Source organism: Chionomys nivalis, chromosome X (assembly GCF_950005125.1).
Source record: "Chionomys nivalis chromosome X, mChiNiv1.1, whole genome shotgun sequence".
Lineage (NCBI taxonomy): Eukaryota > Metazoa > Chordata > Mammalia > Rodentia > Cricetidae > Chionomys > Chionomys nivalis.
In genome coordinates, this window is record NC_080112.1 from 130,396,025 (window position 1) to 130,468,113 (window position 72,089).

Consider the following 72,089-nt stretch of genomic DNA (forward strand, 5'->3'; position numbering starts at 1 on the left):
AAAATTTCCACCATTACCGACTCTCTTTACTTTTCTCCTAAAACATTCTCACAAATACTAGGAATATGCTTGTGAAAAATGAACAATTCCTTTGCTCCCAAGAACTACTAGATTTGGTTAACGTGAAACAAGTATTAATAATTATCTTGTTCTACCTTAAATGTAACTTTCTAACATCTAACATCACAGATATAGGCACTTCTAGGTAGGCCTTGTGTAGGGACATTTAGGAGTGGCCCTGTTACCCAGAGCCCCATCACAGGTGAGTGTTTGCAGGAGAAACTCTCTGGAGCAGGAAGTAGTGCTGACAAGTCCAGTCCTCTCCTCTTCGGGAAAGCTGCTCAGCGGGCGGATACAAAGATGTCCTAGAAAATTCATTACCACCTGCCTCCATCTGTACAGTGAAAAGTGCTGCTTAGTGATGAAACCAGGATGGCTGACTTTGATGAGCTTGTCAGGAAAGGCTGTCTTATCTTGATTTCTCCAAAGCCTGAGACTGGAGCGCTGAATCTGAGAGTCAGTGCAAAAGCATGAATAAAGAGAAATAATGGGGAAGGAGGAAAAGTCAATGTCAGTGTGCTAAGTCAGGACTCCATTCCACCAGAGAAGAGAAAAAACTCTTCCTCTACTCAAAGTGTGTGTGTGTGTGTGTGTGTGTGTGTGTGTGTGTGTGTGTGTGTGTGTGCTTTGTTAATTTTGAAGTTGGTTCTTGGAGATACTTAGATTTATATATAGTCTGTACTCATACAAGGTATCAGAGGATGATATGGGGCTAGGGATGGGGCTCAATCAGTGAACTTCTAGCCATGAAAGCATAATGATCCAAGTTTGATCACCAGAACCTATGTTGAAAAGTAGGGTAATAGTGGCATGCACTTCTAATCCAAGTACCGAAGTGACAGAAACAGCAGTGAGGCTTGCTGGCTTGCTGGCTTGACTTAGCACACTGAGATAGCCTAGTACACTTGATGAGAGCTTCAGGGAAGTGAAAGACCCAGTATCACAATAACAAGGTCAACAACACCTGAAAAAGACACCCAAGGTTCCCTTTCAGCCTCCCCATGCATGTGTACATGCATACACATGAACATATACACACACAAACAAAAAAAAACACACTCACAGAGAAAAATATAAACGGAGACTACTGTCCTTTTGCTTCCTGGCCACCCACACTTGAATAATCACACTAAACTATATCAATTACTACACTGTTTGGCCAATGGCTCAGGCATATTCCTAGCTAGCTTTTACATTTTAAATTTAAATTTTAAATTTTTCTATTAATCTATGTACAATCATGAGACTGTGGTTTCCCCGTAATGTTCTGGAATCTTCTTCAGCAGATACTTGACATCTGCCTCACTCTACCTTCTTTCTCCCTACATTCAGTTTAATTTTCCTGCCTATCTATATTCTTTCCTGCCTTAGGCCAAAGCAACCTTTTTATTAAGCGATGACAATAAAACATATTCACAGCATACAGGACAGGAATCCCACATCAGAGAGAGAAGGAAGCACAATGTAGAAAGGTAGTGAGCTTGATGTCATCTCAGCCTCTTCACCTCCCATTTGTTTTCCCTGATTGGAGCTGCCAAATCAGGTGATAACTTCCTAGTTCACATGTTTGGGAATCATTGGTACATGACCAGCATTTATGTGATAGAACTTGGTATGACTACCTTTAGAGGATGAGAGAGGGCAACCTAAGACTGAGTCCTTCAAAGTTATGCACCAAAATCACAGATAAAATCCCAACAAAAGATCTTTCAGAATGGGGCCCTTATTCTCTATTATTTTCTCTTTTTTTTCTTTTTTTTACTTTTTTTTTCTTTTTTTATTAATTAATTAATTAATTTAATTATTAAAGATTTCTGCCTCTTCCCCGCCACCACCTCCCATTCCCCCCCTCCCCCAATCAAGTCTTCCTCCTTCCTCAGCCCAAAGAGCAAGCAGGTTTCCCTGCCCTGTGGGAGGTCCAAGGACCACCTACCTCCATCCAGGTCTATTAAGGTGAGCATCCAAACTACCTGGGCTCTATTATTTTCTTTGTGTTGGTCTCTATCTCGTTCCCCTTCCAACTCCCCTCTCACTAAATTTCATGTTTCCCTTCACCTACCACCAGGATTTCCTGAATCCCAGCACCAAACCACCACCTGACCTCTAATGTCCTAGAAATCTCCTATGCCTTTTCAAAAAGAATAACTGTCCTTCCTTCCCACAGCATTGCAGGAGAACCCCCTTCACCATCGGCACATTCTTCTTCGTAGAAGCATTATACAGAGATGAAGTAAGTGAGAAACTTGAATGCCACTCTGGTCTTCTCTGCCTCCCACTTCCTCAGTTACCAGCTTCCACAGGCCTGCCTAGTATACCTCCACACCCTTCTTCCTCTCTGCTTCTTTGTTTCAGTTCAAGTCTTCAGTTATTTTTCTGAAAGTAATGTCGTCATCCCCTCACTCATCTCTGTACCATAATTTTTTTATTCATTGCCTCCCATATATCAACTCATTACACTCCTGAAATGGTTTTTTGACAGTATGAGTCAGATCATGATATGTGTCTGCACAGTTCTTTAGAAACCCAAGCCCACATTTTCAAACATATCTCAGACATAGGATTGATGACTATCATATCCTCTCAGATTCAATAACCTAGAAAGTAGGCTGGGCTGGGCTTTATTCTGCATGCAGTGAGATTCTGAGTAAAGAAATGAAAATGAAAAGTGAAAGTTATATTATTTAATTGATGCTTTATCAAGAAATTGCAATAATTAGCTTTGTTACCTTAGTGAACTACAAAGAATTCGCTAGGTTGTTGGGGAATATTAGTTTAAGATGTGTTATACTTATTTATGCTATAAAATGTTTTTTAATGATGCAAAGATTCTTTTCTGTTGTGTTTGTTTAACTCTGTAAAGCTGTGTTACTTTGCCTGCCTAAAACACTTAATTAATCTAGTAAAGAGCTGAACGACCAACGGCTAGGCATGAGAGAGAAACAGGTAGGGCTGCTAGCAGAGAGAATAAATAGAAGGAGAAATCTAGACAAGAGAGAAGAGTGAGGATGGAGAAAAGGAGAAGGAAAGGAGGATGCCAGGGACCAGCAACACAGCCACACTGTCAGCCATGAAGTAAGAAAGAAAGATATATAAAATAAAGAATGGTAAAAAGCCCAAAGACAAAATGTAGTTTAAGAGAAATGGGATAATTTAAGTTAGAAAAAGCTAGCTGGCTAGAAACAAGCCAAGCTAAGACAGGGCATTTATAAGCAAAAAGTAAGTATTTATTTAGGAGCTGGGTGGTGGGCACCCAAAGAGAAAAAAAAAACTACACTAGGTTCTTATAATAATGCATCTAAGAAAATAAGAAAACAACATTTATAAAGCAGACATAGCCTCCATAGTGAGGTGTTGTGTGTGTGTGTGTCAAAGCTAATGTTACCCAGACACACACACACAATTCCAAACAAAATTTGATCCTTGGCTGATTTCCCAACATCATCTCCTTCCTTTTTCCAACATGTTCTTCCAACCATGCCAAGCCAATTTCTTTTTCTCAGTGAAATAGATTACTTCCTTCTTCCCTTCCCTGGGGCAATGTTTCTCCCACTTTGTTGGTCTCTACAATAAAGAGAATTCATTTCTCTGCCTGTATCATTACACTATATATTGTCTAAGTGATAACTTCCTGTTGCAATCATTTGTGAGTCTGTTTCTATTACCTTTAGAAGGATTTGAAAGTATGGGAATGTTATTTGTATGTTTATAACATAGTAGGGTACACATTCCAATAGTGTCGCACAATGAATTTAAAAGACCATACTTTTTGCACGTAGTGGTATCACATATAAACCATCCAATTGAGGCTAAACATGGTGACTTATAAGAAAAGGTTTTGATGAAGAAATCAAAAGGCTCTTGCTTGCAATTATAGCCAGCCCAATGCTGATGACCATTTGACAGCCAAAAATTTCAGAGGCAACTAGACTGAGATGCTGCATAAATGGATCATATCAGTCCTAATATAAACAGTTGGTGCTCTTAAACGAGGAGAAATTATTTGAATTACAGTGATTGCCTCATTCCTGTGAATTCCCTCAGCAGCAACACAATCTGTTCACCCAAAAGCGGCTTTTGAAAAGCATCTCACATTTCAAGGCAGCGCTTCCTATGATGAATAAATTCACTCCAAAACGTTTGTTAAGGTAGTTTCTATAAGGCGGAAATCATTTCCTTAAAAGTAGTGGATTGCGGAAAGTACTTCTTAGTTATACAAATATTATTTAACATTTGAAATCCTCACGATTTCCTCAAAGGATGTACAACAAGTGGGTAAAAAGGGAAGAAAAGACAAGGTTTGAATTTACCGAATTTCTGAGCTTTGAGTTGTTTTTACATTGATGCTTCCGTGAGTTATTTCCTTTACTCCTCATGACAACTGCTTGTGATTTCTTACATAATTATTCTATTTTTTGCCTCTATCATCTGTTCTATACTTTTCATCCTTCTCTCATTCTAGAAAAATCATTTTACCCCTTTAAGCCAAAGAAGGATGTCATCTCTTCCAGAGCCTCAGCTCCAGCTCCCTTCAGGTACCTGTCTGTGCTCTCAGAATCCCGAACACATCTCTTTAATTGATGTTCTAGCATGGTGGTGAAGGTACGGCAACATGCAGAAAAAGCATGCTGGTAGGAGCAGGAAGCTGGCTGATCACATTTTCACCCATACACAAGGAAGAGAGAGAGAGAGAGAGAGAGAGAGAGAGAGAGAGAGAGAGTTATAAACTCTCAAAGCCCAACCCCAGTGTCGTGCTTCCTCCAGCAAGACTGAGCCTATTAAAGGTTCCATAACCTCTCCAAACAGTGTCACCAACTAAGGACCAAGTGTTCAAATACATGAACCTATAGGGTACAGTTCTCATTCAAACCACCACCATCCACTCATTCACCATACGGAATTTGTGCCTCTGGAGAACCCTGACTAATATACATGCCTTTTCAAAGAGGTAATTATATAAATTACCTACAATATTTTACCAAAATCAGGATTTTGAACTGAAGACACTAACTAAAAATTTTATCCCTAAATCTCTGGGGGTGTAATGCAAAATAGCTTTCTAAAGAATATCAAACAATTATCCAACTCAGACAGATAATGTAAGCATTGATTCTTTTTATGACTAGTACCTTTTGACTTACACGACTAGGGCACTGCTGTGCTCTAACAAATAAGAGAAAACAAGCTTTCTTCCTACCCTCTGACAGATCCAGAGAACATTAAAAATACTGTATTTTAAAATGCTACCTTGCTGGTCTGTCAAAGAAATTATTATATGGTAGATTTATGAACTGCAGTGTAACTCAAAATCCTTGATTTGTACAGTAAATTTTGTTTTTCCCTCTGAAGAACCATGCAGTTTGGAATTCCCAGGATCAGCACCCATAAGAAGTCAGATAACTCAGTCACTACACACATATAAACAGGGTTGCCATGGTTGGCTTATCTTTTTCTCTTCCCTTCACTTACAAGGACTTACAAAACACTCCAATACATCTATTTTTAAAACTGTTTTCTATCCATCTGATTGATTCAGGTTGACAGCTCTTGGGAGGGAATAGAATATTCACCATCAAGGATCCCCCTCTTCTTGAAATGATTTTCACCTCTCCATGCAATGTAATATAACTACTTTGTCTTTGTCCCATAAGCTGGATCTTATCATCTTCTTCCTACCTCTTAACCACAGCCATTTGCAAGTTAAATTTTATTTTAGACTTCTAATCTTAAAATTAGGAATTATAGTTACATCACCTTGGATTTGGTCACAAAAACACAAACCAGGAACAGGAAGAGACTTGCCATAGGAAGTTAAGAGGCATATACAAGCCCGGAAACATATGGAAAAGTCAGGAAATGTGATCAAAACAGAAGCATTGCAGAAATTGCCATCAGTAGCTCCAGTGTGAGAGTGGACAGTTTTCAAGAGCAAATTTGCAGCCTCTGTCATCTGCTTCTGATTATAAGGGAATGTGAGAAGCATAATTTCTACTCTTCCCACCCCTGTAATACAGGAGATCCTTAAAGGGAAAGGAACAGTACTCAGTACCCAAACTTATTATGTGAATAGGCACAGTAAAAATACATCAGTGTACAATTAAAGGGTTCCCTTGGCACTGGTAATACCAAGACATAAGCAAAAGGACTTGACAGCATTTGGAGGGCAGAAAGGACTAAATGGAAAGATGGGGACAGAAGAGGAGGAAAAGTTAACTTCAGATCACATTATGGAAATACTGTTATGCTTGGGGTTGGTTAGAGAGGTGGCTTAGTTAAGAATACATACTGCTTTCAAAGAGAACCTGAGTTCTCTTGCCAGCACCCATATTGGGCAGCTTATAAACAGCCTGTAACTCTGGCTCCAGGGGAATTCAATGACGCTTATCCCTGAGGGAATCTGCACTCATGTGCACATAACCCCACACAGATAAACGTGTATACATAATTTAATACTAATACAAATAATATTTTTTTTCTGCTATGCTAAGCAAGGACCTTATTTCACCAGAAAATCAGGAAAAAATAGCTAAAACTGTAAAAGGTGAAAAGTGTGCTTTCCTCATTGTGAGTCTTGTTGCTGGAGGAGCTTCCCTCGTAGTCTAGTCTCTGCTCATACATGGAACAACTGAGTCTCCAAGGTGACAGAAGAGTCCTTGAAGCAGAATGCAGGAAGATGTGTGTGTTTGAGGTAGAGTCTTGTGTGAGTAGAGTCCGGTTTTGCAAGGAATTTTCCATCTCTGCTATGGCTGAAAAATCAAAGCTAGAGCTAGCAGGGATTATATAGGTAAAGGAGGCACCAGTAAGAACTTCCATTCCCCTGAACTTCTTTACTGGGTCATTCTAGAAAGAGTCCATCTCCACCTTCTTGCCAATCATTTGTTTTCAATGCACTATGATTGAATTTCAAGCTCCAGGAAGGCAAGGCTCTGCTTATTTAGTTGTATTGGTGTTCCCAAATCAGATTGTCACTCCTTAGTTCTTAGATTTGGGAGTCATTGCTATGCAGGCACATTTCTGTCATGAGACTGCATCAGGACACCTGGGATGTAAGGATCAAAAAGTATGACTTGTGCTAGAACAAATCATTTTGTCTATGTGAACAGAGACAGGTGATAGTCTAAGCAGGGATGGGAAGCATTTACGACATGCCCATCTGTGCCCTGTTCTTCCAACATCTGAACATCTGTTCTTCCAACAGGACAATAGAAGTCATTCCCTTGGGCTATGAAGACTTCCTGTTTTCCTGGATCCCTAATTACATTGCTAGGGAATATCTTGGGCTTTCATTAACAAATATCAGAGCAGGAATAATAGTTAGCAGCCAGTAAACTACAGGTGGATAGACAAATGAGCCCTGGATTCTGTGATAGGGAAATGTGCCACCAGAAGTGATTAAGAACAGCCATTCCTAACAAGTTTGCCCTACTTCTCAATCTGCTGCAGGTCTAGCCTTATGCTATTATCCTCTCCTACAACTTAGGTAAAATGTGATTTCTTGTTCTACTGCCATTCATTTTCATTATCCTGTAACATGAGGGGCCTGCTTGTTGGGGTTTCTGTCCTGCCCAGTACCCACCAGCCGGCAAGCACCAAAGAAAATCACACAGAGATCTCCATAAGATTATAAACTGATTGGCCCATTAGCTCAGGCTTCTTATTAGCTCTTGTAGCTTATATTATTCTTATCTATGTTAGCCACATGGCTCAGTACCTTTCAGCCAGGCAGGTTATATCTTGCTTCTCGGTGGTCTGGGCTGGAATGGGAGGAATGGGCTTCCTCCTTTCCAGCATTCTCCTGTTCTCATGGGCCCACCTCTACTTCCTGTCTGGTTGACCCGCCTATACTTCCTGCCTGGCCAATCAGTGTTTTATTAAAATACATTATTGACAGAATACAAATAATTCTCCCACACCATTGTCCCTTCTTGACTTCTGCTATGGCTGTGTATTAACATATTTTACTATAAACTTTTTCTTGTTTTCTTTTCATATCTAAATCAGAGCACTTAATAACCAGGAGTTTGCTTCAGGGTTAAAATACTTTAATCATCCCACTATATGAGCTATGATTTTATTCACATTCTTGACTTTAATTAGTTAGGGTGGTAAGATATACGAGTATATTATAAATGATTATTTTTGCTATACAAAAAGATCAATAATAATGTGATATATTAATATTTCACTAAAAGATTGAATGAAAGACCTCTTTTTCACTATTTTTCTTGATTTGGTCAGGAAAAAAAAATATCAGACTTGCAATAGCTTTCTCCAGTCTTACCTCCCTTTTTTATACCCACAGGAAAAAACAAAATCAGGAGAGAATTTAATGCTTTCCATGAAGCAATCTAAAGGCCAAGGCAGAGCTGGGTTCAGAAAATGGATCAGAAGAGAGGTAACAGCATACCATCACGTCGTTTCTCTACCCGGCCACTGCTGCTCCACCTCCAAGAACTTCATTCATCTCTGCAAGTCTGGCATTATCAAGCAGTGACAAGCACCACCCCCCTATGCCAGCATTGCTCACCCTTGCCACTCCTTACAACTTTGGCTGGCAAATCCTTCACTATGAAAGGATGACCCTGCACTGTGTTACACCTGCAACATCCTTTACCTCTGCCTAATGCACTCCAAGAACTCTATCCAGCTGTGATAATCACAAACTATCTCCAGCCATGGTCAAATGTACCCTGGCAATGGGCTGAGTATCTCTCATTCCCTGTATAACATCCTGAAGAAGACAATAATCCTGTAGGCCCTGATTGGTTAAATGTTGCTTGTCAACATTTATTAGACCATTGGCAGACAGGTTGAGGAGCTGAAACAGAACTGACGAGCACATATTTATCAGCCTAGGGAGTCTAGGATCTAGCAGGAATTTTTTCTTCTCAATTCATTTCTTTTTTTTTTCTTTTTTTGAGATTATAATATAATCATGCTTCTCCTTTTCCTTTTCACAATCCAAACCCTCCTATATACCCCTCCCTGCTCTCTTTCAAATACATGGCCTTTTTTTCATTCTAATTGCAGAAATATATGTATAGCCTGCTCAGCCCATGTAAGTTTTTAATTAACATTATTTTAAAAGATCCTTCAGCCCAAAGCATGTCTGAATAGTCAAGCCCTATACAAAAATCCCTAGTTACCTGAAAGAGAACTCACCATTGCTCCTGGCTGTTTGCAGTGCTCACATATTTCCTTAAGCTTTTATTTTGCCCTCAGCAGAAATAAGCCCAGTCCAGTCCACCGCTGATCTGATAATGGGATGCATTTTCATATTTATCTGCTTTCACGTTGGTGGCCTATTCAGACATGCTCCCTTATTGCTCCCCAATAATTTCCCACCTCTTCTGAGAACATTAGGTATTAATTCAAGCTTGTCAAATCTTATATGATATGTTCCTTTTCTGAACTAATATCTCATCAACCTTACCTGGCACTAGAAAATTCAATTTTTCAAGATACCAGCTGTTATCCTAGAGACCTTACATATCTTTTTGGAACAAGTAATCAGAAGTGTTCTTGTAGAGCTCAGATTGATTTATTTATCTATTTATTTACTTGCTTTGTAGCTGGTAAAGTTCCATGAATTTTATATATATATATATATATATATATATATATATAAATTATACATATGAAGTATATATGTGAGTCTTCAAAGATAAGTAAAATAAAAATTATAGTATAGGAGCTTTTTCTGTTCTGACCATAAGTAATAGTAAAAAATACAACACACATGTCAGTATTTTACACAAACTTTGAGAAGGCCTTCAAAGCCTATTGTCATTTAATCCTAATTAAAGCACATTAAACTCTGGAGCAGTTTTTGATAAGACTTGGGCACATCATGCTAAATATATAATAGACTTCTATTATTTCTTTCAATGGATGCAAATATTAAAGAAGTCAATCTGTGGCAAATGGAAGCTTCCATAGCTCATTTTGCAGGGTCAAGACTATCTCTCAAGACATCCAAATGCTCCAGAGTTTACTGCTTTCAAAACCGAGTTCTGGTTTTGAAAACATACAGTGCATCCTCTGACCTGGAGAACTGAAGACTATGATCATGTGTGCTGTAGCAGCAGGAGGCTGATAACTACAGTGATTTCAAAGAAGAACCAAGTATAAGACATAGATTAGGATATTACCATGACAGTACTCTGCTAGAAAAGCTCTGTGACATCAATGATTGGCAACTCTAAATACTGCTAAGACTATTGCCATTGCCAGAACTCTAAGTGGGAAGAAACAGTCTTGGAAAGAAACAGTCTATTTCAGTTAGAGGTCAGTAAAAATGAAATGTTTTAAAATTTAAATGTACAGTCATCCCAAATTCTCTCTGTATACTGCCAAGTTAAGAAGACCTGTTCTGTGAACTGACACATTTGGGTGCACCATGAAGCAAAAGTCAAGAGAAGCTGTAAAGGATTTGACCATGCAATGTCTATTTCCACCTAGCACCCAGCATCTTTGATGGCCTCTACTAAATTCTCCCCATTTTTTATGAAATCTTACCCTCAGAAACTACTTTACTTCTCTCAGAACATGGTCCTGCTAAATGACCCTGCTCATCCTTATCTCTGTATCTATAAGAGAAAAAAAATAAAAACAGGTGATTTGGGGTTTCTGGATAGTGGGTTCTTTAACCACTGTTATTAAGGTTTCTCAGAGAAACAGAATTAATGGAATGAAACTATATTGTAAAGAGGGGTTAAGGTGTTGGCTTATATGATATGGGCTGAGTAGTCCAACAATGGCTGTCTTCAAACTGGGGAGGCTGAGAGCCTGGAATCTGCTCCTGCAATGAGGTCCGATGCCTCAGTAGTCCTCTTTCTTTGTTGTGTCATTTCTGCTTTTATAAAAAGAGCTAGAGAGATAGTTCAGTGGTTAAAAGTGCTTTCAGCTTGGTGTACCTTTAAAGAACTGGAGTTCAGTTACCAGAACCCTTGTCAGGCAGCTGACAACAGCCTATAACTCTAGCTCCAGTGATGTGATATCCATTTAGGGCCTCTGCAAACACCAGTCCGTGTGTGTGTGTGTTTGTGTGTGTGTGTGTGTGTGTACATATACATATATATTAAAATAAATCTCTTTTTAAAAATAGAACTAGCAGATCTTTTAATGTCTTCATTTAGGGCAATGAAGGCCTAAAAGATTTCTGGAGAGTTGCTCTTCTTTAGTCCACACTGGAAGGCTAAAGAATATGGGTCCTAATGTCAGCAGAGGGTAGCAGCAGTAGCCATAGAGAACAGATGCATGTACCAGCACTGAACAAAGGCATGCATGCAAAGATAATACTGATTTTTCCCTCAGATCTCTTATATATGGGACACTGAGGGAAGGTACTAGCCACTCTGAAGGAGGTACATCCCCTTTCACCTAGTCCATCCAAGATACGTTCTCACAGGCCCACATAGGGGCAAGTCTCTTATTGGTTCTAGATCCAATCTAGGTGGTAACTAAGATTAACCAGCACAGCTACTTTGACATTTTGTCCTGCTGTTTAGAAATGAAAATTTTGAATTTAGAGGTGCTATTTGAAATTTCACTTTATGTCATTAGAGTTAATTTCTGCACAGTTATAATAGGCCTAAGCTGGCCATTCTATTGAAATAAGTAATGCACCTATATAGCACTGACCCCTTTCCAGGGCTTGAAACCTTGTGATTATAGTGTAATTTGAGTGTGAAGAGTTTGAGGGAGGTTTTTACCAGCTTATCAGAACAGTATATTGGTGACACTGAGATTAATAGTTTGTTCACAGTCACATCAGAAGTCTTAGCTGCCAATCCTGGTTATATAAAAATATGCACAAGACAAGGTTATCCACTCTCTCCATATCTATTCAACATAATACTTGAAGTTATAGCTAGAGCAATAAGACAAAAATAAAGGAGATCAAGGGGACAGAAATTGAAAAAGAAGTCAAACTTTTGCTATTTGCTGATGATATGATAGTTTGCATAAGTGACCCCAAAAATTTCACCAGGGAACTCCTACAACCGATCAACTCTTTCAGTAATGTAGCAGATACAAGATTAACTCAAAAAAATCAGTAGCTCTCCAATATACAGATGATAAATGGGCTGAAAAAGAATCAGAGAAATATCACTCCTTACAATAGCCGCAAATAACATTAAATATCTTGGGGTAACTATAACCAAACAACTAAAAGACCTATATGACAAGAATTTTAAATCTTTGAAGAAAGAAATTCAAGAAGACATCAGAAAACGGAAAAATCTTCCATGCTCTTGGATAGGTAGGATTAACATAATAAAAATGGCAATCTTACCAAAACTAATCTACAGATCCAATGCAATCCCCATCAAAATCCCAGCAAAATTCTTCTCAGACCTCAAAAGAACAATACTCAAATTCATATGGAAAAGCAAAAAACCCAGAATAGCCAAAAAAAAATCTTGTACAATAAAAGAACTTTGGGAGGCATCACCATCCCTGGCTTCAAGCCCTAATATAGAGCTACAGTAATGAAAACAGCTTGGTATTGGCATAAAAAACAGACAGGTGGATCAATGGAATTGAATCAAAGATCCTGATATTAATCCACACACCTATGAACATCTGATTTTTGACAAAGAAGCTAAAAATATAAAATGGAAAAAGGAAAGTATCTTCAACAAATTGTGCTGGTGTAACTGGATGTCGATGCATAGAAGAATGCAAATAGACCCATATCTATGTCCATGCACAAAACTCAAGTTAAATGGATCAAACACCTCAACATAAAGCCTGCCACACTGAACCTCATAGATGGGAAAGTGTACACTTGAATGCATTGGCACAGGAGACCACTTCCTAAATATAACCCCAGCAGCACAGACACTGAGAGCAACAATTAATAAACGGGACCTCCTGAAACTGAAAAGCTTCTGTAAAGCAAAGGACACAGTCAACAAGACAAAACAGAAGCCTATAGAATGGGAAAAGATCTTCACTAATCCCACATCGGACAGAGGTCTGATGTCCAAAATATATGAAGAACTCAAGAAACTAGACATCAAAATAACAAATAATCCAAAAATAAAAAATGAGGTACCGACCTAAACAAAGAACTCTTAACAGAGCAATCTCAAATGGCCAAAAGACACTTAAGGAAATGCTCAGCATCCTTAGCCATCAGAGAAATACAAATCAAAACAACTCTGAGATTCCATCTTACACTAGTCAGAATGACTAAGATCAAGAACACTAAAGATAACTTATGCTGGATGCTTTTTTGTTGTTGATGGGAGTGCAAACTTGTAGAGCCACTTTGGAAATCAGTATGATAATTTCTCAGAAAGTTAGGAATCAATCTTTCTCAAGACCCAGCAATACCAAAGATGTTCAATCATACTACAAGGACATTTGCTCAACCATGTTCATGGCAGCATAATTCATAATAGCCAGAACCAGGAAACAACTTAGATGCCCCTCAACTGAAGAATGGATAAGGAAAATGTGGTACATTTACACAATGGAGTACTACACAGTGGGGGGGGGACGTAATGACATCTTGAAATTTGCATGCAAATGGACAGAACGAGAAAAAACCATATTGAGTGAGGCAACCCAGACCTATAAAATCAAATATAATAGGTACTCACTCATAAGTGACTTTCAGACATAAAGCAAAAATAACCGGCCTACAGTCAACAATCAGTGTTCTATTGTTGTAAAGAAACACATGACCACAGAAGCTCATAAAATAAAGCATTTAGTTGGGGCTGGCTTACAATTCAGAGGGTCTGAATTCTGCCTTTATCGTCATGGCAGGAAGAATGGTGGCATGCAGACAAATATGGTGCTGGAGAAGCAGCTGAGAGTTCTACATCCAGATTCATAGAGAGCAGGAAGAGACAGCAACAGGATTTGGCTTAGGCTTTTGAAATTCCAAAGCCTGCCCCCAGTGACACATTTCCTCCAACAAGGCCCCACCTACTCCAACAAAAGCATACCTTCTAATTCTCACATAGCACCACTTTCTGATGTCTAAGCATTCAAATATATGAGACTATGGGGGGCATTCTTATTCAAACCACTTCAATTAATATAATCTAGATAATGCCTTACAGGCATACCCAGAAGCCTGTCTCCAAGATGATTCTAGATTCTATCAGGTTGTCAGCAGAAACCTCACATTTGTGGAGTATATATTACTTTAATGCTCTTTCTGCATTGTGTCTGATTTTTCTTTAGAAAAAAAAAAACAATTGGCATTCTTCTTTAAGGTCCCATAAGTGTTCTTCAGCAACTTATGTCCTACTTAACAGCCACTGTTATGAGTACACAATTCCTACCCAAATATATCCCTCCTTCTCGCTTCTTGTTGAGTTGTCCACATGACAATATATATTTCACTTATTTATTTTATATGTTATATTATACATTCATTTGTTATGGCTTTACTTGTTTATCTTACTTTGCTTACTCTAAAAGTTCTATGAAAGCAAATTTTCTGGCTTAATTTTTTTTACTGCATTATTTTCATTATATGGACCATAGTAGACTTTCTACAAATAGCCAATGAGTGAACTGAAAAAAAAGAGGGAGAACAGAAAAATCATTTTGAGAGGTCAAGGCAGGTTTGGCTCAGGTCTGAGGCTGAAAATCAGTGCATAGAAGCTTAGAAAGATGGAAAAGGATAAAAAGTGTGTTCACCTTCTGATTATATTCAAGTCAGTTATCATAATAGACAGAGATGTAAAATGACAGCCAGCTGCAATAGGAATTGATGCACATAATCCACATTGACTTCAAAACCAAAACCTGATGTCCATGAAAGGCCACAAGTAGCTAAGCACTTCTCTTTCTGACAGTTATTTCAGCCTCTGCAGGCAATCAGAATCATTCAGGTGTGGTATCTCTTTCAGTTGCTCTAATATTTTCAGAAGCTTTTGGTTTTTTGTTTTTGTTTATTTTTTTTTGAGGGACTCTGATATAGAAGTGGGAAAACAAAATAGCTGGCATTTGGCAAACACCACAGAGTTTGTCAGTCAACAACATTAATGTTGAAGTTTGGGTGGGAATCTAAAATTTTAACATTGAACTGCTGTGATGCTCTGCTGATTCAGGGGTTATGTTTCTCATCACTGGAAGCACTAGTCTGTAAATGCCCCTGCTTGAACTTCTGATCAAGAAAATGAACAGTGACTTTGGACTCTGCCCAGTTGAACAATAACCAACTGCTTGTTTGTTCTACAGCCCTGATTTTCTAACCCTTGATCTGTATCAGAGTCATCTGAGGAGTATTCTAAGAACACGAATTCTGGAATCTAGTGATGTAGGTCAAAAATGCAATATTACCTACCGTGTGCGAACACCTGAGTTCCATCACACACACACACACACACACACACACACACACTCCCTCTTTACTCTCCATCCTGATTAGGATTCTAAATTACCAGATCTGTGGTAGAGATGCTGAGATTCAGGTTTGGGAGGGAGGTGTATTTGGGTGTTTTATTGTTTTGCTTTTTAGTATCTATGTTTCAGTCTATGGTCTGAGACATTTGTTCAAATTGTGTTAGAAGTTACCAATGAGTTCAAAATTCATCAGTGATTTCAATAAGCAAGCTATTTTCACTGGGAAATGCCAGGTTATTTTTCTTTTTTAAAATTGTGTGTGTACATGTGTGTGTATACAGATGGATGTGCATGTTTATGCACATAAATACATGTTGTGTAAGCCGAACATCAACCCCAAGTGCCCTCCCGCAGGACCCATCTACTTTGTCTTTTAAGACAAGATCCCTCATTAGGACCTAGGGCTTCCAGATTAGTCGTTAGTCTAAAGGCTGACCATCAAACTACAGGGATCCACCTGCCTCTTCCTTCATCACTAAGCCACAACACCCAGCTTTTCTTTTTCACATGGGTGCTGGAAATCAAATTCAGGTCCCTCTGCTAGTATGTCATGTGCCTTACTGTCTGAAGCATCTTCTCATGAAGAAAAAAAAAACAGTTTTAACTGCCAAAGCAGTGAAATTCTTTCAGAGGAGGCTATACAGCTTGCTGTAGGCTTTAGGTTGTATGCTGTTTGACATCTTGTTTCTGTCTTCTGTTCATTGTACAATGTTTCAAAACTCCCTAGATAAAGTTAAACAAGATACACAGAAAATTGGACAGCACTGTGGGTTTTGTTCTTGACTTGGTTAAGAAGTTGGTTGCTGCTGTGGGGCTTTGTTGTGCTTTGTCTTGGCTTCAATCTTTCTGTAGTTTTTGTTGCTATTTTGTTTTGTTTGGAATCTTTAAACTGTTTTTTTTCAAAGGGCCAGAATCTCCAGCCTTCCGGTTATCTAGGGCAAAGATGCCCACAGCACACCAAAGGTTATCTAGGGCAAAGATGCCCACAGCACACCAAAGGTTATCTAGGGCAAAGATGTCCACAGCACACCAAAGGTTATCTAGGGCAAAGATGCCCACAGCATCAAAGGCAATCAGTCATCCTGGAGCCCAGTCGTGGCCCTCTGGCCAGGTGGTGAGCCATATTGTTGAGACATGGGATACTGGTGGCTTCCTTGTTATCATCCCTGGCACTTCTTGTTGCTTTGAGAGAATCTCCCTCAATGCCCAGGATGACCTGGAACTCACTATGTATCTTAAGTTGGCCTGAAACTCACTATGAAACCCAGGATACCTTTGAATGCGTGAACACTCCTGCCTCATCTTCCCTAGTGCTAGGCTTGCAAACATGAGTCACCACACAGGCTCTAGTATTTTGTTTTTGTTAATAAATTTGGGGGAGTAAAGTATCATAATTAGCATCTCTTGTCAACTTGACACACCTGGTAAGAGGGACCCTCAATAGAATAATTGCCTCCATCAAATTGGCTCCTGAACATGTCTGTGGGGCATTCTTTTAATTGCTAATTGATGTAAGAAATCTCAGCTCACTGTTGATGTGGATCCTTGAGCATGTGGTCCTTGGTTGTATAAGAAAGGATCTGAGCAGGCCAGAGGGAGCAGACCTGCAACCATTCCTCCATGATTCCTGCTTCTTCTTCTGCTTGAGTTCTTGCCCAGACTTCCTTCTGTGATGGGTTGTGATCAGGAAGTATAAGCCAAATAAACCTCCCCTGCCCCCAAATTGCTTTTAGTCATGGTATTAATCACAGAAACAGAAAAACAAACCAGTACAAGAGAAAGGAGATTGTTGGAGGAAGGGGCTGCTTGTTCTTCCCGGCCACCTGGCTTACAATGCACTTTCTGTTTACTTAGGTAATATTATATCCTTCTAGAGTCTTTAATGGAGTTAAAAAATAGATGTTATAGTTTTCTGTAGTTATGATAAACGATAAAGTAGATATAAATATTGTAACTGAAATTTTTATTTGATAACTGTTTTGTTATATGTAATTTTACTATGTTAAAACTTTCCTTTTTGTTCAAACAAAAAAGGTGAAATAGTGTGGGAGGTCCTTCTGTCTATATGTTGCTTTCATTGGTTAATGAACAAAGAAACTGCCCTGGCCTGATGATAGGGCAGAACTTAGGTAGGTAGGGAAGACGGAACTGAATTCTGGGAGGAAGAAAGCAGAGTCAGAGAGACACCATGGATCCGCCAGAGACAGGCGCTGGGAGTTTTATGCAGTAAGCCACTGCCATGTGGCAATATATAGCTTAATAAAAATGGGTTAAATTAATGTAAGAGTTAGCCAATAAGAAGCTAGAGCTAATGGGCCAAGCAATGTTTTAATTAATACAGTTTCTGTGTGGTTATTTTAGGGTTAAGCTAGCTGGGCGACCAGGACCAACAAACAGCCTGGCCCCTTCCTGTTACAGATGATAGGTGGTATGTATTTTTCCCAAAGAGAAATAGCCAATAATAAGTTGAGGACCCTAGGAAAAAGGCTAAATGCTTTCATAATATGCCACCAGCCTCAGCCCTAAACAAACTTCTTTCCACAGTTCTGTACTGCCACAAGAAAAACATGAGATGGGAGATGGTCACACACAATTCACTTAGAGTAATCAAATAAATCCTCTTCAAATAACATGGACTCCTCTTTGGCTTGTATGAACCAAATAAATGAGATGCAGTTGAAGAAGACATCATCAAAACATCTCTTGCAAAAAACAAAAACAAAAAAATCTCTCACCACCCTCCCCACCAGCTGACAACCTGCTGAAGGGGTCAACAGTGGCTGGCCACACTGTAGATGATCTACCAATCACTAAAGACAGTTAGGTCTGGAACCAGACACTATTACCTTCCAAAAGCTGACTGCGCAAATGTGTTGCCAAATGCCACATTTCACAGCTTTATGTTAGCGGCTTAAGATTGGCTGTTATAGATGTCCTTACGCCACAAGAATTGGTAAACTGTACAAATCGGTTGTTGGAATTTTTCCTGTGGTCTTGTACGTTAACTGTTTTACCAGCATCAGAAGCTGTTTCAAAGCCAAAAGAGACAAACCCAAACTGCTGTTGTGTTGTCAAGTTTGGCATTTAAAACAACCTTCTCTATTGAGAGCAGCCATGTAGGAAACACTGCCCAGTTGTTCCTCCCTGGGAGAAAATGAAATTACCTCACTAATTTCTGAGTCATTCTTTTAATGACAAAAAAACTAATTCAAAGAAGAAGTCCATTCTTCTTTGGATCCCGATTTCAAGAGGGAGCTTTGTTCACTGTGACAAGCCTAAGCAAAAGAAGGTTTATGGGGATGGGGATGGAGATCTGTCTGATTGTTATTTGGTTGGCTGGTTTTGGTTTTTGTGTTTTAATGAGGTTTTTTATTTTTTATTTATTATGTATTTTTGCTGATTTCTTTAAACACAGCCCAGATGAACTTCGCATATCAGAGTAAAGTTTTTCTCTTCTAAAGTAGCTGTCTCCAGTCCTGACACGAAATGAAAATCACATGGGATACAGAGATTCACAGCCCAAGGAAAATGATCTGCCAGCCTCATTGAACAACTAATTTGGCATCCCACCACTGGTGGGGGGGAACCCACTGTACAACAGCTGCCTCCAATGAACAGATTATCGAACGAAAGACAGCAAACTGTTTAGTCATTAATCAGAGGGGAAAAAATCTTACTGGGTAGGTAAAAGAATACACTTAAAACCTCAGAATGAGAGGCATTAGGATTCCTGTTGTCCATTCTTTCTAGATCCCTGGTGGAATGTCTTCCTTGCAGTTGGCATGGTACACATTTCTTCCCCTCGCTTGTTCTACTCCAAATAGCATTGTGAAGTTTCACTAATCCCAGCTAACACAGGAATCCATGGCATCTGAATCTATTAATGAGCCAGAAGTCGTAACAGGGAATGTTTCCATCATTAACGGCTGGCAGCTACAGGCTATGCAGAAATTGATTAAGTTTTTTCATCACCTGCAATTAGACAGTTCCACAGCACAAGTGAGACATGACATTTAAAATACAAACACTGTAGCTAATATCAGTGTGGGAAAGTACAGAGAGGAAAATGGCCAGGTGATGCACTAGTTACTAAATCTTCCAAAGAAACAATATGTACCTTCAATGCTGTGTATTAGCTTTATCTAAAGAATCCCTTATACTGCATTGGGTGGCAAATGACCGCAATGGTTCTTTTTTTTTTTTTTTTTTTTTTTTTTGGTTTTTCAAGACAGGGTCTCTGTGGCTTTGGAGCCTGTCCTGGAATTAGCTCTGTAGACCAGGCTGGTCTCAAACTCACAGAGATCCGCCTGCCTCTGCCTCCCGAGTGCTGGGATTAAAGGCATGCGCCACCACCGCCCGGCCCTCCACAATGGTTCTTAAATCAAATAGTCAGTCTGTTCTATTAAACCTAGACAATTATATCTAGTGTGACTATTGACTCTGTTTTGGTTGAATTCATGCCATCGGCGGCCTTTCTAAGAGTATAAATGTGAATTTTGTTGCTACCTCCATATTCTCTGAGAACAATAGGCATAAAGAACTACTGACCTGGGAACTACATCTTATACGAAACCCTGAGGGAGACAACTGATGCTGTCCACTTCTGACTTGGTACTCACAACTATATCAGAACCACTTAGTTCTAATGAACAGGATCTGCTTATGCTAGTTCAAGCAAAGGGATAAAAATATTATAGAAGAGGACTTGGTATAGATTCCAGGTTCCAGAAACAACAGGAATAAAGAAATTTCACAAAGCTTAGTGACACATAAGCATGAACACTTGCTTTAGTCTTTCACCACGTGACTCAACTGTCCATTCATCAAGTTACTCTACTGTTTGATTCAAACCTTCCAGAGAAGGAATGGGAGTGACCACGGTCAGGCCAACAGATTCCCTACCATGTGAGTGCTGCGCATATCCATCTCATCAAATCGTGAACAAAGCCATGCAAGACCGTTTCCATGCTTATGAATGACAGGCAAGAATAAGGTAAGCTAGGACAGTAAATTGGAAGTGAACTACAGGCCCACTAGCCTCTTCTTTAGAGACACATAGCCCTGCCATTAAGTTTATAGTGAATGCTAACCAAAATTTACATATTCATAAGTTACTCTTCTCATTGCTATGACAAAATACCTGTCAAAAACAACTTAAAGAAGGACTGCTTTCTATTGTATCCCAGTTTGCAGGTACAGTCCGTCCATCATGGTGGGTAGGCATGACTACAGAAGCATGAGGCAGCTTAAGGTTGCATTCTGGTACTCAGCTCACTTCTTCTTTCCTAGTCAGTCTAAGACCCCAGCACATGGGAGAGTGCTGCCTATATTCATGGTGGCTCTTCCCGCCAAAGTTAAACATTTCTGGACGTACCCTCACAGAGGGGTGTTTCTATGGGGATTTTAAGTCCCATCAACTTGATAGCCATCACAGCCTATCTTGAAATGTACCTTACTTTATGGTTTAAAAAGAAAAATAGATCCCGGCCCTGAAACTAAAGCAGTCATCCGTTTTGTGTTTTCAGCCACCCAGTAATTTGACTCATTGTGGGGAAGATTCAGCTACATCACAATTGTCCATCTGCTGACCTGCATTGCACCCAGACTAAGAGAAACAAAGGATTTGACATTTATGCTGCAAAAATTTTATCAAAATATTAATTATGCCTGATTCTTGCTGAGAGGTTAATATTTTTGCTCCTCATTGCTAATTCTAGATCAGAGATCAGAAAAACATTTTTTTTCACTGTAAAGGACCTGGCAGTAAATGCTTTGGGTAGTCTCTGTCAAAATTCAATGTTACTAAAACAGACACGCACTATTCATGCATATTAAACATACCTGGTCCAGTAAAGTTTTAAATATAAGGACAGAAATCTAGGAACGGGGCTTAAACCTTCCTTTAAGTCTAGTTTAGGATATGATTCCAGCACTTGGGAAGCAAAGACAGAAGAATTGTCATGAGCTTGAGGGACCAGTGTGGATTTCATGTAAGTTCAAGGCCAACTTGGGCTATAGGCTGAGAAGGGTCTGAAAACCAATAGAAGGCAAGAAGGAGTTGTTCTGGTAACCAACTTTTTTTTTTTTTTTTTTTTTGCCAAACTCTGCTTTACACCATTTCTTTCTCCTCCCTGAGATGCCCAACTTCTTTGAAATTTCCACTGTAGGAGGGAAACACTCACCTCTCAACTTCCCTGTAGTTGCCGAGAAGCGTGTGCTTTTTCGACCAGGTTTCCCATCTTTTTATCTTTCTCCTAGTCTTTTATGTTTGTCATTGCTATGGGTAACTTTTCCACTCATGAGAAGACAATTCAGACTGTGTCTTGGTTTCTTTGTCTTTGAAAACCTCAGTTCCCAGAATCATTTGCTGCATTCCACCTAATCTCCTCGCTTTCCCCTGGAGGATCTCTCCAGTGACAGAACTGCCTCTAAAATATGAGTTTCAAGATTGTCAATAATGATCAGTCTTTCTTCTAATTCTATGTGGAAGAGTGACCCAGATGCCGACAGTCCTTTGAGTCACTTAAGCCACCGAGAGACATCATTATCTACCTGCCCTGTCTCCTCAAGTCCTCCTATCCCTCTTTGTCCAGTTTAGCCTGACAAACTTCCATGGTACCCTTCTCATTTAGTCCAGTGCTCTACCTATGACACACTTGCACATGAGCACTGAGTGTGACTGAAGGATAAACACCACCACAGCCTCAGCTCTCGTGGGGACATCCCACACACTGACAATCCTAATACATTTCTATAATAAAGTTCATTTTTCCACTCTTGGGGAAACTTTTCTATTTTTTTTTCTATTCTTGACCTCCCCATACTGTTATCCTATCTAATTGAGAAAATAGGAACTATCTAAACTTGTACTTCTCTAGTCTCCAAAACATTGCCATTGGTGAGCTGTGACTGAGGCTCCCTAAAGGCAGTCCCAGTCTCTGCTGAGCGCCCACTTTCTTGGGTAGGATGTCCATAATTCACTAAGAGAACTGTGTTCATCTTCCCAAAGCTAAAAGGGAGAGAACAATAACATGGGGAGACATTAATTCCCCCCAAATGAAAGAGAACTCTGGTTTTAAGGTGGGTCCCAGAAGCAGATACTCATGTCTTCTTCCCACACAGAGGCATGAAGAGGTATAGCATGGGATGAAAAAGAAGCTGCTACAGGTTCTCTGGAGGAAGGCTAGGTCTCAGGCAGTAGGGCTCCCAATGTTAGCCTGAGTCACATGGCTGCCTGTGCCTCTTGGCTACAAGGAACCACAGGAGCCTTGAAAAGAAGCATCCTGAATGATCAAGAGTATCCTTCTTGCAATATTCTGGGCAGCATAAGACCTTTAACAGTTCTGCTTACCCCTTCGCCGGAGTCTGTATTGTGAGAGAGCTTGACTTTCCAGTCAGATTGATGGTGGCTCATGACCAGCTAAATTCATTTCAGAGAACTAAAGGCAAGGAAACATTTTATGTGCTCTACTGAAAAGCAAAATGCAACTCACTACATTTGATCCTGGACAATGCAACTCAGAGGAATACATTTCTGCTGGTGGCTTTCTGAAGTGCATTCTTATTTAAGTAACACGCACAGAATGTGAACTGAATGAAAATGAGGGTGGAATCATCCCCAGTCTTCAGTCATGGCTTAGCTTTGCAGTAGAAATTTTTGAACTTCCAACTACAATACAATAGAGTTATATTTTTGAACCTATGAAGTTTACACACCTAAAATATCACATTAAAATTTCTATACAGGCCCAAGGAACCTTCTGGTTTCACTGTACTCAAAAAAAAAAGGAAAGAAAGAAATAGACATGCTTTTCAAAAGGGCATAGAAAGTTAGAAAATCTCCTATCACCAGGAGTGAGCAAAGAGGCCTTGGGTGGGGAAGAAAGTGAGCGAAAATCAATTTTACTTGCTTTGGTCTCACAATGGATTTTGCAAAGTGAAGGGTGGAAAATCAATCTTGTCAAATCAGTGAGTATTTATATACTTGAAGGAGTCTAAAGGTCTTGGATTGTGTATTAGGCCATAGAACATCCTTGTCCTCTCTCCCATCATGAAGGCTACAACATGAAGGTTAAGCTCCTTTCTGTACTGAGGAAACAGTGACTTGTAGTTTTGCCATGTTCATCATCAAGATGTGTCCAAGGCAGAAACCACACCTGGTTACCTTTTCTCGGTCTCAGCTTCAATACTGTGGAGGCATTGCGTCAACCAGAGGCTTCTTCTTCCTACATGTGATGGTGTGCACTGTGAATCTGGGTGCTAAGCTATCTGATAAGACCCATCCTTTGATCAGAGAGTACCCCTTAGGGAGTGACAACTGTTGCCTCTGACAGTGATGTCGGGGAACCTGGCAGGAGGAAATCAGAGTATGGAAGGTGTGTGCCTTGAGCAGAGGAATACTGTGTCCCTCTCTAAACTTCAGGGTACAGAAGAGAGATCACAAAAAAGTGCTGGTGGAAGATCAGGAGGGGCAAGGGACTGATGCTCTCTGAACTGGGAAAGTTAGCCAGGAGGGAGACCAGAAGGTGGACTTACAGCAAACTTAATTGCCTTTTATAGGTAAGTTGTCCAACTTGGCTTCCTTAAACTCTAGTGACTCTCTTTTAAAACATTCACCTGATGCTTTATTGAGACATGCAGAAGAGTCACGAATGCCAACAGAAGAGACAGTAGTACCCCCCCCCCCCATGACAATTAACTCCCTAAGCAGCCACATCAGTGGCTTTATTCTTGTGGAGACATCCTCAAAGTGAGTTGGTTTTTTGGTACTTAAGATTCTCTAGCTATAAAATGAATATAACTGTGGTATTATAAAGCATTATAATATTAATATGGTGTGATATTTATGAAAGTCTTTGCTCAAGGTTCAACATGGGGTCATATATTAAGTGCTATGTACATGTTAGACAAACTGGCAAAAATAATCATTGTTGTGTTCCTGTGTATTAGACAACAGGCAAATCAACACAAACTTGATGGCTATTAGCCATCCGCAGGTATATGCAGCTAGGGGCATTCTAAAATTCATCCAAAGCTCTTTATCTTAAAGCCAGGATATTACCCAGATAGACTTGACTTAGAAGCAGACAGTATTTTCCAGCTGCTCATGGACAGGAAGTCAGAGAGATGTGTTCCTCCTGAACTGAGAGGAAGTAAATTTCTATACTGGTACCTTCAAATAGGTGGCAAGGTACTCAGTGGTTTCTAGATGTTGAGAGAGCCCTTGATTGACAGCCATCAGGAAAACGGGGGCCATAGTCCTACAACAGTAAGGAACTTGTTTCTGCCAATAAGCTCATTAACAAAAAAGTCCTATGTACCCTGCATAAAAATAATTGTGTCAACATATGTGTGTGATGATTAATTTTGATTGCCAAATTAATCAGATTAAGAAATGCCTCAGACATTAGTGTTACCTACTTTTGGGAGTGCCTATGAAGGCAATTCCAAAGAGGAATTAACAAGGGGATTAGGGTAAGACCTGCCATGAGTTTGGGGCGGGGTGGGGGGGAGTGACGTCCATCCCATAGCCAAACTGAATAAAAAAGGAAATAGGAGAAAGGTCAGTGCTGACATTCCTTTTTCACTGTTCCTTGGTCCACTGAGACATGAGCAAGCAGCCTCAAGCTCCTGATTCCTCAGCTACAAGCTGCAAGCTGCTCCCTGCCACGATGACGTCTCACCACGATGGACCACATCTACTTAAACCATGATCCAAAACTGAACGTTCCTCCCTCAAGTTGCTTCTTCTTAAGGACTTGATCACAGAGATGCGAGAACTACTATACTGAGGTTTCAACACCATGGAGACTCTAAACAGAGAATTTAGCTCTTGGCGCCGAAAATTCTGCCGTAGAGAAACAATGGCATAAGCAGTTTGCATTGCATTAATCTAATTCATTTGTACCAATTTGTTGTGTAGCACCCTAAAACTATTACAGCCAGGAAAAAAAAAAAAACAGCAAACACAGGAGTACCAAATGAGTAACCAGTTCATCCAAAGAATAGGGGACATCCCTATCACATGACATCCCTACCCCATGACAGGGAAAGATTTTGTCACTTACAAGATCAGCCCATAATGTTCTTGGCTCATACAAAAGAGTTAATTTGCAAATCGCAAGCTTGATCTTCTAAGATTATATAATGTGGTTCTATATCTACCTGAACTCACTGGAAGGGCAAGACTGACTCACTCACCCCAAGAGTTACCACGTTTGGGGTCTCTCATGCTGATTCATGTGATTTCGAGAAAGCACTGTGTGATGTCCAGACCTAAGCACATAGCATTGTTTCTCAGCATCACAGTGGGACCTTTGACCTACAGACCTGCTTCTCAATCCATGTTCCAGGAGCCACCAGGAAACTAGGAAAGGTGTTTGCAACCTGAAGAACCGAGCTCTGTGGTTGCTTAATAAAAGCTAGAAAGAAGGAGAGAGAGAGAGAGAGAGAGAGAGAGAGAGAGAGAGAGAGAGAGAGAGAGAGAGAGAGAGAAAGAGAGAGAGAGAGAGAGAACTGGCAAAGCCCGTGATTGATGAGAAACTTGACATCTAAATTGAACCCTTGCTTTGCCACTTGCTCACCGTTGACTATTTAGCCCTTCTGTGCACCTCTCTGTGGAGTGCCACAACAGTTGTAAAGATGAATATATAAGGCACTAATGCTTTATACCTCCCTTTTAGTGAGCCCTGGGAAATAGGAGTCATTTAGCTACATGATGCTGATCTGATCTTATTTTGAAACCCAAAGGCTAGCCTTTAATCGTATTGGAAAACCCCACTTCTGTGCCCAGAATAGACAGCTGAGCACACTTTGCTTCCCTGCTCCTGAACCAGTAGTGTCTGTTTGTTGACTGGCCACTCCAGATTGGTACACGGAGTACCAGACCACATCAGCCAAAGCCAGAATTTTAAAAAGCCATCATTTTCCAGACCTTTTCTCTTGCTTTCTTCATTCATCACAACGTGAATTATGCTAGCCATGTACACCTACTGAACCAAAACAAGAAAAATATTGTAAAGCAACAATACATTAGTCTACGGAATGTGTCAGGCTGTGACCTGAAAGCAGACAAAATGCTTACTATCTTTGAAAGATATCATGAAGCTAAACTTACATCCATCATTCCTGTAAGTGGGTATTATAGGGTTTTCGTGCGGTGATAATACACATGACTTGTATTATACAAAGTAACTCGAGGAGGAAAAGGTTTATTTCACTCCCGGTTCCGTGTAACAGTTCATCATCAAAGGCAGTGAGGGTGGGAACTCAAGCAGGGCAAAAACCTGGAGGCAGAAGCTGATGCAGAGACCACAGAGAGGTGCTTACTGGCTTGCTCAGCCTGTTTTCTTACAGAATTCAGGATCACCACGCCAAAGGCAGCACCACCAACAGTGAGCTGAGCCTTCCCAGGTTAATCATTGATCAAGAAAATGTCCTACAGGCTCGCCTGCAGCCCAATCTTATGGAGGCATTTTCTCAATTGAGGTTTCCTCCTCTCGGAAGGCTTTAGCATATATCAAGCTGACATAAAACTAGCCAGGATGGAGAGGGTGTTTAGCCGTCACTTGTGCAGCTTTGGTAGCATAACTGGCTGCACTGCATTATGTTAACAAAGCCTTCAAAGGTGCATGCCACTAGTAAACACAGTCACATCCATACGCCCATAAGTGAGTCTGTTAAAGGAGCCTGCTTTCTGAGTATTACTAAGTTGGTGTTCAGCCTTCCCCTACATTGCAACAAGGGAAGTGGTGGCAGCGTCTTTGTGAAGATGACCATTTGTTATAGAGATTGTGAAATTGCTTAATTGACTATAATACTTAAGAAGAAAAATGTCCTTCTAGCAATTCTGTTACAGTTTTGGATTACCATAGAAAAGGTTTGTCTGGGACATTTTATGTGAAACACTAGGCTATTGTTTGACAGTATGTACGTGTGTTTGAGTGTGTGTGTGTGTGTGTGTGTGTGTGTACAGTGTTTGTATGTTTACATGTGCATGCCCATCTGTGCCCTTATGCGTGGATGCTATGGGTCTACACTGTATTCCTCAAATGCTCTCCTTTTTTCTCCCCTTTGAGACAGGGCCTCTCCTGAATCTCAGCTTACCATTTTGGCTAGATTATCTTTGCCCCTTCCAGCACTGGGCTTAAAAGTACATGCTGCCATGGGTCCTGGGGAATCATCATAGAGACTTGGGTTGCCATGCTTGCATTTACTGAGCCAATTCCCTAGACCTAAACTGATGTTTTCCAAAAGAAAACACTGGCAAACGGCTTACAGCTCCTACTCCTTGGCAAAAGACTCTTTTACTGGAATGTAAAAGCTAGAAAACAGTATCTGTTGTTAAAATATGCCTATCTCGTTAACTTTTGCCTCCTTGGTGTCTAGAATAGTGCCTGAAACAGATGCAGGCACTAACTAATCCCTAAATGAACAAATTCAGTGAATGAATGCAATAGAATGAATTAGCAAGGTGCAAGAATATTTACATTCATTAGCTATCTATAAATTCTGAGCAATGAAGGGAAAGATGGTCAAGTTACGAAGCAGATAAACCGGGAGGGGAGCGTATTCAATCACACCAGAACTATGGACTATAGCACCAAAGAAACTGTCGTCAGTAGAATCTATCACCACGAAGTTTTCATTCCCAAATGGAAATTTCCAGAGCCTCTGTGGTAAACCATTTTGTGACTGGTCATTTATGTGTAGCAAGGCTTTTGCTTGAATAAGCATGGGGCAACAGCGCCATCTTCTGGAAAAATTTGTCAGGACTTTTAAAACCAATTTTATAGCAAATTAAAGTAAGAATCACAGAAAAATTATATTGGATATATTTGGGGGGATCTTATAAACCACATTTAATCTCATATGTAATGACTTCCTTAAATGGCTGCAATATTTTCTTTCTTTATAATGATATAACGGAACCTCAAATTCATTTCTCAGAGAGATAACTGCAACCATCCATGCGAAACTGCATGACAGGTTTCCTGTAAATCTGAAACTGGAAAGCAGTTAAAATCTGTTAACTGACCATTTGAGGCACACTGTCCAATAGAAGTTTCTCTATCTGTGAATTACAACACAGTGGCCACTTCCCCTGAGTAGATTATAAATCCCTGATATGTGTGGCTGATGGCACTGAACTAAAATTTTAATTTTATGTGGCTTTAATTAATTCTGCATGTTGACCTGGATAATGTTTGGTTGTGGGTGAGGGGCTGTCCTGTGAGTGTGTTAGGAGAACCCTGGCCTCTAACCAGCTATCTTTCAAATCATGCACAATGGAGATTATCCTGTCGTACAAATCCCCTTAGTAAAGACAACTAAGAATGGTTGCAGCCATTGTCAATGTCCCAAGTTGGGGGGGGGGGGGAACGCCAGGAATTGAAAAACTACCCATGGCTGAAAGCCCTAAACAGCAGCATATATATATATATATATATATATATATATATATATATATATATATAAACAGTGAGGTTCTAGAATAGGTTAAATATTCATATGGGATTTGGGATAGGAAAAACTTATTCCTATATCTAATACAGCCACAGCCGTGCCATAAAATGAGAAAAGGCTAATGCCATTAGATACAAACAAAGAAACACTGTCCTTCTTTGTCTCCCTTTCCATGCCATGGAGTAGGAGCCAAGACCATAATAACAGAAAATTCTCTCTTAGCTGAAATCGTCCTGGTTAACAGCAGACATTTTATGTTTGCACCTGGCTCCTCTGTCCTTGATCTGGGTAATTGGATGTATTGATCAATCTGAGCTTCAGCGTATTACCTGGCAAAGGTAATACAATAAATAGTACCCACCTGGGCAGTTTGCTGTGAAGGCTCAATTAGAAGCTAAGCTGCATAACGTGTTCCTTGTTTCGTGCTTACCATGTAGGACACGTTCAAAACCAATAGCTATTTTGTAGACAGTCATGTTTAAACAGAGGACAGTCTCTGGGCTAACCAATAGCATAAAGTACCCAGTGTGTTCCCATTAAAAAGAAGGGTTTCACTGGGGGGAAAAATTGTAGTTTTTTTCAGACAGGGTTTCTCCGTAGCTTTTGGTTCCTGTCCTGGAACTAGCTCTGTAGACCAGGCTGGTCTCGAACTCACAGAGATCCGCCTGCCTCTGCCTCCCGAGTGCTGGGATTAAAGGTGTGTTGTGCTGCCACCGCCCTGCAGGGATGGGGGGAGGGGAGAGAGCACTAGTCAAACATTCAAACATTATAAACAAGTTTATTTGAAACTCCAGCGGCAGAAGTTTCAACAACTTTTTTCACTTGTTTGTGGCTCCACTCTCCACGCTATTAAAGGTGTAAAAGGAAGCGCTTCAGGTCTTCCGGGAGGAAGAGTTCAGTAATCTTATGATGCTGCCGAATGCCGAAGCATTTCCGGATTCTCAGGCGGCATAACTGCATCAAAGACAGGGGTCCTGGAGAAAGAGCATGGCACAAGTCACGCATTAGCTTCGTTGACCTAGGACTGCCCTTAAAATCATGAAATATATAATATTCTTATACAGAAATAAATACTACACGCGTAAGGTCATGTTCCCTTGGGTTTGCTTGTTTTTAACTCTTTTAATTTTCCTGAGATTATAATATAATTACATGAATTTTCCATTCCTTTTCCTCCCTCCAAACATTTCTGCATACCTCTTCTTGCTCTCTTTCAAATTCATGGTCTCTTCCACCATTAATTATTATGTGCATATATAAGGGGGCATTTTGAGGCTATGTTCTCTCTTTTCTCATTTAACTGAAGTAAAATCTTTTTGGTATTTTAAGTTCTATTTTTTATTTTTAACTATATGTATGTGTATAAATGATAGTATGCTCACATGAGGGTACCCTTGGAGGCCAGAAGAGGACATAGGATCACCCACAGTTGGAGTTACAGGCGGCTGTAAGCTGCCAGATGTGGGTGCTGGGAGCAGAACCCCGTTCTTTGCAATAGCAGGAAGCACCCGGAACTGCTCAGCCATCTCCGCCCCTCACTGGATTTTAATTTATGACAGTGTGAAAAACGTTTAAAAATTACCTTCGCTAACAGATGCTTAAGGAAACTAACTTGAAGATTAAATGACTATATGAAACTTCTAATCATAAAAATAAAATTTATGTTTTATGGTGCTGTTCTTTTACCTTAAAAAGTAAATCACTGTTCTAGATGAAAGTATGATTATGTTATAATTTTAGCAACTTAAAGATGTTCAAATATACTAAGCTCCCAGTGAATCCTAAATTCATGTTATTAAGTCGTAATTCCTTTTCTACTCTGTATTCTAAGCTATCCCAAAGCTTCAGCTCATGGGTGGAAACTGAAGTAACAAAAACGTGCATAGGGAACACCCAGGAGTTTACATCTTATGACGATATCAACAGGCTGGGAAGGGGAAAAGAAAAGGGAAGTGTTTTCTTCCTGGAGTCAGGAGCACAGCACAGCTCTTGACTCTGTCAATGGTACCAAGGTTTAGAACCCTATTATGGTATAGAAGGGAAAGTATAATCACCCACCCTACCTCTGCTCCTTACACCAAATAAAAATGGAATTTTTCTGGTAATTGTTTTTTTGATTTTTCCAGACAGGGCTTCTCTGGCTGTCCTGGAACTAGCGCTGTACACCAGGCTGGCCTCGAACTCACAAAGATCAGTCTATTTCTGCCTCCCAAGTGCTGGGATGAAAGGCATTCATCACCACCACAGGGCTTTTTGGGTAATATTTAAAAGAAAACTATATACCCTTAATAACACGATGAAACAGTAGCCTTCGATCCAAGATCCAGTTTAGATTTGGCTGGAGCTGGGGAAGTTTAAACTACGTGACGCTGTGTCCCACCCCAAAGATACTGCTTCAATATCATTGCTTTGTGCCTGTGGGCGTGGATTTTGTTAAAGCCACGGGCCCCAGGCCATTCTATTGTGAAGTCAAGCTTGAGACGACAGCTGAAATGATGCTGTGGCCCCTACAGCCTCACCACAAGCGACAGGTCAACTTAGTTCTGGGTCTCTCGGGTGATGGAAGACAAGACGTGCAAACAAACATTGTCAAAGAGATGTGTGTACACTCTAGCTGGGGCCCTAAGAGCTCTTTCCAGAAGGGACCAGTTGGATAGGGCACCTTCCAGATTATGCCCAAGGCACAGACCAACAACATATACATATACAACATATACTTAGGGAGAAATGGGAGTTAACGTAATTTCACTAAGGAGAGCTGGAGGATGTGACTAATATGTGCTAGACACACTGTCAGGGAAACTGTGGGAAGCGCTCATGAAGTTCAATGAAGAAGACGGCTTCAGAGCAAGCTTGGTGGGCCTTAGTCATTATACATTTTTAATCTGTGCTATGAAAAAGAGTTTTAGGTACCAAGCACAGGGGGGAAAAGGATAATATTCTTAAAATCCTTTCCCTTCACTCCCAAAGAAAGGCAGATCTCCACCTTTTTTTATCTTCCATGCTGAGCCCAACTCAACACAGTTAAATGTCAGCTAATAGTCCCCAGTCCCCACACTCTTGAAGGACAGCAATTTAAGTTGCCTCCCTGAGCCCAGAGCATCAGATAAGCTGAATCAGCAAGGACACCCCAGACCCAGAAACTGATGTATTACACCTGCAGATCTAACTTTTTGTGCTTGCCTGGGACCGTTTGTGGTGGGCTATCTGCCAGCTAAGAAGTAGCCTCACCAGAATCCCAAAAGTGACTTGTGAAGGCAAAACAGAGGTGATTTTCTTCAGGGTAAATAAAGTTGGGTGTCCTTCTGGTGGCACCTAGAGCTTTTCATTGTGGTAAGCATGTGCTATCCCACCAAGCTGTACTCCTAAGCCAGCAAAATCCTACGTCATACAGTCACCATGCCAAGTGTGAGATGAAATTAAGGATGGCACAGGTCTCTATGTGATGGAGGTGGGTCTTGTATTAATCTGTTGCTTTCATTGGTTAATTAATAAAGAAACTGCCTAGGCCCATTTGATAGGCCAACCCTTAGGTGGGTGGAGTAAACAGAACAGAATGCTGGGAGAAAGATACTGAGTCTGGGAGTCGCCATGATTCTCCCACTCCAGACAGACGCAGGTTAAGATCTTTCTTGGTAAGCTTTGGGGACTAGAGTAGAAAGAGAACATCAAGCTGAGTGTGGTGGGGCACACCTTCTATCCCAACAGGAAGGCAGAGGCAGTGAGATCTCTGTGAGTTAAAGGCTAGCCTGATGTACATAGCAAGTTCCAGGACAGCCAGGACTACATAGAGATACCCTGACTCAGTTTTTTTAAAAACAAAAAGGAAACCATAAGTGAATACAATCTGAAAATCTTATAAGGTTCTATGAAAAGGAAGGAGTAATAATTGTCCCACTATGTGATTTCAGAGGACCCGAGGCACAATTACAGCTACTCTGGGTGTCATATTCCCAATAAAAAAATATTACAAATTATTTTACAACTATGTTAGTATAAAGATAAATATAATTCTAGTTAGGCTTGATTTGTCTTTCTTCTTGTTTTCATCAAAATTAAAACATTTCTGTGAGCCCTGAGGGACTATCGGAGAAAGTGACCCTGTATGTATACACAGAATCTTCTTAAAACAAGAAATCATCAAACCGCAGGCAGAAATGCCCAGTGACTATCCAACTGATTAACAGAAAGAGCTCTCTAGTTGACTCCTTCTGCCTACATCAGTCTTCCTTAGCCTGCCCTGAAAAGCTAAAGAATGCAGGCAACTGCAAGCTGGGCAATTGCCCTGGGGCAGTGGGAGTAGGGGGAAGTTTTCGGCCCACCTTACCATTCCACCCAGCTGCGGTCCTACTTCCCAGCTTGTGGTTAGAAAACAACCAGCTTATTTGACATCCAGAGTCCTTGGTGTAGGGAGGCCAGTTTCAAAATCCCACAGTCCAAAACCAAAGCACAATCAAGCCTCTGGCAGGAATTAGGTCCTGAACTTCCTCCCAGGACAACTAATAATGCAATCAGGTATCCTCCCAACCTGGAAGGGCTCTTTGCTCCCAGAAATGGTCCTTCTCCTGTGCCCACCACTGTTGAGTTATTTGGTGAGCAGTGTGAGGCCTTATTTATGGAGGAGTGCGGTTAACTTGCAAGAGTAAATGCATCTTGATTGGCGTGACTCATTAAACAAACACCCTAAACTCTCGGTTCTCTGCATCTTAACCCCAGCAACCAATTATTCTGTGGTTTGGCTGCTCTATGGAGCAGTTAGACATCTCGGGGATCAGACAATGCCTAGAAGGCTTCCGCTGAATGTCTCTAAAGCAGTGGTTCTCAACCTGTCACAAGCCCTTCAGAGGGTCACCTAACATCATCAGAAAACACACATGTTTACACTCGGATTCAGAACAATAGGAAAATTACAGTAACAAAGTGGCAACAAAAATAATTTCATGGTTGGGGCTCACCACAACATGAGGAACTGTGTTAAAGGGTCACAGCATTAAGAAGGTTGAGAACCATTGATCTAAAACATGCTTCAGTTCACTTAAATATCAAATACTTTGAAATAATAGCCGACCTCTTTAAAAACCGGCCTAACAACCTGACTCAAACATCAAACAACAGAAGGCTGTTTACTTCATAAACAATGCTATGCCCTGTGGGATTATTTCCGGTTTCCCATGCATGGTGTCGGCAGAGAGCAACCTTTTATTGGACTGCAAGTCTGAACTTAGTAACTACCTGTCTCATGCTAAAGATCAAAGGAATATCAGGGGTTATGGCTTAGATTCGGGCAAAGAAAGGAGAGGTACCTTCTCTCTCCAAGAAGATCTCAGTCAGAGGACTCCCCAGAGGCACCAAATCCATGGGCCTCTTTCCTTCAGCATTCTTAGCTTGAGCATTTGCTCCGAAGTCCATCAGCAGGTGCACCAGCTCCCCGTTTGACATCCTGGCCGCGACATGAAGAGGCGAATTCAAGCCTTTGCCTTGATCCACAGATGCTCCTAGACAGTCACAGGAACAAAAGAGGTCAAAGGGGAGCAGCGGCTAACCACCCACTTTCTCACACCATGGAGTCTCAAAGGTGTTTAAAAGTGGGGAATCTGTGATGAATGTAATTCCGTGAGACTGGGAACTGATCCTTTTTATATCATTTAATATAGTAAGAGGGAAACTGGGCAACGAATATACAGCTCTCTTGGTAAAGGGGTTGTCATGCAAGTATGAGCATCTGTGCTCAATCACCAGCCCCCAGAGAAAAGCATGAGTGTGGTAGCACATGCTCATAATCCTACTGTGCTGATGGGTGGCGACAGTCAGACCCCTGGGGCCAGCTGAGCCCAGTCGGGAGCTCCAGGTCCCAGCAAGAGCCCTGCTCTTTACATCAAACTGGATGGCTCCTGAGGTCAAGAATGCCTTTGACCTCTAGCCTCCACATGTATATACACACACACACACACACACACACTTTTACACAAATATAATAAAAGGAACCTATCATTTGACAATGTGACTGGAAGTACAGTGTGGACTGACTAGCATATGGAGCTAACCAACTCACCACAGAGTATTCTTCCTGGGCATGATGCAATTGAGAAAAATCTGGATAGCATGAAAGCTGCGTATTCATTATATTAGACAGACCAAACATGAAGTGAGATGGGGAAACCCTGCATACATCATGAAGTAAGGTTCACACACTGAACAGTCAGCATTGCATTTAGAGCCATGGGGACTTGAGACTCTGTGAGCTTGATCATTAAACACAACCAATTAAGGAAGGTATTTTTTTTCCTGAGGTGGAATAATGGGTCCTGTTACCACACAGAAAGGGTGGCAAATTCTCTTTAGGAGTCAGGTGGATTTCTGGGAATATGCCCACCCAACTCTACCTACCCTCTAAATAATTCCCTACCCCAGCTCAGACACTGCTTCTTACTGAGGTATATGCAGGCCACACTTTCACCTGAGCTCATGTCCCTCTACAAAAACTGGTGCCCACTCAACAAATGTTGAGTTGTTTTTAAACAATATTTTTTTTTAAATTTGTGAGAGATGCCAAACATGACCTTGTCCTGGATAAGAGCTTTAAATGACTCAAAGCTTAAACTCTACCTAAAAGTAGTAACAGGAAGGAGGGAGGGTGGCAGAGAAACTTGTGAAAAGAAGTAGCAAACTCAAGAGCGCTGGGAAGAACGGGACTCCTGTAGTCCTAAAGAAGGAACAGAATTCAGATCATTACAGAGTTGCAATAGTGTTCTCAGTTTTGAGAAGGGGACTCCCTTCTGGACAACTGAACGGAGATATGGAATGCTAGTACATCTCTTCAAGAACAGGAAAATGTTGATGGCAGAGTAAATTCCTAATCAGAAAGAAATGTGGAAGACAGTCCCAAATAGGAAGCGTCAGCTAAAAGCTGGCAGTTTTGCAAGCTCTGAAAAGCTGAACGTATGATAGTCCAGCCAGAAAGAGGCAGAGGAAAGGGAGGACCAGCTAATGATAAATGAGGACCAACCACCCTGGAAGAAGGTATGGGCAGTATCACCATCATCATCATCTTCTTCTTCATTGCCATACTAGTTAGAAGTGAAAGAACTGAAGTGTGAACCATGTGGAAGACCTTTCTGTCGGGACAGTGTGGTCTCGCTCAAGCCCCTTGCCACAGTCTTCCCTCTAGTATGACAGAAGGATCTTTAAGATTCACTTAATTTACTTTTCATTTGCACGCCTTATTTATTTTTTTTTTGTCTTACCTGACTCCAGAAGCTTCTTGGCACACTCTACCTGCTGATTTTTACAAGCCACATAGAGAGGAGTGCCCAGGTGGCTGATGTTATATTCAATATTGGCCCCAAAAGCTGCAAGGGACTCGATGCATTTTACATGGCCTACAGCCCAAAAAGAAGAAGAAAGGGATTATGGTACAAATTCCCTAAACAACAATCCCAGTCTTTTTGTGTGTTTAAATGTATCCCCAACATATCCAGCAATCAAAAGCCATATTCTTTTACTCAGAATGGAGAATGATTTCAAACACTGGCATCAGAGTAAATATCTGTTCCAACATCCATTACGCCAGCTCCACCACTGGACATCCACGCCACACCACGAAGAGGAGAATAAGGTTTTGGCCTTGGTTCACAAAAACCAAAGGAGGGTCAGCCGAAGAGCAGGCTCCAACCATCCACATCTGCAGCTATGGTTAGAATGGCACCTGCAGCCGTTCCCCTTTGCCAGTTGTTTGTGTGCTTAGAAGAGCCATGGAGAGACAGGGCTAAAGATGGCCCCAAAGGAGGACATGGGACACATACAGCCCAGGGAAGGAAGCTTACAGCTTGCAAAGACCGAAGGACTAGGGCCACAGTGAGCAGAGGCAAATCTTAGACACTGCCAAATCCCATGGGAGCAAAGCCCAGTCTGACAAACAAAGTTTGGTCAAACATATTCACTCTTGCCTTGACCCAGAATGTCATACTTTAAACATTGTCTCTCTGTGGTCTCATGTTGAGCCATTTTAGTTGTATGTATCTGGTAAATATGTTGAGTTGGTATGGCTCTTCATAAAGAAATGGCAATGCTTTTTCCTAGATAATCTCAACATGGGTTGGTCTGGTTGAATGCAAAGCCATTTGGAAAGCCACTGGGTAAACAGAAAGTCCTCCAGCAAAGTATAGGTGTGCCAGTGTTGATAAATACTAGAGAAAAGTAAAACTTCAAATCTTACGTTATAGAAAGATTTGGCCCCTTGTGACAACTGTCAACGTAACAGAATCTAGAATCAGTTTGAAGGTAAGCCTCCAGGCACACTTGTGAGGAATTATTGATTGAAATTGGAATCTGGGAATTTCTATGAGGGATTATCTTGATTGTTGTTAATTAGTATGTGAGCCTCATCTTCAGCGTGGGCAGGACCATTCCCTGGGCAGGAGACTCATCTTCACTGTGAGCAGGACCATTCCCTGGGCAGGAGAAATCAAGCTAAGCAGCAGCGTGTGTGCATCCATCATGCTCTGCTTCCTGGCTGTAAATACCATGTGACCAGCTGCTTCAGGCTCCCGTTGCCTTGAAATCCCCACCACAATGGGCTGTACTTAGAAGTGGGAGCTAAAATCAACCATTTGTCCTTTAAGTTGCTTTCATCAGAGGTCCAAGTATTTTATCACACCCACAATGGAAAGCATTATGGAGGTCCCCCAGAAAAAACTGCAGTGAAATTACCATACAACTCAGCTATACCAACACTCCTAGGTATATACTAAAGGAACCTGAGCCAATGTACCACAGGGATATCTGCAAACCCAGGCTTATCATAATATGGTTCACAGTAGTCGAGATAGGGAATCATCCCAGATCTCCATTAACAGCTGAATGGGGAAAGAAAATATGATACATGCACAGCACGGTTTTATTCTGCCATAAAGAAGTCTGAGATTATATTGTTCACAAGAAAATGAATGTAATTGGAGAGCATCTTGTTAAGCAAAATAAGTCGAGCCCAGAAAGGCAAATACAAAATACACATTCATTCATATGTGAAACTTAGATTATATATGCATGTGCATACACACACACACACACACACACACACACACACACACACCATAAAAGTAAAAGGGAGACTACTTAGAAGAGGAAGAAGGGCAGGAGAGGGAAATGGGGTTGAATATGACAGAGGTACATGACAGCCTCAAATGAAAATGTTAGTGTGATACCTATTGATTCATACAATTAAATAGGAACTTTTTAAAAAGCCTTGATTTCTATGGGGTCAAGTATTCCACAAAGATCCATAGTCTACTGTGTACCATCCCTTGTTATAGCTCTGAAAGGGTGATTCTCAAACTCAACTGTGCACTGGAACCCCCTGAAGGGATTTGGATTAAATGGGGCTGGAGCAGGGCCCAAGAGTCTGCCTTCACAGTCCCTTCATACTGATGGTCCTCCTACCAGGTGCCCTTTGAAAGCTACTGCTCCAAAACGTCCCTCTTCTTTCCCATTTCAGTAGGACTGAGTAAAAACCCCCAAATTCCCCATGAATTTACCTCTCTTTGCAGCCTCGTGGATGGGAGAGGCCAGATCACTCTCAGGATGGGGAGTGGCTCCATGCTTTAGAAGCAAATTCACGCAGTCCTGGCTGCCACTGACGCAGGCATTAAACAAGGGAGTTCGCCAATCTATAGCCATGCAGTTCACCTGTGGAGAAAACCCAGCTCCAGGATGAAGACAGTGACTGACATGGACCACACACGCGTTAACCCTCCCGCATTCAAAGCATTTTTTTAAACTTCTCTGAGCCTTAAAGTCCACCTTTTTATGTAAAATGAGGACCACCAAATTGTCATAAAAAAAAAATGAAGTATAAGAATAAGGCAGTAAAAATGCTACTGAAGATTCGATCTCCTCCCTGCCTTCCTTGGGGTCATGAACTTTGAAATTAGTTGTGATGATCCATAGCATGGCTTACAAATTAATGTGTCCATTTTAAACATCTATCCTACACAGTAGCCAGAATAATCTGAAATTGACTTTTAAAAAAATCTGGTTTTTTTTTTTTTCATTTAAAAGGTTGATTCTCGTGCAAACACGCTTAACATATGCCAAGATTTTGTTCAATTCATCCATTAATCAGAGAATTAGTAAGATGGTAGGGTCAGGTCAATGAAGAATTTATATAGTCATTCAAGATGCTACTTAAATATGTTTGCAAATAGATACAACACTGGTTAGTAAGATCATAAAATTGTATATTTTGGAGCTATTTTTCTAATGTTAGAAATTTCACAGAAATTTACAAACTAGCATCCATGTCATGATGTTGCAGCTACAAACAAACCCAAATACATAAGATCCTTCTAATCATATAATCTGATGTAGCTATTAAATGAAGATATTGTGGGGGAAAATCTGAATTCACTGACACACCCTCTTTCCAAAGAAGGCCAAGGTTTAGAGGACATGCAGGAGATGGCCATGGTGTTTTATCACAGCAACAGAAAATGAACTAATATAACTTTCTAGCTAAAAATTAAACAGTTCACCTCCCAGTAGAGTACATGCACTTGATGGGCAGAATACTCTTGAAAAGGTTCACTCCTCACATTTCAAATCAGACTGGAAGTTATTCAGAGCGATGGAAATAGCCAGCCTTCATTTTTGATACTGCTTGTTTCTATTATTTAAGCTTCACCTACCTGAGCTCCATGACTTATTAAAACACTGGCACAAGACAGATGACCTCTCAGGCATGCTTCATGGAGTGGAGACACGTGATCGGCTGTGATGATGTTCACGGGCCAGCCCTAGTAGAAGAGAAATGGCTTCAAAAGGGGAGAGAAGGCAACAGTACCCTCAGGTTGGTTTTCAGCTATATAATTCTAGTGCTATGTGAATTCTCTGAAAAGTTAAATCATATGGGCAGGCAAAAAAAAAAAAAGAAGTCTACTAAAGTCGTCACCGTCGTGTAAAAACAAAAAGACAAGAAAAGTGGCCCCTTCCACAGTGCAAATGAAAGCCAAATATAAGACAGCCACAAAGGAAATGACTTTGCCAGGATCTACTGAAGCCAGCAACTCGGCAATTTCACTCTTATATACACTCCAGAAACAGATATCTAGGAGTCTGGGGATGTGGCTCACCTGGTAGACTGTTTGCCAATCTGCTTGATATAACAGTGGACTTGCCAAGTACTTACTGAGAAGGACAAGTATGACAAGGGAGTGAAGAAAAGCATATGTGAGCCTCTGTTTGCCTGGCTTGCGTGAGTGTATGTGTGTGTGCGCACGCACGCACCCACACCCACACATTGCCTGGGAAGCCCTCCAGTGAGTCTTGTCTCCTATTAGTAATGGCCTGTGTACTCGGCTCTTCTTTAATGCAGTATTCTCTGATGCTGCCTCTTGCTCCTCCTTCATTCTTCCTTTTCCTCCTCCTTCTCCAGTCTTCCTCATCCTCCCCCTTTTCTTCTCCTCTCCTCCTCCTAGGTTCTTGTGCTCTTCTTCCCTTACTCTTTCTTCTGTAGTCTTCCCTTTCCCCCTCCGGTCCTCTCTTCTTTCACCTCTGCTTCTCCCCCTCAACTGTTCTTCTCCTACTTTTTCCTCCTCCCTTCCACTTCCCCTCTGCCTTCTTCTCTCCTTTTGCTCCTCGTCTTTTTGCATGTGCTAAGCCACTACTCTACCACTGAGCTGCATTCATACTAAGATTTGCTTCTAATTAAGATAATATATAAAGGTTGTTTCCAAGAGTAAACAACTCTTATCTGGCTTGATCTCTTTAGTGTTGGCATCTTCTGGGCTTCTTCTGGTGAAGTCCTTGACAAGAAAATGAGGGTGGCCCCCACCCAACAACCAGTCAGGAAGTGAGACCCTCAGGAGGAGTTGGATCTTGTCAGCTGCTGTCTCAGTAAGCCTGGGTACAGATATTTTGTTAGTCAAGTCTTACGACGACTGTAGACTTTCTTTCGAGAGTCCTGGCCCCATCAAAATGTTGTCTAAATTCCTGATGAAGTCTATAACAAAGACACTTGTTTGTTGCTTCATGTTGCTAACTTTTGAGCAATTTTTTTTTACACAGCAAGTGGTGTGGGCCAAATGATACAGGGCCAAGCACCAGATGAACCTCGGTAGATAAAAAGTCCCAAAGCAAAGATCCAATTGCATTCCCACACTCAGCCCTAGATCTGGAAATGCAAAAACTTGTCTAACAGGTTAGCCTCAGGATCCATCATGCTCTAGGGAAATGTGTAGTCCAGGAGATAGATCCTGAGCTCAGTGCAAGCAGGACATGAAAAGCGGTCCATCCAGGAGCAGTTCCAGAGCCCCAGCCCTACCCCGATCTTAGAACATGTTATCCTGGAGACACGGATACAATAAAAGTACGTTTTAATCTACATATGCTTAGGGTTGTTTTTAATTGTGTGTGTGTGTGTGTGTGTGTGAGAGAGAGAGAGAGAGAGAGAGAGAGAGAGAGAGAGAGAGAGAGAGAGAGAGAGGATGTGTGTAAGTGTACAGGTATGATGTAGACACACATGCGTGTTCAGGTGCATGTGTCCTACTTTATGACAATCCTCCATATGCCCTAGAGACAGCATCACTCACTAAACCTGGAGTTTGATTGAAAGTCACAGAGTTCCAGCAAGCCTTCTGTCCCTTCCCTCCCTAATCCTTACAGTGTTGAGGTTGCAGATTAATGTGACCATCCAAGCTTTTCACGTGGGTCCTCATATTTGTGTAGCAAATGCTCTTATCCACTGAGCTATCTCCCTAGCCCTTATGCATGGCTAATTTAATCAATGACTCACATATGTATTATAACTTTTCTTCCTGGAACAGTCTAAATTTGCCTAAAAAGGATCCAATAAATGGCCTTACTCTCCATTAGTCCTGACACATATTTTTCTACTTCTGTGGACATTTATTAGTGGGTCAGCCACTCATCATCTTGTGCCTTTGGCTTTTACCTTCTCATTGGCAGGGTCACACAATTTGAGATATCAAATCACTCGGTGCTCACGCCCCAGTTCACAGGGGCTCAGATCCAGAGCCTGGGAAAGGGCTCAATATGTTTGTAAATGAGAGGCTCCAAGGCCATTGATAGTCTTTCTCAATGCCCACCCCGCTGTTTATAGGGAAGGAAGATACTGAGTTTCCCTTTCTCCAGAACCTCAGATTCCATCTGTACACCCTGACACCGCAAAACACGGCTCCCGATGTCCTCACACCAGCAGAACTTAGCTGACTGAATATATCCCTTTCCCAAGCATCACCATGGACTTTACAACATGACACTCGTTATTTTACTATTGCCATTATTAATTATTTGTTCATTTTAGTGAAAGCACCAACCCAAATCTTCTTGTTTCGTTTAAATTTTTATTATCAATGTTCTTCTATTTGTCTAATCTACACCATTCACCCTGCAGCACATAGGAAAATTCATGATGAAATTGTTAACTGCAAATTTAGGCCTGGTGGCATAGGCATGCAGTCCCAGCTGCTTAGGATCAAAATGTCAAATCCTGCCTGGGCTACAGAGCAAAGTTCAAAGGCTAGCACCAGCAAGTTAAAAAAAAAAAAAAAAAAAAAAAAAAAACCTAAGTCAGAAAAGAAAAGAAAAAAAGCTGGTAGCATAGCTCAGTAGTACATTAACTGCCAAGTATATGTAAGGCCCTAGGTTCAATTCCCAGTAACACACACACGCACAGCTGCTTTTTTACCTGTCTAACAGAGGATGAAATGAAAGACAATTGTCCTTTTAATGAAATTTTTTACTCATTTTGTATTATGAAAAGTAGCCCTCTAGCTCTTTCAAAGCCAACACTTGGGAACTTGTATGTAAACCCAGGAAAACCCAAGGCAACGCGGAAATGAGTCCTAGTGTGAAACCTTTTAACCATCCATTATACAGTCGTGTCACAGACAAGTTCCTTTAGGTCTCCTTCTGAACCTTTAGGACCTTCTTTAGAGTTCATCAAGCCACAGCTGTGCCTTCAATGATCTCAGGATTTGTCTGAATAATTGACAAATATGAATCGTGTAAGATCAGGGTGTAATTTTTAGTCCACAGGGAGCTCTGCTTGCTCAAACACATACTGACTGGACAGCTTCTTTGTAATGGTTCTCTCTCTCTCTCTCTCTTTTTTTTTTTTTTTTTTCCCGAGACAGGGTTTCTCTGTGGTTTTGGAGCCTGTCCTGGAATTAGCTCTCGTAGACCAGGCTGGTATTGAACTCACAGAGATCTGCCTGCCTCTGCCTCCCAAGTGCTGGGATTAAAGGCGTGCACCACCACCGCCTGGCTTGTAATGGTTCTCTTAAGAGTTGCCACCTTCTTTCAGCCCATGGCCACACACGTTTTTTGGTAGGCCGCTTGAAAATATCTGGTGCATTTTCAAATTCTATGCCAAGACATAATCACCTAGGGACCCAACTAGCAATATAAAGTCAGCCTGCTCCAATCTAAGCAAAAAAACATCCTTGCCACTCCCATTTCTCTCAGTGGCATGAAGAGCTTGCTTGATCTCTACAATTGAGAGCTCAGGAGGTAGGTTGGCAGTTCCTCCCAAGGTCAAACACAAGTACCAGGACCTAACAAGCAGTGTGACTAGCAGCCAATTACCTATCCCTAAGGTGCAACATTGATGTAGGAGGGTCTTCTTTCTATGTTTTGCTTTCCTTGGTGAAATAAAGAGACTTCCTTGGCCTTATGATAGGACAGCACCTTAGATAGGTGGAGTAGACGGAACAAAATGCTGGGAGAAAGAAAGCAGATTCAGACAGACGCCATGGCTCTCCTCTCCAAGAACGACGCTGGTTAGACTCATGCCAGTAAGCCACAGTCAAGTGGCAATACAGGTGATTAGAAATAGGTTAATCAAGATGTGAGAGTTAGCCAATAAGAGGCTAGAACTAATGGGCCAGGCAGTGTTTAAATGAATACAGTTTCCGTGTAATTATTTCGGGTAAAGCTAGCCGGGAGCCAGGCGGCGGGAAGCAGCCCGCTCCTCCTGTTTACAACACAACATGTTCCTATGTAAAATTGCTACAATGTCACTTGCCTTCTAAAGTTATTAAGACTGGAAAATGGTGGCTGCAAAAGTTTAGCACTCAGTAATTGCCAGGTCAACACTATCTGGGATCTCTTCTTCCTTCTCACTTAGCCTTCAGTCAGTTGCCACTTTCTAAATACAAGTAATTTTGCTTCTGTCCTGATCTTTAATTAGCCTTTTAAAGATCCCAGTGGGCATCTGTGCAGGCTAATTTTGAATCAACTTGAAAACAGCTAGAGTCACGTCAGAAGGGAACCTCAGCTGGAAAAAAAAAAGTGCCCACCAGATCAGCCTGGAGGCAAGCCTGTATTGCTTGATTGATGATTGATATGGAAGGGCCCAGTTCACTGTAGGTAGGCCTTGCCACCCCTAGGCAGGTGGTCCTGAATGCTCTAAAAAAAAGGTAGGCCGAGTAAGCCATGAGTAGCAGCCTGTAAGTAACCCTCCTCCACGGCCTATGCGTCAGTTCCTGCCTCCTGATTCCTGCCCTGACGTCCCTCACTGATAAACTGTTGGCCTGGAAGTATAAATTGAGACAAACCATTTACTCCCTAGGCTGCTTTTGGCCATGGTGTTTTATCCCAGCAAGAGAAACCCTCAAAAGGAAAGAAGGTCTAACAGTTTTCCTCAAGAGGATAACTGAGGGATAAAAATCTACTCTTCCCTACTTGCTTGTGGTGAGAACTAACTGAGATGTTTCTTGGTTTTGACTACAGAGAGGAATCGTGGAGGAAGCTTTCAAAAGGTCCTGGTATCCAAGCTACACACAAGAGTGATGGCAACATAATGAAAGGAGGCTGAATTTAGCTACCACGTTGTTTGGTTGGTTCATTGTTGTAAGGCGCAGGACTGAACCTTGACCCTGTCATTCATTAGACAAGTGTTTTATCACTGGAGCTATACCCAAATCCCTTTGCATCTTCTGTTTTTGTCTTCTGTTTCCATTTTCATGTTTTGTGTGTGTTATGTGCATGTGTGTATAAAATGTTTGTATTTGTGTGAGTGTGTTAAGTATGTGCATGTGCATGTGGGCGCATTTTCCTGTATAGAACAAAGGTCAATGTCTGGAATTGTCCTTCCTCCTTATTCACTGGTGGGAGCTCTATCAGTCAAATCCAGAGCTTGAAGACATGACTAGTTTTGCCAGCCAGTTTGCTCCGGGGGTCTCTTGTCTCTGCTTCTGAGGCTGGAACTGCAGGTGGGCCACATCCCCACGTGCATTATATGGGTTCAGGGATCCATTCCCTAGTCCATACACTTGAGATGCAAGCACTTAAACCACTGAGCTATCCCCCACCCCACCTCCAGCCGTTTTAAACATGTGAGATAGGATCTGAGTTGCACAGACTGGGCTTGAACACACTCTGTAAATTAGGATGGCCTTGAATTTGTAGTCCTCTTGCCTCAGCTCCAGAGTATCTGGGATTACAGGCTTTCATTAGCGGGTCCAGTGACGGGTCCATAATTTTAAAGACCCCCACCAAGCAGCACCCTATGGGAATTCTAACACAAAATCTGGAGGTAACACCACCAAATTAAGTTCTCTATTATATCTCTGGCAGATTAGCAGCTTTCTGCTGACCTAACGAACCAGCATTGTCGGGTTTTAATGCTTTCTTTTGTTGTTGAACTATAACAGATCTATTACACAGCTCACAAACCCTAAGTGTTATCTCAGTGAATCACCATAAAAAAAAAACTGCATACAGGTAAAGAAAGAAAACATCTGTATGCCATCCAGATTACTCCCACCTCTGGTACCCAAAGGGATTCCTGAGCTGACATCTAACACTGGACAATCACTTTTCTCTCGTGTGTTTAACATTTCATTAACTGACCCAGGAAGTATGTATTCTGTGTTAGTCAATGTGTTGGTCAGATTCATCTATATACTTTCATTGCTGTATATTACATCATAGTTGACAAAATATGTTCTTTCTTTGATTTGACTCACCCAATTCAATGTTAACAGATGTGGCATAAACCAGGATTGGAAGCATTCCATCCTTGAATGATTTAACTTGTCCTGCTATGCAACAGCCTTTTGCCAAGAAGAGAAAATCCCTTCGGTAGCCAGAGGTCAAAGAGAGATGTGTGTGCCACAGCTTCGAGCTGATCCTGGCCAAGTCAGGGTTCTGTCAACTAACTCAAACACTAGCAAGAAGTCATGGTTATTGTATCCTACCATTCTATTGGGATGAGTGTTTATTCCAGAGTTTTGAGGTGGACATTGAGGTGGGTATTAGAGGTTTCATTCTATAAAGGCACTGACCAATGTCCAAACATGACAACTCACTTAACTGCCTTCATAGACTTTACATAAAGGCATGGCTCTAAGTTAATGGTCAGTAAATATACAAATACCAAATGTAAAAAAGCACCTTTCCTGTTAACAAGTGACGCATATGGCTGGAGAGGTGGCTCACGAGAGGACAGCGCCTTCTGCTCTTCCAGAGGACCCAGGTTCAATTCCCAGTACCCACATGGTGGTTCACAATTGTCTATCACACTAGTTCCAGGGGACAAAGCACCTTCTTTTGACTTCCTGTGGCACTGTGCACACATGGTACACAAGGATACATGCAGGCAAACCACCCATACACATCAAATAAAAATGAAACAGACAAAACCCAAATAAAACAAGTGATAAATAAACGCATCAATGATAGCTTTTCATATTATCTTATTAGCATAAATATTTCATTTTGCTGGAATATTAAATGTTAGCCTAACATCTTTTAGCTAGAGTTATGTGTTAGAATCTATTTATAAAAGGCTGCTGCTTCCAAAACTGTCTTAATACAGTAGCTTATGGTAATATAAATTTTATGTTAGAAATAAAATACTTATGGACAAATTTCTTATTTTAGATAGGTCCATCAAATTGAGGTGTTTTCTGAATTCACTTTTATTTTAACTGCCTTTATGTGTCCTGAAATTAATAGCATTATCATCCATAGCTATCCCAGAGATTTTCAGTGAATCATAATTACTAAGATCGCGTCTGTCACCCTGCTCAGAATCATGGCAGTTTCAAAATCACAACTAAAACTTTAACAAATCAATCTAAAAATCCCTATGTTATTACATCACACATTTGTTTCAATATTTTGATAGGTTTCCCCTGATTTATATTTCATGTATTTGAAACTTTTCATTGATAGTGTGTCCATAGATTTTGCTGGCTTTCAAAAGAGCGAATTATATTATCCTGGGCAAGATCCTAGGTTCCATCCCTAGTTCTACACACACACACACACACACACACAGAGAGAGAGAGAGAGAGAGAGAGAGAGAGCCCTCACAATCATACAGTAACATTTTAGAGAATAGAACCTTTTGAACAAAGACTTTGTTAGAATGTAAACTGCTTTTTAAAGTGTCTGTGCAAAAGATTCTAATAATTTAAAGCCAACAAAAATCGGTAAGTATAGGCAAATTGCACCTAAGGAGAAGAAAACTAAAATCAAACTGTCGAGAGCCACAGGCAACTGGAAATTTGACCAAACTGAAAATATCACTGAATATCACCTATATAAAAGGACATTTTTCAAGCATTTATTTTAGACTAGGAGTTTTTAAGTCTTGTGCTACTGACATTTAGAGCCGCCTCATTTTTGACATGAGGGCTGTCCTATGCACTGCAGGACGCTCAACGCCTTCCTTGCCTCCTACCCACTAGATGCATTAGCACCACTCTAGTATGATGGCCAATCATGGCTCTAGAAATTATCCCCCTGAGAGACGGAGCTGCTGCAGCTGAAAATCCACACTTTGCAAGGTGAATTTGCTCATGCGTTACAAGTCTGTGTGTGTGTTTCTGTAGGAGCACATATGCGTGTGCTGTGTCCACATGGAGGCTAGAGGAAGAAAACTAGCTATCTTTCACTTTTTCTCACTACCTCTTCTTTTCATACAGGGTCTCTTCTTGAACCCAGCCTTCATCAACCGCCTAGACAGCAAATCCAAGGATCTGCTCGTCTCTGCGCTGAGTGCTGTTATAGGGCCACTGTGCCCAGACCAATATTTGCTGGGTTGTTTTTGTTTTGTGTGTGTGTGTGTGTGTGTGTGTGTGTGTGTGTGTGTGTTCCAGATATTCCTACTTAGGTCTTCATGTTTGTACAGTGGGCACTTTACCGACTGAACCATCTCCCCCTGATAAATGAAAGAACACGGTTTGTTTAGAAAACGGAAAGGAACATAAAGTACCACTTTCTGGTAAGTCATCGAACAACTATTTAGCTTGCTTCCCACTGTGTGCTTAGGTTTTCACAAAACACTGACGTTGTGACAGCCTACAAAGAAGGAAATGGTTATTACAATGAGATTCGCCTCATTTTGCTGAATTTGCTTGAGGAAAGGTCTGTCTTGCTATCACTCTGTGAATTCTCTTTTCTCAGTCTGATATAGCAATGGGAGATACTTGATACTGTTATTATTTTTAGAGCTACCTGGCTGATAAGGTTCCTCAGGGTCAGCAGGTGGCCATGGATGGCAGCATCGTGCAGAGGTGACCAATCAGACACGACATCTGCGTGAAAAGAGAGGAATGGGTTACATCATGCTCACGTGCTTAGATCAGCACCCAAACTAAGGACTGGAAACACATGTCGAGTGAAGTAAGCCGAACACCAAAAACCAGTCCAACACGATCTAGCTCCTATGCGGAAATGAAGAGGAGACGGGTGGTCACCAGAGGCTGGGAGAGTAGGGTGAGAGACGAGATAAAGAAGATTGATTAGTGGATACTAAATCACTCTTTGAGCGAGGAAGAGGACACTATGGTCCACTGCTCCTCCCTGGGGTGATTTTAAATAGCATCTGCCTGACACAGTTATCAAAGAGCTACAAAACTGTTGATATTTTTAGCATTAAGAAACAACCGGTGCTTGAAGAGACAGATATCTACAACATGGTTTCAGCACAGATCAAGCCATTACCCAGTACCGCACAAATGCATACAATTTTTGGTTTTATACATCGTTCCAAAACAACTCTGATTTAAATTACTATTTTAAAGAGGCAAGCTGCAATGCCAGGTAGATGACTGAACTTCCATTTTCATACTGGCTTCAAAGGCGAAGGATTCATTTAGTGACACGAGAGGTTTGCTAATTACCAGCATTAGCGAGTTCAGCTGTGGTTGCCAGTCTCCCTTCCTGCGTGAAAACACAAACTTTGGCAGCTCAGCAAACAGCAGCATGCACTAATAGTAGCAATCATATAATTACCTACACCACTGGGCTTGGAATCCAGTCTAAGGAACACTGTATCTATTTGTAGGGTTCCATCTGTCCCAATATTAAGCACAAATCAGAATTCAGCCTAACCTTGAAATTGTGGCATCCTTTGCGGCCCTCCCCTCTAACCAATGTCCTATTGAGATTAAAAGAACATCGTGAATTCTGACCCAGTTGACTTCTTCTGAACAGTAGCCCCCTAAACAAACTCTGACGCTCGGTTTAATTCTGGGTAAAGACAGAAATATACTTACTCATGGCTCAATACGTATTAGCTACTATTATTATCTTGTCGTGACACTAAACAGTGCCTTGATTACACCCCGTAAGCACTGCATTTAAAACAGCAAATGTGGTCTACTATCATTCAAGAGGACTACAAATTTTCAGGAAAGAAGCCCATAAACCCTATCCAGCACATTAAGCTTTCCTCTGCCCTTGTAATTAAGTATAGATATAATTGAATGCGGCATAGATCAGATTTGTTTCTCCTCTCAAGCTGCATCTGATTTCCAGAACAACCAGATGCAGAAAGCTACAATGGGGGAGGTTTACCCGAGTCGGCATCGGCTCCAAGCTCTGCCTTGCTTTGATGAGCACACAGCACGCAGGCAAGGTGCGACTGTCTAATGCTCCTTGCTCCTTGCATGGGCACTTAAGGGCTATTAAAGGCTGAGAGAGCCTGAGAGCGAGGGGAATTGCTAATGCCCGGCAGACTGAAAGACCACGAAGAGGAAGACAAGAACACTTTGTACCTAACGCGTTAGCTGAGGGCTGCCTGCCACCTGGAGCCATCAGTGCCCTAGCAAATCTGTCCCAGGGAGCAAATTACCATCCTTGCAGATGGACTCATTAAGCATTTAGTACATGAAAGGACGCTGTGTGGGCCGCCTACATGCAGCCCAGCCAGTGCTTTCGTACTGGGGTCACTAAGGTCTGGAGACAAAACACCTTAAGGGAAATGGCTTTTCCTAGCTTTGAAATCTTGAACTAGGTACCTATCCTCACAGCATCCGCAGAGGTTCCTAATTCTCTCAGGAAAAGCACCACTGCTTCTAGGGAGTTTTAATTTCAGATTATACATCTAGAAAGGTTGGATGCTGAATTAGAATAAAAATGCAGGTAATTCCATCCTTTGGATGCTGATCATGGAGCACACCATTCACAGAACATCCTCAGCGAGAAAACACAAATCTCGAGGATGGTTTTGAAAATTAGTTTCAGTGCCTGTGCAACTGGACACCAATGACTGAGGGTGACATGATTAGCTTGTTTTTTTTTTCTTCCAAGCACTCAGCTGCTAAGAAATACAGTTGTCAAAACCCTTTGCATTTTTAATGCTGTCTAAGATTATTATATTTGACAGCCTAAACAGTCCAGGAAGGTCATTTAGGGCCTAAATTACATCTCTGCCCAGATGTCATTAAAGTGTTGCAACTATATTATTAACTGAAGGCCCCAAACTGGGTCTTGGTTCCTACTTAGTCATCAAAGAAACATTATCCCTCTTTGTTACAGCAAATACAGAATGATGCTCCTCCCCCAAGACCCAAACCAAGTCTAATGGATGCTTTGCAATCATGCAGAATTCAGTATTTAGGGAGCAGAGACAGCCTGCATCTTTTAGAAGTATAAAACATTGTTTGGGAACACACCACAAGGCTGACGATACTAATATCTACATCTGGATAGCTAGTGAATATCTTCATTGAGCTACAATTCACATATGATCTGCCCATTGGAAGTATATATAACCCAATGCTTTTAATTATAAATACAGGAGTCTGCAACCAGCACCACAATCGATCTCGGGCTATTTTCATTACCTTGTGAAGAAGCCTCACGGCCATTAACATTCACTAGATATCTGCACCTGCCCCAACTCCTGACAACCATTGATCTGTTTCTTGTCTTCGAGGATTTGCCTATTCTAGACAGTTCTTCTAAGTGAAACTGTATGTTATGTGGTTCTTTGGAACTGATGCCTTTAATTCAGCATGCTCTAAGCTGCATCCACCCTGTAGCATGTATTAGCACTTCCTCCCATCTTTAGTCAAATAACCATTGTTATAGATAGACTACATTTTATTGACTCATTCACCAGGTGAAGCAAATTTGTGTTGTTTCCACTTTGGGGTTAGTAATAATGTTGTTATAAACATCCCTGTCCATATTTGGGATAAATGTATGTTTTCAATTATTTGTATCTACCCCCACCCCCCGCCCAAAAAAAGAGACTTATGTTTAGCCTCTTGAGAGTACTCTCCAAAGTGGCTGTCTCACCATGTATTTCCATCAACAATAGACAGGGGTTACCCTTCTAACCCCAAAGCCATTTTGATATAACATTTGTTAAGCTCGTGCTCCTGCCCAGAAGAAAAACATAGGTCTAAGCTTAGCCTAAACCTTTCTTAAGTGCATACAAGGCCTCTACCCTTAGCATATCTCAGAATAGCGGAGTATGTAAAAACCTAAATATTGATACCAGTAAGAGTAACATATTAACACTTTTCTAGCATTGACGTAGCACAGATTACACATGCAAGGGGGAGGAAGGGAGAGATGGAAGGAGTGGATGATGAGGGGGAGAAAGGGAGGACAAATCAAACACCATAATGCTGCAGGATAAAAATAATCCACACACCCTCTGCTCTATAAAACATGGGAAGGAAAGCTGAGTTTTGTTCCGTGTGACAGCCAACTCAGGAAAGATCTAGAACACCCTTCTCCAGGAGTTTCCAGGACACATGTCTGAAGTAAGCAATGAGCTACAGGCTCAAACTATGGCCAACAAAATCCTAAGGCAACCTCTCCCACTTCCTGACAAGTGCCAGCTAGAAAGAAGAGAACAAGCAAAGAGGGGACTATGTTCCTATCAGACCAAGGATGGTGCTCATGGGAGGAGACTATTCATGAGATAACGGGGAGACTCAAGGCCACAATACCTTTTTTACATCAACTCCACCACAGTCTTTGAAATTTGAGAGTCATTGTATGCACCAGATTGTACACACTCTTGGCATATTGAAGACTCATTAATAACATTTGTTCAACTATGGTCTATATCTGGTTTTACAGCCAAAAACAAAATGGATGCCAAATGATGTCACTGATAACAGCATGGATCCAGCATTGTGATTTATGAGTGAACAACGCAGGAAACACTCAAGGCAAAACTACTCCACGAATCCTCCAATTAGTGGCATTAAACTTACCCGAAAAAAGGAGAGCGTCTCCATCAAGCCTGTGGCACACTAGGAAGACTGTCGTTTCACTTTTATTGTGCTTTCTGGAACAATTTCTAAGATTTCCATTATTTCAGGAGAGATTTAAAGTGCACTAATTGCTGCATTCTGAAAAGAGCTATTAAGGAAGCTCAAAGAACTCTAGCAAATGTGGGGCAGTAGCATAAATCCGTCCACATTAGGAAACATTTTGCAAGGTCCAAAGTGGGAGGAGGGAGTTGCTCTAAAGAGACTGGAGTATCTGAGATGTGGCAGAGGCAGATTTGGTGGCATGAGCCAATACTACAACATTGGAGAAGAATCCTGATGAGGAGAGGGTGGAGCGAACATGAGACCTGCTGGGCAAGATGGTCATACCTATTCCAACTATTATCCACTCCCTTTTCCTCCCCTCTTCCCTTCTTCCCCTTCTCTGGACCCTCCTCCCTCCTGCTCTCCACAGTTTCACACTATGGCCTCTTCTGTTTACACAGAGAAGACACCCTCAGAGCATCCTCTGCCAAGTCGCCACAATATCTTAAAGTAACCAACCCATCCCCAGATGAAACCTACTTTTTTTTTTTTCCGAGACAGGGTTTCTCTGTGGTTTTGGAGCCTGTCCTGGAACTAGCTCTTGTAGACCAGGCTGGTCTCGAACTCACAGAGATTCGCCTGCCTCTGGTGGAAGGAGAGAACCTATGCCCACAAATTGTCCTCGGGACCTCCACAGGCACACACTCACACACATACAAAAGGAATAAATGTAAAAAAGAAATGTTGCTTTAAACTTAAGGATAGATACTAATGAATGGACTTAGGGAGGTTAATTGACCCTTCAATGTACTCTGTGAAGAGTCTACAAGCAATGTGAGTTAGTTTCCTAAAATTCTGTTCCAAACTACATCAAACTAGGTGGCTTAAGACAATTGGAATGTATTCTCTTGTTGTTGTCGAGGCTGGGAATCTCCTCTAGCTTCCAATACTGGACGTCCCTCCTTGGCTTCCCTTGATTCGTAGATGCCTTGCTTTGATCTCTCCTCTGCCTCCTATCGTTCCCTCTCCTTTTCTTATTGAACCACCAGTCTTCAGGGATCAAGGATCCAAGCCACGCCAGTGAGGCTTCATTTTCAGTGATTATACCTGCAGCCACTCAGTTTATCAATAGCAGTCTCTTCTTGAAGTGCAAAGACAAGTTAGGATTTCAAAGTATCTTTGGGGATGTACAACTCAGTTCCTAACAAAATACTTTCAGGGGAGGAATGGTATTCTTTCCCTATCCCTGGGACAGCAAATTCAAGCATTAAATAAATATCTGGATGAACTGGCTCTCCATCTTCCCATCCTTTTCTCCCTTCCTTGAGAGAAAGGCGCAGAGAAAAGAATGAACCATACTCAGTCCTAGGCTTCCCTCTGATGTGTCCTTGAGCCAGAGGGTACCTTCAACTGAGCGGAGTGTCTTGGAGCCAACTTTGGAAAAAACATTCTGAATGTTCCTCATTCCACATTTCACCAAGGTCAAGGCCTCAGAAGTGTAAACAAAATGTAACAAGTTACTGCTGAGGGTTTTTTTTTTAACCCCTGGTGCAAAGAGAACAAAAAAATGTCTATTTGGGAGGAGGAAAAAAAAAAAACTGGGAGGGCTGCATGGGTGCAATGGTTCTGTTGGGTGTGGAAGGTGGGAGGGAGTTTGTCACTCTGGATCAGAGACAGAGGAAGTAAGCAAGCAGGTATGGCCAAGAGTCCGGGCATCTATCCTGTGATTCTTGTGTCTTTGAAAGCTGCTAACCCTTTAGGCTGCATGGAATAGTGGTATCAGAAATCCCGTTCTGCTTTTCTGTTGAACTTAATGATTCCACATCCTTGATGCCCCCAGGTGCCAGTTCTTGGACACTGGAAAATTTCTCCTTTCCCTGGGTTTCATTCAGCCACAAGCCCTCTGCAGAACATTCTGAGGCTTCTTGCACTCAACCTGCATTCATTTCCATCCTTAGCCCCATAACATCAAGCTATGTGGATTCATTCCTTTATGTCCAAAATAGAACTCTAGTGAAACAGGGAGACTGTCAACTTATTAAAAAGCTTGCCACATAAGAATGACCTCTGAGGAGCCTGAAATGGCCCTATCCTATAGCCATACTGATAAATATCTTGCATATCACCATAGAACCTTCATCTGGCGATGGATGAAGGTAGAGACAGAGACCCACATTGGAGCACTCGATTGAGCTCCCAAGGTTCAAATGAGGAGCAGAAGGAGGGAGGACATAAACAAGGAAGTCAGGACCACAAGGGGTGCGCCCACCCACTGAGACGGTGGGGCTGATCCAATGGGAGCTCATCAAAGCAAGCTGGACTGGGACTGATGGAGCATGTGATCAAACCTCTGAACATGGCGGACAAGGAGGGCTGGCTGAAAAGCCAAGGACAATGGCACTGGGTTTTGATCCTACTGCACGTACTGGCTTTGTGAGAGCCTAGTCTGTTTGGATGCTCACCTTCCTAGACCTGGATGGAGGGGGGAGGACCTTGGACTTCCCACAGGGCAGGGAACCCTGACTGCTCTTTGGACTGGAGAGGGAGGGGGAGGGGGAGGGGAAGGGAACTAGGAGGAGGGGAGGAGGTGGAAATTTTTAAGTAAAAATAAATAAAAAATAGAATGACCTCCGACCTTCACACATATATACATGCATATGCACGCACACCCGTATGTACACATACAGGAACATGGACATATACCATAGTTAGAGGGAGAGAACTCTGCATCCTTCCTTTGTCACCCCACTCCAAAGCCAGCACCCTTTCAAACTTCCCTCTTATCTGGCTCAAATGTATACTCCAGGTTCAATGAGAAACAGACCCTGTCTCAAAAGAACAAGATAGAGAGCAGTAGAGAAATATAGCCAATGTTGGCCTGTGCCCACCACCATCACACGCAGGTCTATAGTGCATGCACTCACTTTCATGTTCACACACACACGTGCTTCATCATCCAGTTCCATCTCTCCAAATTAATTCTCCCCACATACAAACAAAACAAATCTAAAAGCAGAAGCCTCTACTGTGGAGTTCAGAATGCTCCTGAATTCCTGTTTCCAACAACGAGGGGATTCGTGCTTTAAAAATAGTCATCAAACCCTTTTTTTTTTTTTTGGACAGTGAGTCTTAATGCCACTCGACCTCCCTACTACTCCTAATGTGTGTTCTATGCATTCTAATAAATTCAGCTCTGTCTTTGTGTATGGATGCTCTGCTCACCACTGAGGACTGGCAGAGAGAAAAGAAGAATGTGCAGGCCTGCCTCCTCAATCAGAGATGGAAGGCATTTTGTGCTGTCTACCTTCTATCGTTTTCCCTTTACATACCGGGGCAGAGAAACATTATTAAGTCCTAGGGGACTTTAGAACCCGTTTATTGTCCTTCTGGCAGACAAGTGTTACAGGCAGCCTACCAGTGAACTGAATGGAATACTGTCTCCTTGAACGCTTAGGCCCAGGATTGCTTCATCTTGAACCTGCTGAGTGCTAACAGGAGAGTGACAGCGAGGGACTGCATGAGACTCTCCACGAGCCAGCGTGCAGTATTGTCACCCAACAGGTGCATTTCACACCTGTAGGAAACCGTCCAGTATTTTCTAAGACTCCTTTCTAATGTCAATCAATCAGCCAGCATCCTTGACAAGCCCAGCCTCACCAAATATGAAATGTCTAGGAGAACTTCTAACAAAAAGAAATGTTTTAGCAATGTAAGCATTCCAATAGGACCCAATAATAGTGATGCATATATATATATATATATATATATATATATATATATATGCATACACACACACACACACCTGTAATCTCAGCACTTCAGAGGCTGAGACAAGAGGAGAATGAGTTTAAGGCCAACCTGGACCACACAGGAGACCCAAACCCTGCTGTTTATAAGTAACTCTTCAACCTCCTATTTAATAAGTAATACATCTGACCCACAAAACAATGATTCCTTGCAGCAAAACTTTTCACCACTAGAAAATGCTCCTAGATAATTAAAATTTGTTTCACCTTTATGACTCTACAGATAAAGGTAGATTTTTAAATAACTACATTAGGGATTCAGACTAGCAAGCTATGGATAAACGTCTGTCTAGTAGCTGCCCTACGGATATCCCTCAGAAAGACCCACTGACATAGTCCAGCTCTCTTCTCTCTCCTGATGTTAGCCACCCACCCCAGCACTCTGAGTTCACAGCTTCTATGACTCACCCCCCATCAAAGGATTTGAAAGGAATCTGAGGTGAGGAGAGCCTCCTGGCTTGTCACTCCTGCCCCCTTGTTCACCATCCATGGTACTCTCGTAGGCCAGCAAACTACGTTCCACTTCAGTTGCTCAGGAAAACCCGAATGGCATGTTCCTGGTGTCCCTGGGAATTTCCAGTTCCGTGGTTGGCTGAACTGCACACTGGTCCAGGCAGTCTGCAGCAGAGAACAGCACAGGCAGGGTTATGTGAGTACTACCTGTGGTCAAACAGATTCGCATGCAGACAGACACATACACACACAGCGCATACCACACATGCATACACACACACACGTACTCTCCACCTAGCAGGCTGGAGACTGGCCAAAGTCCACAAGAGCCCCCCAGGCCTCAAGTCTGCAAAGTTGCTGATGTCACGCCCCTTTCTTTTCTAAACTGAGACCAATCAGGGAGCAAGCTTTAGAGTTTATCAAGAAAGAAATTTACACTTTGTAACTTTTGGGTAATGAAAGGAGCTGGGTGGCTGTGTAGGAGGCCGCTGTTCAGACTCCTGAGATCTGTTTGCTACTTCGGGGCGTCTCAGACAAGCCCCAGCATCCAAGAACCGAGAAAGCTGCTTTTGCAAGAGCTCAGAGGAACTGCTCGCACGGGAACATGTACAGCCCAGCCTGGCCATCTGCACATGTGGTTTCAATTTTGCTGGGAGTGTCTTATGGAAAAATGTGTCTGTATGTTACAAAAATGCACGGGGTAGAGGTGGAGAGGGACAGAAAGGGCTTGCTTTCCTCTTTGGGGGGCTGCAAGTTCATGCCATGTCCTATGCTGCCCTTCCTGTACACACTTTAGTTCTACCTGTAAATAACTGCTAGATAGCTGAGGTTAGAGAAATGGATCACAGGTGTTAAGAGACCCACTACCTTTCAATTGCCCGTTGGGAAGAGAGCTGTTTTGTTAAGGTCGGCTCAGTTTGCCTACACGAGGATTTAGGCTTTCAGTATAGGTGACTTTTCCATTTCCACTTTTCATCCCGGGTGCCAGTTCCAGGCAATCACTCATATGGCCACTGTCAATGGGTTTGAAAGAAGCCTGGTATAAACAGAGCCTCCTGACCTCAGTGGCTTGCTGCTTTTCCTGCCCCTTATCTACTTACCATCCGTGACCTTCTCTGGCACCAGGACACTACACGCTCCACATCACTGGCTCAGGAAAGATTCCCACTTTCCTTCTCTTCCAGGTTGAAGAGACTATCTTAGCCCCAAAAGTCTCTGAGCTACTCTCAAGGACGGGCTGGCTTTCAAACTCTTGAGATTTGTTTGTTTGAGCTGTTTGGGTTCTCAGTTGAAACATTTTGTAACTAGTTGTAACCACTGCGCGCTGTTTGTTCGCTTTTTCAGATAAAAGATGACTCTGTGGTTCAGGCTGACCTTGAGCACACTATGTGGTCAGGCAAGCCTCTAACTAGTAGTAAACCTGCCTCCACCTCCAGAGTGCTAAGATTACAGGTGTGCATTGTGGCACCTGGTGGCATCCTTCATATTTTTAATGCATTTCTGTGCATACATACACTTACCCTTGTAAGTAAATTAGTGTAATTTTAATTACCCTTGTACTTAGTGTAATTTTACTATCATCCTGTCCTATAGATTTTACATTTAGTCTGGAAAGCTTTCTATTGCCGCATATATAGATATATTCATTTCTTTATTCTCCACTGCATTTGGCATTGTGACAAAAGTATTTCCTTGTGCCTGGTGGTCATGGCACACGCCTTTAATGCACTTGGGATGCAGAGGCAGGTGGGTCTCTGTGAGATCAAGGCCAGACTGGTCTACAGAATGGGTTCCAGGACAGCCAGGGTTACACAGAGAAATCCTGCCTTGAAACATCAAAAAAAGAGCGTTTCCTTGGCCATTTTTTGGACTGCTAGATGCATATTGTAAGCAGTTTCTGCATACCTTGTTTTGGACATATCTGCAAGTTTCTCTAGTGAAGAGATTCCAAAGAATGGAAATGCGAATTCAAGATTACATTCTTATGGGGCTGGAGAGAACCAGAGTTTGGTTCCCAACACCCACATCAGGCAGCTCACAACTGCCTGTAACTCTTGTAGGGTGAGAGGTCCGAGTTCACTTCCAGGTTTGAAAACCTGCCCAAACCCACCAATCTCTAATCTCATCCCTGAGCTCAAACCCACCAATCCTGAGCTCAAAAACCCATCAATCTCTGAACTCAAACCCACCAGTCCCTGATCTTGAAATCCTACCAGTTCTCAGGTTTGGCTTGAAATCTCACCAATCCCTACTCTGGAATTCTCCACCTTGGAGAACTCCTCCCCAAAGAACGCCTACATAAGCCTACCTCCTGCTCAGTTCCCTGTCGCTTCTTGCCCAAGCAGAGGTAGGCACCCTCTTGCATCTTTCTCAATAAATCGCCTACATGAGGTTTGTTATGTGACATGACTTTGTGGTATTTCTTGGCTCCCAACTGCCAGGATACCTTTCCCTTCAGAGCTGTAACACTTGTATTGGGGGAACCTTTCCAACCTCAGAGCTGTAACACAACTCTAGCTCCAAGAGACCTAATGCCCTTTTCTTGCCTCCCTTGTCATTCATGTTCAAATACCCACTCATAGACACACACATGCATCTAAATTTAAAAACTTAAAAATAAATCTTTTTAAAGGTATGCTTTTACACATATAATAAATTATATGAAACCAAAGATATGCACATACATGACTGGATACAAGTAAATTCAGGAAACTGAAAAAGATCAGTAGATTACATGAATGTTGTCTTTTTCTTTTTTTCATCACGTACGTATATGTTGTGTGCATGCATGTGTTCATGTGTGGGGGTAAATGCACATGTGTGTACATGCACATATGGAAGCCAGAGATTGATGTTAGGTGTCTTTCTCAGTTGCTTTACATCTTATATACATTGGTTCAGAGTCTCCCACTTGAACCCAGAGCTCATCGATTCAGCTAGTGTTGACAGTCAGCTTGCTCTAGGAGTCCCCTGTCATCACCTGCCGAACACTGGAATTACAGGTAAGCCTCCACACCTGCATGGACTTTATATGTGAGCTGGAGATCTGAACTCAGATCCTCATACTTGTATGACAACCACATTACTCACTGAGCCATCTATCTGCCTGGGCCATGGATGTTGACTTCTGATGGTGACATGCTACGATACCATTGCAAAAGGTCTTATCTTCCCACTGAGGCAGGCTAAGTGCACAGGAGAGCTTGTCTCATTATTTCTTGAAACTATACATGAAGCTGTCATTTTCTCAGTAAAAATTTTAGTTTTAAAGAGTGACTGCTCCTTTAAAATTGGGATAACTGCAGCCAAATTGCTTACCATCTCTGGTTGCAGGATTTACAGGGAAGGTGGTATGCATGCAAATCTTCCAGCGCTGTATCAGCAGGGACATGCAGAACCGTAAACATATTTGGCAGAGAGTGAAAAGTTTACTTCCGACGTAGAAGGTCGAGGAGGGGTTTAAACAGAGGGCTCTCTTGGGGCAGCTGGATACTATTGCCATTTGTTCCCATTAAAATCTTCAGAGTCCAACTTTCTTACATTTAATTCAGTTTGAATAAGATGCTATTTTCCCACAGTCAAATCTAAGTTTCAACATGGTAGAAAAGAACTATTTCAGGTTGTCGCACTTGGGAAGGAATTTACCAGCATTGAATCGTCTCATGGTATTTATTATGATGAGCACTGCGAGCAAATAAGATGGGAGCTGGACTGTCAACTGATTGATAATAGTTCCTTACAAGAAAGCTGCATGCATTTTAAAGAACTAGTATGATAAAAATTGAACTGTATAATACATGTATGAGCTATGATTATAGAAAATAAGATGACTGACCATAAGCCATAAAAGATCAATAGTGCTAGTAAGTCGTAGTGAGCCCTTGTGCCCATCAGTGTATGTGTGTGCCTCTGTGTGTGTGTGTGTGCTAGTGTGTGTGTGTGTGTGTTTATGTTCAGTGAAATTTGTCCAGGGTGGGTAAGAACAAAACAACTGCACAGCAGATGGCAGGGTCCTACTCATTCCTTCCAAGTGGCATTGTTTACAGGAGCCAGTGTCTGTGCCCCCATCTTCACTTAGATAACCAAATCACACCTCGCTTACAGATTACTAGCTCATTTCCCTCTGAGAATCTGGGGGCTCTTGAAAGTCACCACCAATGGCTCAGCCCTATAACCTCAGGTTTGAGGAGGCTGAGGTGGAAGGATTTCCACATTGGGGACCTGCAATGGCTATTTGGTAAGTACGAGGCCAAGGCTGCATAGCAAAGTCCTATCTCAAGATCAAACAAAAACAATAGACATAAACTGAGACTGAAGCTGAGGCGCAGGGGAGGCTTCTAATCAGTCAAGGTTGCTGCAGAAGCAAGCAGCCAGCAATGTTCCCAGTGCAATTCCTTTAGGCGCCCAGAGGCCCTCGACTTCTCTAATGTGGAATCACTTGCTTCTCAGCAAAGTTCCTATCGTTCTGTTGTTGCGGATGAAAGTGCTGCAAGCCAAGAACTCTGGTGTTTCTTTAGACAGCACTTATCCACTCCTGTCCATGAAGATGTACCATAAGATTCAAACAAGAACATAATTTTAAGTAGCGTAATGGAGTATTCTTGAGGTGAACTCAAACAGTGAAATTACCTATGTAACCCTGGGACTGGACTCTTAAAACTGTACCAGTAGGTCTGTTCTGTTTTGTTTAAATAACCAGTGAGGCCACTTTGTTCTATATGTCTGTGCATGGATGTGAAACCAGAAAAGGAAGGGCGTAGGGGAAGAATTGGAGGGAAAGGAGAGTCGATTGGATCCAAACATGTTATATGCCTGAATGAATGCTTTTAAAAAGTCACTGCATAAAAGTTAAGAAAAGATAAAAAAAAAATGCTTTATCATTAAAAAAAAAAGAGCAAGGGCACAAAAGACAGAATTGAAAATAAGAAGCTCTCTAGAATAGAGAAAAATAAAGAATCTTGATGACTGACTGATCTTTAATGGAATCTTGAATGGTGAAAACATGGAAAGATAAATCTGCCTGCGGAGTACACTGTAGCGCACCGTATCTCACCTCCTCCCTCTCATTGCTGCTCTGGGATCTGGGAGAGAACCTCTGTGTTCTTGGGAGATGTATTATGGAGTACTGGGGCAGAGCTAGATGAGACTGCAAGGCCAAGGAGGAAGTGTGCCAGCTCCACTCCTTTCACACATAGAAAAGGCTGATGAATTCCCTCTCCCTGGGCCAATAACCTGGGATCTTCTTTACTGTCATTTGGGAATATAAATTTGACTCTTCATATTGCCCAATAATGAAGGATCATAAATCACAAACAACAGCCTATCTTGCTTAAATTATTTTTTATATTTTGATCATTGTAAGGCTCTTTGCTTTGGTACAGAATTTTAAAAAAACTATACTATAGAATTTACCTTGGAAATTGGCATCTTTTCTACTCCTACTTTTATATTGTGAGATGGCTCAGCTCATAAAAGGAGATTGCTACCAAGCTTGATAATCTGAGGTCAGTCCTAAAGAACCACATGTGGAAGTAGGAAAGCAAGTTCCAACAAGTTGCCCTCTGACATCCATACATGGCATGGGGTACATGCATGTGCGTGTGTGTGTGTACAAGTGTGAATACAAACACCAAAGAAATGAATGCTTTTCAACCTCTATTTTTTTGCCCCCTCACCTTTTCTTAACCCTAGCTGTGGTGAATTATCATAATGTCTGCAACTTGTGAATACTTCATTTAAAATATATGTATAAATAGTAACATACTGTTTGCCACATATATTATGCTGAGGTGTGTATGCATGTGCATACATATATGGAGTTACATATATGTGTCTGTGTGCATTTATGAATACATAAGGAGAAGCAACCATGTTAAAATGAAAACATTTAGTTAAGTAAGGTAATGAATGCAATGACATTTGTTGAGTTATCCTTGCAATTCTTGTACAAGCTAGAAGCTTCTCAAGATAGCATTTGTAGGTGTGGGTGAGATAGCAAAATTGGTAAATAGAAGTTAAAACCTGGTACACATTCTTCACAAGTTAAATTGGTTAATTTTTGTGACCAATGTATTCATTGTGATATGAGATCTAAAGAAAGGGGGGAATACATTCTGCGTTCAAGCGAGCACAGACCTTGGCCACTATTTGCTGTGGAAAAAATATGAAGTTCTTCAATATGAAGAACATCTGCCTCGGATATGCTGTGTCTAGTCTATAATTCCTTCCTCAGCATGGCAGCTTCAGGTGCTATTTCTGAAGCACTGAAGAAACAGCTATGCTGTTAGCATCCAGTGCATGCATCTTCTCCATGATGAACATTGTTACCACAAATAAAGCAATCATACATGAACCCATCTGCATTTGGCATGATTATATTAGAAGTATGGGGGCAAGAATGACTTTAGGAGAAACACATTATGATGGGTAATATGGCCAGGTTCCTAGGGATTATAAACAGCTAGCAGACAAGGTTCTGGGCCTGTGTGTGAAGGAGCTTCTAGACTGGGTTAACTGAGGCAGGAAATCCGCCCAAAAGTGAGCAGCACCATTCCAGGGTTAGGATCCTGGGCTGACTGAACAGCATGAAGAAAGTGAATGGAATAGCAGCATCTACCTCTTTCTGCCGAGCCTTTGCTTCCATACTGCGCTGTCTCTTAAACTGTGAGTCAAAAAAGTCCCTTCCTCCCTTATGTTGTTTTTGTTAATTTATTTTACCAAAGCAACCAGAAAAGTAACTAACTATACATCTTCAATAAAATGTGAACTTTAGATGTTGTGAATATAGAGATGTTGAATGAACTCTGCAAATGTGCGAATGAATAACTTCAAGATCTTGAAAGCATTGGGATTTAAAACCATCAAGGAATACTGGCAAGCTTCCTTTTAAAAATAATATGGTTCTGGGCATAGTGGTGCACACCTTTAATCACCACACTCAGGAATCAGAGGCAGGCAGATCTCTGTGAGTTCAAGGCCAGCCTGGTCTACAAAACAAGTTCCAAGACAGCCAGAGCTATAGAGAGAGATCCTGCCTAAAATACTAATAGTAATAATAATAATAATAAATATAGCAATACAAATAGTGAATTACTTAATCAAATAAATGAAAGGCATATCAGATGTATATCTACATAGATATAGACAGATATTTATCCATGCATATATAGAGAGATAGGTAATATTAGGTTATGAAAAGCTTTTCCCCACTGTTAAAGATGTAGCTTAGTGATACAGTGCTTCCCTAGCATTCATGAGGCATTAGTATTCATCCCTAAGTCTGAAAAAAAAAACTTTTTCCATGAAAATTATTCATTGTGCATACATTAAAATTTTTAATTATTTCTTTAATTATTTTAATATGTAAAGCTTACATTTAGAAAATGCAAAAGTAGTTGTCTTGGTCAAGGTTACTGTTGCTAAGATGAAACATTATGAACAAGTAAGTTGGGGCAGGAAGGGTTTGTTTGGCTTGCACCTCCATATCACTGTTTGTCACTGATGGAAGTCGGGACAGGAGGCAGGATTTGATGCAGAGACGATGAAGGAGTGTCTCCCATTGGCTTGCTTCTCATGGTTTACTCAGCCCGCTATCTTATAGAACTCAGGACCATCATCCCCAGGATGGCACCATCCACAGTGGTACACCACATCAATCGCCAATTAAGAAGATGCCTTACAAGCTTGAAAGAGCCTGATATTATGATGGCTCCCTCTCTGAAGACTCTAGTTTGTGTCAGGTTGACATAAAACTAGCCAGCACATAAGTCCTTCAAATACTGTGTTGAACAAAGCAAACACAGATTTATTAAGTAACAGACAGAAAGCTGGAGAGGTTCTAAGGAAGGGATATTATCCTCCAAACACTTTTTTTTAATTATGAAGAAGAACTGGAGAGACAGCTCAGAGAATGCACTTGCTGCTCTTGTAGAAGACCTGGGTTTGGTTCCCAGAACCCACATTGGCAACTTGAAACTTACTCCAGTTCCAGATTATTCAACCGCCTTCTCTGACCGGCACAAGAACCAGGCAAACACATGGTACACATACATACACACAGGCAAAACACTCACACACATAAATAAATATCTGCTTATTTTAAAGAAATAAAGTTTATGTCAATATTATCTATGATAAAAGTAAATTAGAATTAATCTAAACAGCTAACATTTTGTAATATGATACAGTGATTTTAAAAGATAGTACCAAAATGTTTGAAACTTCCAAAAACTATTTCCAAAAGGTTTCTGAAAGTAACAGCCATCACAAATCATTTTACAATAGGGTTCCTACTTTCAGTCAGAGTTAAAAGGTAAAAGACATACAGTATTCTATCTTATGCGCTTTTTCACTTTCCATGATTTCAGTCACTTGTAACCAACTACATTGTGAAACCATTCAATGAAAGTCTGGAAATAATTCACAGGTTTTCAATTGTGCATCATTCAGACCAGCAGATTGAAATTTCTCTTGCTTCGTACTGCCTAACACATAAACCATCACTCCATATAGTATCTATACTATCCACTCAACTGCTCATACCCCATCCCCAATATACATTTAAGTTATTACCTTGATTTTCAAGTCAACTGGGATGGCACCACAGCCACACAGCTGATGTTCAAGTAACCTGGCTGGCTGAGCCCAATGCTATGTCACAATGCCCCCACTGTTCCCTTGATGTCATCTGCTTACATAGGCGTTGGTTGTACCATCTCACATCTTCACAAGGAAATGGAGGGGAGTACAGCCCAATAAAGTATTCTAGGAGAGGACATATTCAAACATCTTTATTACTAGAAGTTTAATTTTATTGTATGCGTTCATCATACACGTTGCCACGCTACACATATACATTTCCACACAATTATGCAATATATGTTAGGCATATTTCTCACTGAACCCCCCTATGGTCCTTGTTTTAACCCTTCCTCATCCTGTTAGTCTATTTGTTCCTCTGGTTTTATATATATATATGTGTGTGTGTGTGTGTGTGTGTGTGTGTGTGTGTGTGTGTGTGTGTGCGCGTGCGCGCGCACGTGTATGTGTATGTGTGATTTTATGCATATATACTTGAATTTTTATGTATATATACTTGATTTTATATATATATGTAAATATATATATATATTTACTACAAGTGAGAGAAAGCACATACTTGTCTTAGACTACAAAACAATTCCTTCAAACCACACAGCTTCATTTCTTTTAATGGCTGGGGAAATGTTTCATTTTATAATTTAAATTTTTATTTTTTTAATTTTTATTTTTCCATTCAATTACTTACACTTCCTTCCCTCCTCCCAATACCCTCCAGCTCCCCAACACCCCCTCCTCCCTCTCCCACTCTGCTTGAGAGAGGGCAGGAAACCCTGCCCTGTGGGAAGTCCAAGGCCCTCCCCCCTACATCCAGGCCTAGGGAGCTGTGCATCCATATAGACTAGGGTCCCCAAAAAGCCAAAACATGCCGTAAAAACAAGTCCCAGTGCTTTTATCAATGGCTTCTCTGTCAGCCACAGTCAGAGAGTCCGGTTTGATCACATGTTCGTTCAAACCCGGTCCAACTGTATTTGGTGAGCTCCCACTAGAACAGGCACACTGCCTCAGTTGGTGGACCAACTCCTCGCGGTCCTGAATTCCTTGCTCGTCTTATCCCTCCATCTGCCTTTCAGCTGGACCTTGGGAGCTCAGACCATTGCTCTGATGAGGGTCTCTGTCTCTATCTCCATTCGTCGCCTGACGAAGATTCTATGGTGATATTCGAGATAATCATCAGCGTGATAGTGGGGCAAGGCCAGTTCAGGCACCCTCTACTCTGCTGTCCAAGGACCTAGCTGGGGACATCCCCATGGACACCTGGGATCCCCTCTAGAGCCAAGTCTCTTGCCAAAATTTTATTTTTTTCAAAAGGGACCTACTGAGTCCCTTTTGGGGTTGTGCATATATATATAAGAGTTTAGGGCTGACCACTTGGGACAGAATAACCTATCAGGGAGCTGGTCCCCAGAAAAGAATGATTCCCCTTCTCTCAGCAACCATCAGTTGCCTACAGTGCCTCATCTACGGACGGGACCTTGTGAAATTTCCCCCATCCAGACTGGAATGTCAATTGGTGTTATTATGCAGATCTTGTTTCAGAAGCCATAATTTTTAATATTCCTCGGTGCAGCTTCCCTGTTATGTCTGGAAGATACTATTCTAGGAGCCAGGGTCCTGGCCCTCTGGCTTTTATAATCTTTCCATCCTCTCTCCCATGATTCTCCCTGAGCCTTAAGTGTAAGAATTGTGTTATAGTTTGTATCAATTGGGTCTGGGCACTCTGCACATACAGCACATGTTTAGCCTATTCTTCTGATGTTAGACACAGGTTGTTTCTATATTATTATAATTGTTCTATTTTACTATTATTTATTACAGGTAATCTCTTCTACTTAGTTTCTAAAATAAACTTTTCATGAGTGTGTATGGGAAAAGCATACAGACTGGATTCAGGACTACCTAAGGTTTAAGGCATCCTTTAGAGACTTGGAATATATATCCTACCAAGAGAGGGAAAGGTGGATTATTGTACTGAAAATACATTGAAATAAATCACTAAAACCCACAACAGTAAAAATTAACTAGCAAATATTATATACATAATGAATAATAATTTTAAAAATCAGTTACCCCATTGGGACTGTGGTGGTTTGAAAGAAAATGGTTGCCAAAGCGGGTTTCAATATTAGGAGGTGTAGACTTTGTTGAAGTAAGGTGTGTCCTTGTTGGAGGAAGTGTGTTACTGTGGAGACTACTTTGAGGTCTCTTTTGCTTAAGTTTCACTCAGCGTGACACTTCCTGCTGCCTTCTGATCAAGATATAGCCAGCACCAAGTCTGCCTGCACACTGCCGTTTACCCTGCCATGATGATAATGAACTGAACCTCTGGAACTGTAAGCAATCTACATCAATTAAATGATTTCCTTTATCAGAGTTGCTGTGGTCAGGGGGCCTTTTCACAGCAGTAGAAACCCTAACTAAGACAGAAGTTGGTACCAGGGTCTGGGATATTGCTGTGATAAGCCTGAACAGATTTTTGTTTGAAGAAATATAGAATTTGGGAGTTGGGGTTAGGAACTCAGTGAAATGCTTTAAATACTGTTTAGTGGGTCATAATAGCAGGTGTAATGATCTGTCCTGTCTCTTTAAGAGACAAGACAAGCCCACTCCCTCCCCTGTCCGCTGAGGCAAGCAGATCTTCAGCTTCCAGCCTGAGTTTCTTCCTTTCTATCTCCCTCTCTAAGAGGCAGCTTCTGTCTCTCCCTTCTCCCCATCCCCCCTCTGTTTCCTCTCTCTCTTTCTCTCTCTCTCTCTCTCTCTCTCTCTCTCTCTCTCTCTCTCTCTCTCCTCTTCCCCATTCTCCCCTTCTCTTCCATAGCCCACTAAATAAATATCCGAGTTCACTCTGCATGGTGTGCCTATCCACCTCGGGTCTCTCACCCGCCACACGGCTTCCTGCCTGGGACCCAGCTGCCTTCATTGCCTGCCACGGTCTCAGGACCCACTGCCCACTGCAGCCATTTGGGGATCTGCAGTGTTTTACTTTTACCATTACAGTAGGAGCGTGGAAGAGAGTGGTGCTGAGTATGATTTGATGAACTGTGGGGGCTACCTCAAAATGTTTCAGAAGAAAATTATTTTAGTATGTTGCCTAAAGATTGTTCTTGTAATATTTTGGTGAAGAATGTGGCTGTATTTTGCCCTTGTCTAAAGTCTTCCTGAGGCTAAAGGGAAGAGATTTGGAATAATTTAATTGGCAGAGGAAATCTCAAAACAGACTAGTATAAACGCTGTTTTGTGGTTATCAGTGCTAACTCTGAAGATTTATAATGAAAAGGAGCAAGCTGAGCAAATAAAAATACAAAATATACAGATTGAGAGAAGGTGCACCAAGAAGTGGAATAGATAAATCCTGTGTTCAAGGAGATAAACAGATTAAGAAATGAATAAAGGGAACGGTGACTTCCAGGCACGATCCCAGCCAGCTCAATGTTCAACTTGTAAAAAGGAACTAAAGAAAAACATACAGCTAGGTGTGGTGGTGTACCCCTTTAATCCCAGCTCTTAGGAGGTGGAGGTTGGCAGATCTCTGTGATGGAAGAGTTAATTTCATTGGTTAAATAAAGAAACTGCCTTAGCCCTTTAATAGGACAGAAAATTAGGTAGGCTGAGTAGACAGAACAGAATGCTGGGAGAAAGAAGTCGAGTCAGGGAGTCGCCATGATTCTCCCATTCCAGACAGATGCAGGTTAAGATCTTCCCTGGTAAGCCAGCTCATGGTGCTACACAGAATATTAGAAATGGGTTAGATCAATATGTAAGAGCTAGCCAATAAGAGGCTGGAACTAATGGGCCAGGCAGTGATTAAAAGAATACAGTTTCCGTGTAATTATTTCGCGGCATAAGCTAGCCATGCGGGTGGCTGGGTGCCGGGGACACAGCCCTGCCGCTCTTATTACAACATCTCTGAGTTTGGGGCTAGCCCAATCTAGAGATTCAGTTTCAGAACAGTTAAGCTTAGTGAAGGACAGAAAGCTGGTAAAGATATAATTGAACGAGGGGGCACGTTCCAGGCCCAGTAGGCAGCAGAGCTTGGCAGCATTGGCCACATAGTTCTGCAGTTAAGGATAAAAGAAAGGGGTTATGGAATTTGCCCCTGAGGCTAAGGAACATTGCTGAGGCCAGGCATGCGTCAAGGATGTCCCTGAATAGAGGCCTAGAGAGGACTTTGTGTGAAGCTGTGAAGTTGAAGCCTGGATTGCCTTGGAGACCCCAAGATGTTAGAGATGCCAGAGCCATAGAATACCTGCCTAGAAGAGTTGCTACAGGAAGAGGAACCCGCCCAAGAGAAATACGTGTGCTGCAGTTAATAAAGGTGAACAGCATTTTGACATCAAACATGAAGACACAAAGTTTGGAATTTGGCCAGCTCGTTTTCGGTCTTGCTTTGGTCCAATATTTCCTCACTGTGCTCCTTCTGTACATTTTGGAATGGTTGTGTATATCTTGTGCCATTAAATATTGGAAGTATGTGATCTGGTTTTTTGTTGTTGTTGTTGTTTTGTTTTGTTTTAAAGGGAATTAAAGTTAAAAGATTACATAATTCTCAGAAGAGATTTTGAACTCTGGACATTTAAACATTGTTGAGAGTGTGACAGACTATGGTAACTTTTGAAGTTGGATTAAATGCACTTTGCATTATGATATTGTTAAAAAAAAACTTATGTGGGCCAGGAAGTGGAGTGTGGTAGTTTGAATGTAATTGGCACCCATAAGCTCATAAGAAGTGGCACTATTAGGAGGTTTGGCTTTTTTGGAGTATGTATGGCCTTGTTGGAGCAAGTGTGTCACTCTGGGGGGCAAGCATTGAGATTTCCCATGCTCAAGATATCCCCCAGTGTCACAGACCACTTCCTGTTTCCTTCTGATCAAAATGCAGCCAGCACATTGTCTGCCTGCACACCACCATGCCCCCCACCATCATGATAATAGACTGAACCTCTGAAGCTGTAAGCTGCCACCCCAATTAAATGTTTCCTTTATAAGAGTTGCTGTGGTTGTGCTGTCTCTTCACAGCAATAGAAACACCAAGACAAGGACCTTACCTAACATACTTCTCTAAAGCAGTTGCCTATCACTGTAACTCTTTAACCCAAACGTTTTTATTTCTGCTCTTGTCCACTCTTAACCTGATGCTATAGAGTCTGAAATAGCCCATAACTTCCCCAAGATTGCTAAGAATTAACCTCCTAAGATTTGCAAAAATTCTTCAATGATTTATATTTTATAAAAAATTCAATTTGTATCCACTTATGATGGCAAGAGATGGACCATCTCACGACAGATGAGTTGATATATTTTTGTCACCATGCAAAACAATAAGTATACTATAGCCTGTAAAGCAAACTAAATAATATACTGAATAGCCCAGAGATCTAGGTTAGGAAAATCATGATTAGTCTAAAAAGGATCAATGAAATGATTCCTAATGATATTAAGCTATACACATAGATAGGAGCCTTGTCCAGTTGTCATCAGAAAGGTTTCCTCTAGCAGCAGATACAAGCGTGTGCAGAGACCCACAGACAGACATTATATAAAGAGAGTGTCGAAATTGGAGGTCTCCATTGGGTGCCTTCCCTTGGAGCTCAGGGGAATCCCAAGGAAGAGGAGAAAGAAAGATTGCATGAGTCAGAAGGGATGGAGGCTCCCAAGAGAGCACGGTCCACTGAATCAACTAAGCTGAGCTCATTTGAGCTCACAGAGATGGAAATGGCAAGCACAGGTAGGTCCTTACATGGGTCTGGACCAGGCCCTCTGCATATATTATGGTTGACAGCTTGGTGGTTTTTGTGGGACTATTAACAGTGGGAGTGGGTTATCTCCAACTCTTTTTCCTGTTCTTTTGACTGTTTTCTTCCTATTGGGTTGCCTTGTCCAACCTCAATATGATGATTTTTACCTTGTCTTACTGTATCTTGCTTTATTCTCTTTGGCTCTCATCTCCTGGAGGCCTGCTCTCTTCTGAAGAGGAAATGGAAGGGGAGTAGATGGGGGAGAGGTGACGTGGGGAGGAGTGGAGTGAGGGAAAACTGTGGTTGGGATATATTATAAGATAGAAGAATCTCTTTTCAATATAAAAAAATCTTGACCATTTCTTTAATAGCTTCTAAAAAGTAACCAGTATGTCCTTTATGTTTCAGACTTTATAAGCAATAACTCAGCAAGTGAGACTTGAGCATTAACACCATGTTCAGCACAAAGAATGTCAAACTGTTGCTTCCCATTTTTCCACTTGATAAGGACTCTAAGGGCAAGGATAGAGAATGTCTTTCCTCTTTACATGGTCAGAATATTAGTTTTAGAACTACCACACACATCACACACATATTTGAGCTCTATTTGAGCTCACCCTTTTACCTAATATATGACATTTTGCTGCAAGACTTTAATGTATTCTAGTTAATCCTTTTCTTTTACAGTTTCTGCCTTTGATAATATACTTACCAAAAATGTCATAATTTTCACATACGTTCATGCACACATTTCCAGCCTTTTTATGCAATTATTTGAAATTTTAAAATATTTACAAAAGTTCAAGGTTTGATTTTGGAATATGATACAATAATTTACCCCCTGTCTTGGGGTTCCAATTACTATGAAGAGAAACCATGACTACAATAACTCTTACAAAGGAAAACATTTAATTGGGGCTGGCTTACAGCTTCAGAGGTTTAGTGTTGCTGGAGATTTGTTTGGGCTGATGCTCAGAGACTGCCAATGGAGTGGACCATAGTGTATTCTGGCCGACTCAGAAGAAGATAGAGGGACACATAATAATAAGGAAGGGCTTAAAAGATGTGCATGC

General features: G+C 41.4%; 1 protein-coding gene across 1 annotated transcript; it reads right to left on the bottom strand.

The window, feature by feature from the left end:
- Positions 1-29,745: 29,745 nt before the first annotated feature.
- On the bottom strand, positions 29,746-56,720 carry Asb9 (ankyrin repeat and SOCS box containing 9). Its single transcript, XM_057760172.1, has 7 exons — positions 56,639-56,720; positions 48,379-48,458; positions 39,579-39,686; positions 38,430-38,580; positions 36,141-36,275; positions 34,200-34,391; positions 29,746-29,870 (listed from the first exon to the last, which is right to left on the bottom strand). The coding sequence occupies exons 1-7, from the start codon at positions 56,718-56,720 to the stop codon at positions 29,746-29,748; spliced, it is 873 nt and encodes a 290-aa protein (XP_057616155.1).
- Between the last annotated feature and the right edge of the window lie 15,369 nt (positions 56,721-72,089).

Coding starts and splice junctions, on each gene's coding strand:
- Asb9 (XM_057760172.1), bottom strand. CDS start 56,720: ATGGATGGTGAACAAGGGGGCAGGAGTGACAAGCCAGGAGGCTCTCCT. Junction 38,581..39,578: donor TAATAAGTCATGGAGCTCAG/GTAGGTGAAGCT, acceptor TTTTCTCCACAG/GTGAACTGCATGGCTATAGA. Junction 29,871..34,199: donor GATCTTCTTGGAGAGAGAAG/GTACCTCTCCTT, acceptor CTCTTTCTCCAG/GACCCCTGTCTTTGATGCAG.